Here is a 54,231-nt window from a genome sequence, read left to right as displayed (position 1 = left end):
AGGCATTCAAGTTCAAAGTTCTATGAGCTCATGATGGTTTCAGATATGAATCCCACCCCCATTCTCAAGAAGGCTTCAGTTTATGTGGAGCCCAATACATGAGACAATAGGAGAAAAACACACTATGGAACACAAAGGCCACCATGCCCCCCACTCCCCTTCAGATACCTTCAGTTTCTTCCCCTGTAAATGAAGATCATAACAGTACCCAGTTCAACTGCGGCTTATCCAGAAAGCAAGTCATCTTACCATGTTCTTTCATGGAACACTGATCCATCTCATGCTGTCTTGTACTAACGGTATTTTCATCTTGGTCCAATCTATCCTCCCATTTCCTAATATGCAAAGGGCAGGATCTGTCTTGCTTTAAGTTCTCAGAAAACTTGAGGCTGAGACAAGGACTTAGATACAGGTGATTTCGTTTGGAAAGTGCTCTCGGGGAGCTCAGGTAAAGGAACTGTGAATGTGAAATAGGAAAGTTGGAAAAATCAATAAAATGACCTTTTATAAGGGTCACTGCTGCGGGCAGTGGGTGCTGAATACTGACGGGCCCTCTGGGAATCACAGAATACCTCCTAGAACTGTTTGTGTAGAGAAGAGGCTGGCTCTTTGTTTAATTGCTCTATATTCTGCATTGGTGGAGGGTCACATCTGGAGGAGTCATCTTCTATGCGCTTCAGGCTCACACTTGAATGGGAGCTGAGTATGGTTCCACAGCTTTGGGGAAATCCCAAAGGCAGAGAGCAAAAAGATGTGTAGCAGGCACCTTGAGGTGGGAGGCTGACGTTGAGTCTGATTACACCTGGACGTGTCCCCGGTGGCTGGGACTGAAACCAGAAATGTGCTGAGGAGAGGCGACGTTGGGGACCAAAGTCATCAGAGCAAGTGTGTTATTTATGCCCAGGTTCCCTGTCCTCAATGTACTTTCATTTTCACAAAACAGCTTCTCAGATGTCGATGAATAGAAAAAAAATATGTAGATGGTAAAATGCAAAATGACTGCATCTATAAACACAGAATTCAAAGTAGTCTGTAAGTTTAAGAAGAATGACCCCTATTCCTGCTTTTTTTTTTTTTCAATGTATTTGCAAATGACACAGAAAGCCTTACTCAATATGGCTTAAGTCAATAGGTGGGCTTACTGGCTTATGACACCATCTGGTGGAATAACTGGCTTCAGCCTAAGCAAGATCAAGCAATGATACCGGGACTACTTGTCTGTCTCTTACTTGCTATATTCTCAACATTAGCTTTATTCTCAGTTGTACATAGTAGCAAACTGGCTGCCAACCACTCCAGCTGTGTGTGTGTGTGTGTGTGTGTGTGTGTGTGTGTGTGTCTCCCACAGAAGACCACAGGGTTGAATCTCCTGACTTTCACAGTAGCATACCCACCCCTGGAGTAAGCATCATGGTAAGGAAATGAGAAGCCTTTCCTTTGGCCTGAGTCACTTGCCTGTTTCAGGAGTATATTCAAGGTATTTTTCCCAGGGAAAAGGTAAATGTATTTTGGGTGTCAGTTACAATTGATGTCTACTATTAGCAATAAATGTACAGAATCTTTCCTTAAATATAAATTTAGATCACAAAGAAATTAGTTTCACTCATCTGGGGTCCAAGTTGTGCTATAGAAAATGCCCCTCCCTGTTCTCATCCATGGCAGAAGTTACTAATCAATCATCAACAGTGTCTCTTCAAGGATTGGATGCATCCCCAGAAACCATCTCAGTAGAGTGCTCTGGGCGCCACTCCCAGGCTATGAGAACGGATAGATGAGAGAAAATAAATTTGCCATCCATGATCATAAAGGGCAAAGGCTGTAGAGTCAAGTAGTCTTGAGTTCTCACTCCAGCTCTGCTCATTCCTTACTATTTGGGAGACCTTAAGCAAACAGCATAATTCCTGTGAGTCTCAGTTTACTCACATGTGAATTAAGAAAATAAAATTGGCCGGGTGCAGTGGCTCAAACCTGTAATCCCAACACTTTGCGAGGCCGAGGCAGGCAGATCACAAGGTCAGGAGATCAAGACCATCCTGGCTAACATGGTGAAACCCCGTCTCTACTAAACACACACACACACACACAAAGCCAGGTATGTTGGCACGTGCCTGTAATCCCAGCTATTCTGGAGGCTAAGTCAGGAGAATTGCTTAAACCTGGGAGGCCAAGGTTGCAGTGAGCTGAGATTGCGCCACTGCACTCCAGCCTGGGCGATAAGCAAGACTTTGTCAAAAAAAAAAAGGAAAGAAAGAAAAGAAAAAATCTACACAGGAAGAGTATATTTACATTGAGGTAGGAGGTGGGACTTTACTCCAGAGCAGATTGGACACTGGCTGACACAGGAAAGAAATGAAAGCAGCTCTCCATAAAACACGCCCAACAGTGCCACGTGAGCTTACCATTGCCATGGCAACACTTGGTTGTTTCCACCCCTTTCCATGGCAGTGACCCATAAGTTTTCACCCTTTTTCTAGAAATTTATAAATAACTCACCCCTTAATTTGCATGTAATTAAAAGGAGATATAACTGTGACTGTGGAACTGCCTCTGAGATGCTACTGCTGGCACACAGCCCATGGGGTAGCTGGGCTCTGCAAGGACCAGTACCTCTGCTGCTGCTGTGCACTGCCATTTCAATCAAAGTTCCTGTCTAACACCACTGGCTCACCCTTGAGTTCTTTCCTGGGTGAAGCCAAGAACCCTCCCAGGCTAAGCCCTAATTTTGGGGCTCCCTTGCCTTGCATCAATATGGTTAGCAAAGTGTCACAAAGTAGGTATTCAATGCATCTCATTTTCCTCTTTCTTTCAGAAAGATGATTTTTCTTCTCTGGATCTTCCATTTTGGAAAGGGAAGCCAAATAATTTATTGATGATGATCTACTGACTACAACTCCCCTTAGCACCCATCCATGTGGAAAGACACCTTTGGACATCTGTTATACTCGAAGGAGCCAATGTTATCCTGTTTGTTAAATAATCTTGTTCAATCCATGATTGGGTAACTGGTCAATTCAATACACTCACAAGATATCAGCAAAAAACGTTAATGATGGTATTTGTGCCATAGGTTTTTGCTCTCAGAGAAAGCAGGGCCCCCACAGTGCAGCCTGCTGAGACGCCACCCACTGCTATTGAAACAGTTAAAGCAGGTCAATAGCTCTCAGTGTGTTTTTTTTCCCCTCTCAGCCCATTTGTAGTTTTTCACCTTTAAAGACACATAATCAATCAAACATGAATGACTGCAGTAGCCTGTATTGACCATTTGTTTTTTAAACATTGAAACTTTGGAGCAATCTGCACAGGAATTTTTGATAATATGTTAAAAAAATACTGCAATTCTGAGAGTCAATTCCCTACCATGCATATCTAAGGTGCCCATGCCTTTGGTTGAGAATTTGTCCCCCATGTGTACTTGGTAACATTTTTTAAAAATTTAATTAAAAATTTTAATTAGAAAAGTAAAACAACTGTTTTGTTCACTTTTAGAATTTTTATTTGCAAAATTTTTGTGGAGGAGGCATGATCTCTGTGTCAGGGAGCAGATGAGGTGCTGGGTTTCAGACTGTGTTTATTCTTGTGGAATGTATTATAGAGTCTAGGATGTAGATCTGAAAGTACTCATTTCAAAATATATTATTTAACCACAGTTATGATAAGATTATCTTTGCATATGTGGTGCTTTGAAAGTTATATCACTGGAGAAAACTGATCTATGGAAAATTTGTTATAGCAATAGAACAAAAGTATGCCCATTTGGGAAGATTTCTGCTAAAAATAATAGTGTGTTCAACTACTAATATCTAAAATACTGAAGACATTTAATCACCCATAACACAACATCTTGGGACACAGGCAGTGCTGGGGTTGTTCAGCAGCTCTGAAAGCTTATGGAATCCACATATTTATGATTTTCTTGGCTTTTGTTCTACTGGCTGCAAATGGCTCCACAGCCCCAAGCATCATGTTCTCAGATGCCAACATTCCAAGCAGAGAAGATAGAGGGCGCAGAAAAGGGACCTCATCCACAGTGCCATCTCTTCTCAGGGGGCTAAACTGCCCCAAATTCTCCCATATAGCTCATTGGTCATAGATTCAATGCAACTAAGTACAGCAGAAAATAATAGGATTCACCAAAAGGGGCAGGCAAATCATGATTCATCTTTGCAGCTTTGGGAGGGATGTATCTTCCCTTGATATTTATCTGGCAACTCAGTACTTGAACAAAATCAGAGTACTGCTTTCATGAATGAAGTAACCATGCAGTACATGTGCTCTCAATTACTATTTATTTACAATATTGCATATATGGTCATGAACCTCATTAGCAGGAATTCCAGGATTGCCCTCTTTGGACTTCTGCCTACACCAAATTGTTCAAAACTCATGGGAGTTAATAGAGTCTAAAAGGAATTGGTACTCCTTGAAAAACCAAACAAAAGAAACGGCCTCCACCAGTCCAATGCTGTCATTACTCTGTGCTGCCAGACGGTGTCACTGTTGAAGAGTGGTTCTGGGCAGTTCTGCTGCTGTAATTCTCCACCGCTGAGAAACCTGTCCAGGACCAGTTGTTTGTGAAGTTAGGGTGCTTTGTGCTTCATGTACCTCTTTAGCCATTGTTTTGTGCTGGGATAATCTCTGGCTCCCTACATCAGCCAGAGACATACTATGCAGAAACCAGTCACATGAAACCAGTCTTTGTGTCCATCAGTTAAACAAGCCTGCCAGCCTAAATCTACTCCTTCCATAAGATCTCTTTATTTTGTGGAATTAATTGTCCTTTTTTCTCACTGGATCTTTATCTGTGTGGCCCTGTTCTTTCTAACTTCAAATCTTGGGATACAGGATATGGGTTATCCATTTTCCCTTCCAGGAGGACATGGGCCCATTTATCAAATTAACTTACATTTTTTTCAGTATCAGTTTGGTATATCACAGTAGGATGGGTGAGATCTTTTGCTAATCCAGTAGAATGCAGGTACCATCATTGTAGGACTCTTGTTCATCTTTTTCTATCCTCATCCATAGTGCATGGCAGATAATGGAAGCCCATTTCCTTAAATTAATTAGTATAACCACCCAGTTCTTGAATATGACTCTTTTAAGACAATGGGCATTTATATAACAAAGGGGACAACCAAGATAATTTTTCCCCAAACAAAGAAGATCTTAGTTGGTTGGCTGTCTCTCTGTGTAACAAAAGTAAACCTTGAATAATTAAAATATATCCCTCAACAGGATCCTCCTTTTGTCTTAAACACCCTGTCACACATTAAAATAGTCTCTGAAAAGACTATTTTATTATAGCATTATAGATAAATTCTACTTCCTAAAAGGGGATCCTTTTCACATTCTTAAACAGAAAATTTGACAACTTGACCTGAGTGTCTTTATTTGGCGTGACTCACTGTCAGATACCAAAGATACCCTTGGTAACAGAGATTAAGTATAAGCCTTACACCTGTTAGTTCTTATCTTCCATTCATGGAACTGCTTTAGCTTTCCTAAGGTGTTTCTGTTGGTAATCCTTATCCATATGGCACATCACCAACCAAGCATGGATATCGCTATCCACTTTCTCCATCTACACCTAAGCAGTAAGCCCTTCTGGGCAAAGCCCTACAACAGAGAGGTGACACCATGTGAAATGACTGGATCTTAAATCCTTTGCAGCAATCCATTTATAGTTTCCTGCTCTTCAACTTTCTCTAACTGCTACTTCAAATCATTTTGTTTTCTTCTGACAGCCTTGCCTTCTCACTTACTCTTGGTAGATGACTGTGATCCTCCTTTTGCACAGAGAAACCTGGTCTTCAAAAGTCAGGGCTTTCCTTTTTTCTCCCTGTTCAAATAAAAATGGCCTCTTCTTCCATCTATAGCCAGATCCTCAGATTAAGGATTTCCACCCCCACAGCCTCCCCTGCAGCTGACACTATAAATTCATTGTGCCTTTGTCCTGCAGTCAGCTTCTCCTCAATCAAACCCTTCTCATCTGAAATATCTCTTCCATTCTGAACAAAACAACAGATAAAACTGTCTTGGACTCCATGTCTCCTCTCCATCTACTGTATTCTGTTCCTCCTACTCACAGTTAAACATCTTGGTAGAATTTTCTGTACAATCTGCCTCCATTTCCTGACCTTGCACTCTCTCCTCCCACCACTGTTATCTGGTTATTACACTCCTTCCTCCCTTCTTCAGGCTTCTGCCCTTAGCTCTTGCTAAAATTGCCATGTTGCCAATTCCAAAATATATATTTTCATCAAATCAATATACACATTATATTTTAACAGCATTTAAAAATGTTTGCAACCATCCTTTTTCCAATTTCTTGAAGCATTTTCTGCCCAACAGACACATTTTAAGTTTTACTTTCTTGACGTCTCTTCTAAGTCTTAGGTCATGACATATCTGTCTCAATTGCAGATTCACCCTCCTTTAGTTAGCCATTATACATTGGAATTTCTCTTCAATGCCACTTACAGAACGTCTCTACCTTGTATTTTATCCCTAGAAATGCTCACCCTCCATGTGGGCCATTTTTCCTATGTTATAACTGCTCAAAGCACCTCATTTCTTCCTTTTTTGTAAACAGAAAACATATCTCTTTTCATATTTATTCACTCAGCATGATTATTTGATCAATAAATAGTTGTTAAATAAATAAATAAATGGCCTATTTTACAACCAAGTAGAAGTCTACTCAAAAATTATTTTTTTTCTGGGGGTGGGGCCAAGATGGCAGACTAGAAGCAGCTCACGTGTATCACTCTCACAGAGAGGAAATAGACTAGTGAACAGTAATCCTGCAGGTTGATCATCTCAGAAACCATGTTAGGATCCATCAAGGCAGCAGAGGAACACAGAGAGCAGAGAAGAGTGAAGCTGGGCACAAGCCCATCTGGGCTCAGGGTGGAGCCAAGAGAACCTCTCCAACATAGGAAAGGGTGAGTACGTGAGAGCCCCCAGAGGGATTCATGCTTTCCACAGGCACCTGTGCAAGACTAGAAATGGGATAGTCTCCCTGCCCCCACTGCACCCCTCACTGCACTTCTACACTGAGTCAGAGAGCCAGTCAGGTGTTTTGCAGAGGCAACTCTTGAGTCCAAGGAGACTGCTACAAGTGTTGGGCCCTGGAGGAGCAAACCAGCATTGGCATCATAGCCCCTATACAGCACAGCCCCTATATTGCCTGGGAGCAATGAGATTACTCCACCCACACTTGCCAGACAGATCTTGGCACCAGCTTCCAGCCCAAAGGTCCTGCTTCAGCCCAAACTTAGCTAGCTGTTGCACCCACCTCCACCACTGATAGCCAGGTGGGCAACATTAGCTAGAAATTCCAGCCCAGTGTTCACACTTCTATGTGAACTCAGATGGAGCACACAGCTTACTGTTGTTCCAGGAAGCACCCAGGTGGCAAAACACATGATGCCACTTGCTCCTGCCACTGGTAGCCAGGAGGGCAATTCCTGCTACAGCTTTCAGCCCAGTGGCCCCACTTCTGTGTGAACTCAGCTGGAGAGTACAGTTTCCCGTTGTCCCAGGAAACACCTAAACAGCACAGTGTAGGACTTCACCCACTCCCACCACTCGTACCCAGGTAGAGAGCACCTGCCTTCTGGCCCAGTGGTCCTGCTTCTGTGGGGACTCAACTAGTGGGTGCAGCCTCCTGTTGTTCTGAGAAACACCTGGGCAGCAGACTGGGCATCCTTACCCACTGTTACCACCAGTATCCAGGTGAGCCATGCATGCTAGAGCTTCTAGTCTAGCATCCTACTTTTGCCTGAATTTGCTGAAGGGCATAGCCTCCTATCGCCCTGGAAACCCCAGACAGCAGGGAAGGCAACTCCTCTAACATCTGCCTCTCATAGCCAGATGGGCCACACCTGCTAGAGCTTCTACACCAGTGGTCCTGCTACTGCCTGAACTCTGAGGGCAGGCACAACCCCATGTTATCATAGGAAGCACACAGACAACAGATTAGCGTCAACCATGGCCCCTGCCTGAGGGGGCCCCATAGACTAGATCACCTAACCAAAGAAATGTGGGCATGGAGACATAATCAGAGAGTTCTCCTCGAAGACCCAGGAATTCATTAGAATCAAAGCCAGTCAATCAAACCCATCTTATACCATAACTTAACCCCCAAGGACATCAAAGAAGAAAAAAGCAAAACAATCCATCCAAAGCACAGCAACTTCAAAGACTGAAGGAACATTAGCCCACACAAATGAGAATGAACCAGTGCAAGAACTCTGGCAACTCAAAAAGCCAGAGTATCTTCTTATCTCCAAATGACTGCTCTAGTTCCCTCACAATGACTCTTAACCAGGCTGAAATAGCTGAAATGTCAGAAATAGAGTTGAGAATATAGATAGGAACAAGTATCATCCACATACAGGAGCTACTTGATACCCAACCTAAGAAATCTAAGGATTACAATAAAAAATACAGGAGCTGCTAGATTAACTGGACATTATAAGAAAGAATCAAACTGATCTGCTAGAGCTGAAAAGCACACTAGAAAAATTTCATAATGTAATCATAAGTATTAATAGCAGAATCAACCAAGCCTAGAAAGAATATCAGAGCTTGAAGACTTGCTCTCCAAAGTCATTTAGTCAGAAGAAATAAAGAAAAAACAATAAAGAAGAATTTTTAAAATCTGAGAAATATGGGATTACGTAAAGAGACTGAATCTACTACTCATTGGTGTCCCTGAAAGAGATGGAGAAAAATCAAGCAACTTGAAAACATATTTCAGGATATCATTCATAAAAATTTCACCAACCTCACTAGAGAGGTTGGCCAATATTTCAATTCAGGAAACGTAGACAACCCCTGCAAAATACTACACAAGAAGATCATCTGCAAGATGGTCATAGTCATCAGATTCCCCAAGGTTGACATGAAAGAAAAAATGTTAAAGGCAGCTACAGAGAAAGGGCAAGTCACAAAGGGAAGCCTATCACACTAATAGCAGACTTGTCAGCAGAAACCCTTAAAGCTAGAAGAGATTGGGGTCCTATATTAACCATTCTTAAAGAAAAGAATTTTCAACCAATAATTTCATATGCAGCCAAACTAAGCTTCATAAGTGAAGAAGAAATAAGATCCTTTTCAGACAAGCAAATGCTAAGGAAATTCATTACCACAAGACCTGCCTTACAAGAGGTCCTGAAGGGAGCACTAAATGTGCAAAGGAAAGACCATAACCAACAAAGTACACAGGTACAAAGTACATTACCCACAAAGTATACTGAAGTACATAGACACGTGACACTATAAAGCGGCTACACAAACAAGTCTGCATAATAACCAGCTTAAAATATGACAGGATCAAACCTGCACATACCAATACTAACTTTGAATGTAAACAGGTTAAATGCCCCAATTAAAAGGCACAGACTGGCAGGTTGGATAAAGAAGTAAAACCCAATAGTACGCTGTCTTTAAGAGACTCATTTCACATGCAATGACACTCATAGGCTCAAAATAAAGAGATGGAGAATAATCTACCAAATAATCACAAAACACAAAAAGGTACGAGTTGTTATTCTAATTTCAGACAAAACAGACTTTAAACCAACAAAGATCAAAAAAGACAAAGAAGAGCATAACATAATGGTAAAGGGTTCAATTCAACAAGAGGGCCTAACTATCCTAAGTATATACATACCCAACACAGAAGCACCCAGATTCATAAAGCAAGTTCTTAGAGATCTACAAAGAGACTTAGATAACCACACAATAGTAGTGGGAGACTTTAAGACCCCAATGACAGTATTAGACCACCGAGGCAGTAAACTAACATAGATTTTTGGGATCTGAACTCAAGACTTGACCAAATGAACCTAGTAGACATCTACAGAAATCTCCACCCTCAAACAACAAAATATATATTCTTTTCATCCTTACATGGCACATACTCTAAAATTGACCACACAATTGGGCATAAAGCAATCCTCAGCAAATATAAAAGAACTGAAATCATGTCAGCCATGGTGCAATAAAAATAGGAATCAATGCTAAGAAAATAACTCAAAACCATACAATTACATGGAAATTAAACAACCTGTTTCTGAATGACTTCTGGGTAAATAAAAAAATTAAGGCAGAAATCAAGAAATTCCTTGAAACTAATGAAAACAAAGATACAACATAACAGAATCTCTGGGATACAGCGAAAGCAGTGTTAAGAGGGAAGTTTACAGTACTAAACTTCCACATCAAAAAGTTAAAAAGATCTCAAATTAATAACCTAACATCACAATTAGAGAAACAAGAGCAAACCAATGCCAAGGTTAGCAGAAGGCAAGAAATAACCAAAATCAGAGCTGAACTGAATGAAATGAAATGAAATGAAATAAAATGAAACGAAAGAAAAAGAGAGAGAAGAGACAAAGAAACACAATCAGAAATAACAAGGGAGACCTTACTACCAACCCCACAGAAATACAAAAATCTCTCAGAGACTATTTTGAACACATCTGTGCACACAAGCTAGAAGACCTAGAAGAAATGGATGAATTCCTAGACACATACAACCTCTGAAGATGGCACAAAGAAGACACTGAATACCCTAACAGACCAATAATCAGTTTCAAAATGGAATCAGTAATAAATAGCCTACCAACCAGAAAAAAAACCCAATACCAGATGGATTCACAGCTGAATTCTTCAGATGTATAAAGAAGAGCTGGTAACATTCTGACTGAAACTATTCCAAAAAATTGAGGAGGAGGGACTTCTCCCTAACTTATTCTATGAAGCCAACATTATCTTTGATATTAAAATCCAACAAAGACACAACAAAAAAAGAAAACTTCAATCCAATAACCCAGATGAACATAAATGCAAAAATACTCAACAAAATACTGCAATCCTGATCCAGCAGCACATCAACAAGCTAATCCACTACAACCAAGTAGGATTTACCCCTGGTGTATTTGTCTGTTCTCACACTGCTATGAAGAAATACCCGAGAACAGGTAATTTATAAAGAAAAGAGGTTTAATTGACTCACAGTTCTGCATGGCTGGGGAGGCCTCAGAAAACTTGCAATCATGACGGAAGGCACCTCTTCACAGAGTGGCAGGAGAGAGAATGAGTGCCAGTAGGGGAAATGCCAGACACTTATAAAACCATCAGGTCTCATGATAACTCACTCACTATCATGAGAACAGCATGGGGGAAACTGCCCCCATGATTCAATTACCTCCACATGGTCCCACCCTTGACATGTAGGGAATATTACAATTCAAGGTGAGATTTGGATGGGGACACAGAGCCAAATCATATCACCTGGGATGCAAGGTTGATTCAATACAAGCAAATATTAAGAGCCATCTATGACAAAGTCACAGCCAACATCACATTGACTGCACAAAATCTGGAAGCATTCCCCTTGATAACTGGAACAAGACAAGGACACCCTCTCTCACCATTCCTATTTAACATAGCATTGAAAATCCTAGCTAAACCAACCAGTCAAGTGAAATAAATAAAAGGTATGCAAATAAAAACAGAGGAAGTTAAACTAGCTCTGTTTACAGATAATATGATTATATAACTAGAAAAACCCATAGTCTCTACACAAAAGCTCCTTGATCTGATAAACAACTTCAGCAAAGTTTCAGGATACAAAATCAGTATACAAACATCAGTAGCATTTCTACACATCAACAACATCCAAGCTGAAAATGAAATCAAGAATGCAATCCCATTCACAATAGTCACAAAAAGAAGAAAATACCTAATAATACAGCTAACCAAGAAGGTGAATGACCTTTACAACAAGAGCTACAAAACACTGCTCAAAGAAATCAGAGATAACACAAACAAATGGAAAAACATCCTAGGCTCATGGACAGGAAGAATCAATATTGTTAAAGTGGCCATACTGCCCAAAGCAATTTACAGATTCAACACCATTCCTATCCTATTCTTATTAAACTACCACTGACATTCTTCACAAAAGTAGAAAATACTATTTTAAAATTCATATGGAACCAAAAAAGAACTCAAATAGCCAAGGCAATCCTAAGCAAAAAGATCAAAGCTGCACACATCACAATACTCAACTTCAAACTACACAACAAGGCTATAGTAACCAAAACAGCATGGTACTGTTACAAAACCAGGCATATAAAAGAATGGAAAAGAATAGAGGGCCCAGAAATAATGTCACACAGCTACAATCATTGGACCTTCAAAGAAGCCAACAAAAACAAGCAATGCGGAAAGCACTCCCTATCAATAAATGGTGCCAGAATAACTGGCTAACCATATACAGAAGCTTGAAATTGGGCCTCTTCCTTACACCATATACAAAAATCAACTCAAGATTGATTAAAGACTCAAATCTAACACCAAAAGCTATAAAAAAACTTGGAAGACAACCTAGGAAATACCATTCTGAACATAGAACCTGGCAAAGATTTCATGAACAAGATGCCAAAAGCAATTGCAACAAAAACAAAAATTGACAATGGGACCTAATTAACATAAAGAGCTTCTGCACAGCAAAAGAAACTATCAACAGAGTAAACAGACAACCTACAGAATCAGAGAAAATATTTGCAAGCTATCCATCCAACAAAGATCTAATATCCAGAATCTGTAAAAAACATAAACAAATTTGTAAGCAAAAACAACTCCAATAAAAAGTGGGCAAAGGACACTGACGGACACTTTAAGACACATATGTAGCCAACAAGCATATGAAATAATTCCCAACATCACTAATCATTACAGAAATACAAATCAAAACCACAATGAGGTACCATCTCACATCAGTCAGAATGGCAATTATTAAAAAGTCAAAAAATAACAGACTCTAAGGTGGTTGTAGAGAAAAGGGACATTTATAGGCTGCTGGTGGGAATGTAAATTAGGTCAGGCATAATGGAAAGCTGTTGAGCGATATCTCAAAAACTTAAAACTACATAAACAGAGAATTACATTTGATCCCACAATCCCATTATTGGGTACATAGCCAAAGGAATGTAAATCATTCTACGATAAAGACACATGCATGCATATGTTAATCGCAGCACTATTCACAATAGCAAAGACATAGAATCAACCTACATGTCCATCATTGGTAGACTGGATAAAAATGGTGCTACATATACACAATGGAATACTATGCATCCGTGAAAAATGAGATCAAGTCTTTTGCAGCAACATAGATGGAACTGGTAAACTAACACAGAAACAGAAAATCAAATACCACATGTTATCACTTATATGCGGGAGCTACACCAAGATAGGAACAATAGACTCCGGGGTCTACTTGAGGGTGGACGGTGGGAGGAGGATTGAAAAACTACCTATCAGGTACTATGCTTATTAGTTGGCTGACAAAGTAATCTGTATGCCAACCCCTATGACATGCAATTTACCTGTATGACAAATCTGCCCCTGAACCTAAAATAGAAGTTAAGAAAAAAGAATTAACCCCTTCCCTGCTTCGTGACACATCTTAAAATATTGTGTCTTGCATAACAGATGACCTTGAAACTCAAAACATGGCTTGAAAATAAATATTTGTATTATACTCCCTTCAAAACATTAATTTTCCTTATTACTCTGGAATAAATAGGTTTCTATTTTTTAATAAAAAATGTTTTCCCTCACTAATTTTAGAAAGACTTCCTAACTCCCAAGGTTATACACAAATTTGCCTATATTTTCTCCTAGTAGCTTGATTATGATGATGCTAATGATTTTACCTAACATGTATTGAGTTCTTATTATATGCTAAGTGTAATAAAGTATTCCATTTAATCCCGACAATAACATCTACAACATGGGCAGTATTATTATTCCTGTTTTACAGAAACAGAACTAAACCTTAACAGTTTTAAAGGCCTTGGCCAAGTTTTGAAGACCAAATGATTCATATAGACCAGATTGTGAGAGAGTCTGACTCCAAGGACTGAGTTGACGTGCTACTGCATTCTTCCTATTTCTTTTTTTCAAATCTTGTACCAAAGAAGTCGGTATAATTTCCATAATTAATTATAATTTCCCTGCTGACAGTCAGAGGTCGTTTTCAGAATTAGACCTAAAAGCAAAGCTCTATCTTGGAATGAGCACCTAAACTTCACCACTAGAGCCGTGGGCATCTCCAGGTCTGATTCACTCCTTGTGACCAGGTCCGAAGATCACATGGGAAGGGATCTCCCACTCATTTTGTTTTCCTCTGTGGTACACAAGAGATCCTTGAGGATCCTTGAGATTTCCACTGCTTTTTGTAAATCTGAAGGTCTTTGAGAAACACCAGTTTCACTGACTTTTTTCTTCCTTCCCTTATATTTCATGCAACAAGCAGACTCTATCCACTAGGGCTGCAGAGCGTTATTTCAGATCAGGGCAGTAGTGATGCCATAGAAAAAAAGAAAACCTTGAGTATCCCCTTTTCACCCAGTTGGAATTATTCACAATTTCTAGAAACATCCTTTACAACCTATAGCAGATTGGTGCCTGGATCAGCAACATCGATGGGAATTTACTGAGTAAAAATTCTTAGGTCCTAGACCCAGCAGTCTTTGTTTTCACAATCTTTCCGGGTGATTCTGGTGTTGAGAACCACTGACTACAGTAGTTTAGCAAACAAGCAATTAAAATAACAGCATGACAGAATGCAACATATGTGTTGCTCTTAACATAAGCAGCAGTAGGCAAGTTCAAAGAAGACAGCAAACTCTGAGAACTCATGGATGACTATGATGATCTCAAGTGCTCTGAATTCCCCACTGGGATCTCCTGTATTTGTCTGTAAGGAATGACTTCCTGTATTGATACAGACAAAATTAAAATAACTGCTGCAAAGAATGCCCCCCACACACAGACACCACATCTGCAGGCAACTCACTAAGCTCTGTGTCTTTTTAATGTTCATTCATTTCAGATGGATTTTCTTCTCATTCATCATCTTGTAGGAAAGACCCCAGTTAATAAGGGGTGGGGATAGCGGGAAGGAGAAAAATTAGGGGAACAGAGCAAATGATTTGCAGTGTTAGTAACAGTACTGAAAGCCAACAGTGTCAAGCAAGAGCCATCCAACATGATCTCGGAGGCTTGGTTTGGTGACACTGTCACCAGGGGTCAGCAGGACTCAGCTGTGAAAAATAACTAGGAGCAATTGACTGGTCAGGCTGAATTTGGGCCCTAGGCAGATATCTCAGACCCCTCTTGAAATTTCTTGGCCTTTTCTAAATTTGAAAGCAGGTGAGAACCAGCAGTCAAAAGCTCACGGCCTCATTTCCTTTTCTTCTTATATCCTACCTCATTTCAAACAGGCTACAATCTTAATTAATATAAACGTGCACCCTTGTCTGCAGGAAGGGAGTAAATGGTAAAGAGTACTGTCCCTAAGTAGCCATTATTCTCTGGTCACTCATCTCCCTGCAGGAACTAAATTGTTTTGTAATTTTTCATTAGGCAACAGCTAATTAAAAACACAATTACCAATCATTTTAATTATAAGCTGCTCTCCCAGAAAGGACTTAAACCACAGTTCAAATGGAGACAGTCAGATAAAAGGATTGCCAAGGAAACACAGAATAACAAAGAAAAGGCTACTTTTCTTGTTGCAGACAATTGAAGACAAAGTTGATGCTTCTTTTTTAAAGTCCAATGCTAATTTTAAAAATCAATAAATAATATTCTTGTGCAAAAACAGAATAATTTATATGTCTGAAAATTAAAATGAACAATATTGGCTCTATGCTGAGTAAGGAAGTACATTTGGATGCAGGAATACGTTTTCTAAACTTGATATCAGAATGGCTTTGCTAACATATCAACATTCCACTCACCTAAACTTTGTGAAATAAATACTATTTCAGCATTGTAAAACATAAAATAAGCTCAGGACTTGACATTTGCTTATGAATAGAAAATAATTCAGATCCTGTCTATAAATAGAAAAAAGATTTCAACATTTTTACTTAATCCCGGTAACTAAAACCTTTACAAATATCCTTGTCATGTTATTTTAATCAACCTAATTGTCCATTAACAGACGAATACATGGCCTGGTGCAGTGGCTCACACCTGTAATCCTAGCACTTTGGGAGGCTGAGGTAGGTGGATCACTTGAGGTCAGGAGTTCAAGACCAGCCTGGCCAACATGGTGAAACCCCGTCTCTACTAAAAATACAAAAATTATCGGTGGTGTGTGCCTGTAGTCCCAGCTACTCAGAAGGCTGAAGTGGGAGGATCACTTGAACCTGGGAGGCAGAGTCTATAGTGAGCTGAAATAGCACCACTGCACTTCAGCCTAGGTAGCGAAGTGAGACCCTGTCACAAAAAAAATAAATAAAAAAGAATTAAATCCTATCATTTGCAGCAACATGGATGAAACTGGAGGTCATTGTGTTAGCTGAAATAAAGCACGCACAGAGCAACAAATTGTGCATGTTCTCATTCATGTGTGAGAGCTACGGAAAGTGGATCTCATGGAGGTAGAGAGCAGAGTGATGGATACCAGAGGCTTGAAAAGGGTGGAGGAATAAGGAGAGGTTGGTTAACGAGTCCTAGTGTTCTATAGCAGAGTGTGCGACTATAGGCAATAATAATTTACTGTATGTATCAAAATAGCTGGAAGAGATTCAAAATGTTCCCAACACAAGGAAATGATAAATGTTTAAGGTGATGGAGATCCTAAATACCCTGATTTGATCATTACATATTGTATGCATTACCAAAATATCACATGTACCCCATAAATATGTATAATTATTATGTATCAATACAAAACTAAAAACTGATTTTTAAAAAAATTTGTATTGCCACAGGTTTGGGGGGAACAGATGGTATTTGGTTATATGAGTAAGTTCTTTAGTTGTGATTTGTGAGATTTTGGTGCACCCACCACCCAAGCAGTACACACAGAACCCAATTTGTAGTCTTTTGTCCCTCACCTCCTTCCCACTCTTTCCCCCAAGTCCTCAAAGTCCATTGTATCATTCTTATCCCTTTGCATCCCCATAGCTTGGCTCCCACTTATAAGTGAGAACATGCAATGTTTGGTTTTCCATTCCCGAGTTACTTGACTCAGAATAATAGTTTCCAGTTCCATTCAGCCTGCTGCAAATGCCATTAATTCATTCTTTTTTATGGCTGAGTAGTATCCCATTGTATATATATGCCACAATTTCTTTATCCACTTGTAGACTGATGGGCATTTGGGCTGGTTCCAAATTTTTTGCAATTGGGAATTGTGCTGCTATAAACATGCGTGTGCAAGTATATTTTCCATATGACTTCTTTTCCTCTGCGTAGATTCCCAGTAGCGGGACTGCTGAATCAAATGGTAGTTCTACTTACAGAGGTTAATTTTTAAAGTTTCTTATTTTTCTCTCTTTTTTTAATGGTGTCTTACTATGTTGCTCAGGCTGGTCTCAACCTCCTGGGCCCAACTCCTGACCATCCTCCCACCTCAGCCTCCCAAGTAGCAGGGATTACAGACATGTACCATGATGTTCAGCTTGTAGGTTCTCTAAAAAATTATGAAACAAGTTAGGTCCAAGAAACATCTGCGTGATGCAGTTGAAGCCAGTGAAATTCTTTTTTTTACCCCAAGTTGCAGCCAAATAAAGAGAAAATAAATAACAATTATTTCTCATCACTTGACTTTACTGATTTCACCTATATTCACTGATTTCTCCTTCAATTGCCATTGCATTCTAGTGTCAAAGAAGCCAGGACCCCATCTGCTCTGCTCTTCCTCCTCCTTCTTTTAAGGTAACTGTATCTAAGTTCTTTTAAAATCATTCTCTGAGCTTAGCATTCATGTTATCTTAAGCATTTAAATGACTGAAGCAAAAAAAAAAAAAAAGTTTTCATTATTGCTGTCAAGTCATGCAAAGGACAAAAAAAATGTATTGATCAAGCAAAGCTAACTGCATCACACTGACCTCAGGGAAGAATCCCTTGAAAGATACTAGTAGAGTTCTTAATAGGGAAATTAGGGCAGGGTGTTTGCAGGGTTTGATCCTGGGCTGGGTGATTGTGCGATGGGCCTCGCAGGGCAGGGAGCTCGTTGAGATTGGGCTCTTGACCCCGCCTGCTGCGACTTGGCCAGGAGCTTCGGCCGCATAAGCCTGACTTGATACTGGTCCATAGAACCAACAGCCAAATCGTTGCATAGTCTCACCTGCCAGGTTTCACTGTCCCTTTCTGTGCCTTTCGAGGAAGTTTGCCCATTTTACAATCATACATAGCAATCTCAGAGCCTCTGGGCCCTTCTGATCTGCTGAGGGTCTCTTTGGATGAGATACTGATGTCCAGGGCACAGCAGAGCATCAGTTTATGATTGTAAAGGTATCATTTACTACTCCTTGCCTGAGTCCTGCAATCTGTCCATCATGGGTACTTTTGGTCATTCTGCCTGACACGCGATGGGGAAAGGGGATGACCTGGCGAAGTGTTTGAGCATTCTCCCCAGGGAAAGTGATTCTCTGTATGTCTCAGTTGAACACAGTTCAGATGCTCAGGATTGGGTCTGCAGCTCAGCAGATCTGAGTCTTGCAGCTACTTCTTCAGCTTGAGAGACAGCCAACCCTCTCCCTCACCCCCACTGTGGTTCCTGCCCAGCATCACCTGTGCACCCACCCTCTGCATCCCAGTCCTGTGCCCCCTGGTCCAGCAGGCCTCTCTCTCTCTCTCAACCTAGCAGGTCTCCGAGAAAGGAACTCCCAGATTGAGAGGCCAGCTGGGGAGAAGTCCCTAGAGCCACAATAGAAAGTTGTTCTTATAATCAAAACACATTCAATTTCCCTGGGCCTAATATGCTGGCCTTTTGCATTAATACTCTAGCTTAGGTTTTGGCTGGGTGGTGTCTCACCCACCAGACATGAAAAGCTTTGCCTGCCTTTAAAACTTCTGTGGTCACAGAACATGGGGTTCCCCTGGGGTTGCTTCTCTGGAGCCTGCAGGAGGGCACCCAAACCCAGCCCGTTCTCCATGCTCTGGGCCCCTGTCCTGTGATGTTGGATTCCTGAGCAGGTGTCCAGCTTGCACTCACAATGGCATCAGAGATCTAGTTATTAAAAGCAGAGTAGGCATATGGATTCTGGTATTCAGCCAGCAGTGTAAGTATTGGACTTGAATTCTTGGTTTGGTGGAAATTCAGGCTTATCCGGGAACTTCCCAAACCTCAGTGCTTACTGAATCCAGAATTGAGGAAGTCCTTTGTTCACGGCCTTGTCATGTTGAGGCATTTGAAAGTTTTTCAGGAAACAGTAGGTGCTTTGTGGATTCCAGCTTGGACCTCACTAAGAACCAGGCATAGGAAGATCACGGCTCCCAGAGTCTGAGAGAAACCTCTGCTCCTTGGACCTCATAGCTTTGGATGGGCGGGCACAGCAGTGAAAGGTCTTGAAGCAAATCTCACCAGGCAAGCAATTGGTCTTGAGAAGACAGCTATTTAGCTGATTCAGTCTTAACTTCCAGAAGCAGGTATTTTCTGCAACAAGCATCCAAATGACTGTGCTTGGTCTCTGGACTGTTGGACACAGGAAGAAGGGATCAGAACGGCTCAGTTATAGTACCTTCCATTTCATTTTCTAAGTCGTCCATATATATATATTTGTGTGTGCGTTTATGTGTACTGAAGTGCAACACAGCTCACATTTCCTTATTTATCTGAATGTCACCCAGTTTGGCTCTGCTCTACCCATCTGGTTTGGTAGGACGTCAATCCTGGTAATTTTACGGGATGCTTCTTCCCCCTACTGTCATGGAACTCTCTGGATCCCTGACACTTGTTCAAGTCAGATTTTAGTAAATTATCTGGTCTTCAGTCCATCCTGGCCGCTCCTCCTGAGTCCTCCCAAACTATGTGCGCACGATCCATTCAGAAACATCAGCGTCGCCCTCTTATTTTTTTGTTTTTGTTTTTGTTTTTTTTTTTTTTTTGAGACAGAGTCTCACTCTGTTGCCCAGGTTGGAGTAGCGCAGTGGTGCGATCTTGGGTCACTGCAACCTCCACCTCCTGGGTTCAAGCAATTCTCCTGCCTCAGCCTCTCTAGTAGCTGGGACTACAGGCATGCACCACAACACCCAGCTAACTTCTGTATTTTTGGTAGAGACAGGGTTTCATCACGTTGGCCAGGCTGGTCTCTAACTCTTGACCTCAAATGATCTGCCAGCCTTGGCCTCCCAAAGTGCTGGGATTACAGGCATGAGCCACCGTGCCTGTCCAGACCGCACCCTTTAAGCAAAGCTGGGGCACATGCCTGATGCCCACCCTGCCGAGGAAGGTTCCCACCTCCTTCATGTGATGTTCTATTCCCTAAGGATGCTGTTTTTGTGTTAGAAGGTAGGGTGGCCAGCCATACTAGTTGGCACAAGACTCTCTTTATTTTGGTATGGAAAGTTCAGCTTTCCAGAAAACAGCTTAGTCCTGAGTAAACTGGGAACGTTGGGAGGACAGTTTGAAGGACGGCAACTCCTCCATTCTCCAAATTGAGTCACTTCCCTTGAAAACTCTCTCAATGGGCCACTCCCCTCAAATGAACACCTAGAACCCTCTCTTTCTAGGAACGTCTTATACCCACCACCAAGAATTCAGACTCTTGAAAACCAAACCTTTTTATCTAATCTCTGCAGCAAGGAAAATATAGACTTCTAAAAGGAAAAGCTACAGTGTGAGCCTGGTTCTTGAGAGGAGAATCAAAGCACATCTTCTATTATCTTAGGATCACTTTTCTGCTGAGAAAACAAGGCATAGCTATTTTCTCAATCAGATCATCCCAGCTCACAGGGATTTCTCATAGGAAGTGGTTCTCAGACCCGGGTATATGTAAGCATCATCTGGGGAACTTGAACAATTCCTTCACGCCTGGACTCCTCTCCTGATCAATTAGATTAGAATCTGTGAGGTTTGGCTGGGCATAAAAACAGTAAAAACCGTCCATTTCTCAGAGAGTGGTGAAGAGAAGGTTTTGTTTTATTTTAGTCATATTTCCAAGAAATTCAATAAACAGATCAAGTAGATGACTGTTTCTATATACTATGAACCTTAAAATTCCCTTGACTTCTGACCTTTGAAGGCCAAGGCACTACAGTTCATGTAAGACAGGCTGCCCTGCATGCCAACATTCACTGACACGGAGCATTTCTTCATTAACCCCACTGTAAATATTGCAAATTCTTTTGACCTCCATAAATACTAAATGTAAAACTCATGTGTTTCATAGACTGGGCTGACAAATCCCATAATCTCAGGATTTGAGAGCTGGAAGCCTCCTCCACCCATCTTTTTCCATAACTCAATGAAATTAATATTATCAAAATTATCATTATTATTATTAATTTTCTGAGTGCCTTCAAAACCTTCCTTGGCAAACAATGGCTTTACTTTCTAGAGATTTTCTCAAATTGAATTTTAGTTACATCAGCTCTAGAGAGTACACAGGAGCATGTATACTTAAGCATATTTTTCTCATAAATATAATACACTTGCAACTGCTTTCAAATGATTACCATGGACTCAATCTCGAATGTCACACTTTTACATTAGTTTGACACATTTATAATTGCCTGGAAGGATTTCTTAAACAAGCAGCACTTTTACTGGGTCAGAAAATCTTTATGTGACCTAAATTTTATATACGACCTCTATTTATTTCTGTTGCAGATGAAAACGATTAAGGTAATTTAAGACACCACTGAGCAAGAAAATCAGAAAAAATAAATGGCATGATTGCTGCTTTTTAAAAATTCTAATTAAATAATTTAAAGAAGTTTGGATAAAATATGTGATACAAAATAAAATTACCTGGGAAATGTTCAAGACCATGTATTATTTAAGACCGACATATGTGAGTAAGAATATTAATAAGGTTGTGCGGATCTGGGTCTGTTTAAATGCAGCCACTAATGAGACCAAGCTTTGAAGGTGGTGAGTCTTAAATTAATAACTCCTCATCAAGAAACTCTTGAGAATGAGGACACTGAGTCTCCAAGAGGTTAAGTAGCTTGGGGTTAAGTGACTTTTTCAAGAACTCACTACTAGTAAGTGGCAGGCCAACCCAGATCTCTTCTGATTTCCGATCTCAGCTCTTCGGCGCATGGCTATACTTCCTTTCATCAGGGGAAAGGTTACAACATATTCTAAGGGCAGAAACAAACTTTCTTCTGGATACAGGTCAAACTATACCTATTCATAACCAGTTTCTCAAGGTTATTCTCATAATTTAATCATCTTTAAAAAAAATTTTTGTAGAGATGGGGTCTCATTATATTGGCCAGATTGGTCTCAAACTACTGGGCTCAAGTGAATCTCCTGCCTTCACCTCCCAACAATTATCTTCTTATGAAGTTGGTTTGAACTCCAGATCATGGCTATTATTATGATTTCTTTATACCTTAGAGAAATTTTTCTTTCCCGTTGGGGACTTTCAGGAAGACGGTGGTCAATTCTACAGAACAAGAAACACCCTCTGCCACCGGGTGCTTCACAAGCCGGTGTGGCCCATGATATATGGAGTGAGTAGCATCAGATATTTCCTTAATATTAGAACAACTAATGGCCTGGAGTTGCTTATCACTGACAGGTGGCTGACCCAAGTGAGCAAGTGGTCCCATGCATAATTAGAACTGATACCTGAGCTGCTGTTGTTGGCAGCATTCTTTGCTATAATATTGGTTGTACACAAAAGTTACAGCACAAGTGTTGAGAGGTAGGGAAGCAAGGCAAAAAGATTCATCCAAGTTCTCTTGGATATAAGTCATAAAAATCCAACTCAAGCTAGCTTAAGCATGAAGGTCATGTACTGTCTGAAATAACTGAAGTGTATAGGGGTAGGGTTCCTTTCAGGTGTGGCTTGATCCAGGAGACTTGGGTTCTCCTCTTTTTCCATTTCTTGGTTCCTTTTCTTCATGTTGGTTTCATCTACAGAGAAGTCACCATGACTGCAATGGTTACAACCTTATAGCTCTACCTGTTCTAGTTTCTTGGAGAAGAGGGTATCTCACTTTCCACATTTCCACACGGACTTTTGTTCCCTTTAATCCCATATGAATTATTATGAAGCATCTATTTATAAACCAATTGCTAAACTCAAGGAATTTGAGTTTCTGATTGGCCAGGAAAGGTTCATATGATCTTTTCCTAGAACGAGGTGAGAAAACTCCCCACCACTAAGAGTAAGGGAGGCATATTTCCCCCAGAAAAGGGTCTGTAACTAGAGGAGAGTACAGCCATTGAGGCTCTCAACAAGCAATAAATGTCCACCATGGTGAACGATGGCCAGATGGTCCATGTCTTTCAGAGTGTTACACATGAGAGGGCATGTGATTAGGTGGGTGCTCCATGACCCCAGCTGCTGGACTAGCACCCAAATCAAACTTTCAGATCTATACAGTGGAGAGCTTTCTTTCCAAATTGGAACAACTTCCTTATGAAGGAGTGAACATACAATTACTGCAGAGGAGAAGTAGAAGCTAGATCAGTCTTTACCCTAGGAGATCAGAAAGACTTTTTGGCTGGTAACTAATGCAAAAGTTGTCAGAATCAAAATGGAGTCACTTGTGTCAAACCAAAAGAGGAAGGAAGGAAGGAAGGAAGGAAGGAAGGAAGGAAGGAAGGAAGGAAGGAAGGAAGGAAGGAAGGAAGGAAGGAAGGAAGGAAGGAAGGAAGGAAGGAAGGAAGGAAGGAAGGAAGGAAGGAAGGAAGGAAGACCTTCATGCACACATGCCTATGGTAAGAACTTTTACAAAGACTCTGAAGGGCTCTTACCCACATATGCCTATAACGAGAACTTTATCAAGGACTTTTCAAACTGCAGCTTGCTACCTGAGTCACAAGGACATCTAGTCAGATGTACAAGAACACCTGCCTGTCACACTGTCTCCACTAATGAACTGGCATCAACTCCTGGAATAGCCCCTGTAATCAATGTTCCTCTGTTTCAGAACAAAGTATGTGTATGTTTTCCCTTTTCCTTTAAAAGCTTTTTCTCACCTCAACCTCTTTGGACATGTCCTTGGTCCCCATACCTTGCAAGTCCTGGGCCTGCAAATCCCCTGTGCAAACCCCCTAAGCACTCAGTTATAAACTCTTTATCTTTGGAGGATCTTCCTCTGTCTGCTCTGTAAGTGGACACTTAAATATTCAAAAATTTCAGAAAACTCAAAAACTTCTAAGGTTGCTTCTGAATGTGAATGAAGCCATTGAGAGACACTGGAAGGATGAAATGTAGTTCATCAGACATCCTTACACACCTGCTCCCAACACACATTACCTTCAGTGGCCTCTGCAGGGCATGTCCTCACATACACATCCTATCATTATTGTGGTGTGACATTATCATGTGGATGACACAAATAAGTCACATTGCATTGTATGTGTGTTTTTGTGAACATATCAGTTTGTGTTGTGGAAATCTTCAAGCATAGATTAGAACTTAAACCTCATTTTTGTATTTCTTATTTCTTCCAAGTCTACTTGAAGCCACCAAAGTGGGGGAAATCTCAGCATTGGATGAGGGGGTGACCATCTCATGTGCCTTCTGACTCTCACTCATTGTGACCGGGGAATGGGACAATGGTTGAGACTGAGGGTTCTATTTTTTTTTTTTTTTTTGAAATGGAGTCTCACTCTGTCACCCAGGCTGGAATGCAGTGGTGCCATCTCGGCTCACTGCAACCTCCGCCTTCCCAGGAGGCGCAATTCTCCTGCCTCAGCCTCCTGAGTACCTGGGACTACAGGCGCCTACCACCACACCCGGCTAATCTTTTTTTTTTTTTTTTTTTTTTTTTTTGATTTTTAGTAGATACAGGGTTTCACCATATTGGCCAGGCTGGTCTTAAACTCCTGACCTTGTGATCCACCTGCCTCAGCCTCCCAAAGTGCTGGCATTACAGGTATGAGCCACCGCACCCAGCCACGACTGAGGGTTTCCTTGACGCATCACCTAGAGTAAGTTCACAAGTCACAGGACTCACAGTTTATAGTCCCTCCTTGTCCTCCTCTCTGTGTCGTGGAATTCCTTTTACAGCTTCCACCATGGAGACACCCAATGGAAGGCAGAGCACAACTGGCTTCTAAATAATCTCACTGTATTAAGTGCCAAGTTTAGTGCCAGTTGCAGACAGTGCCAATTTCTAGATCCACAAATTCATAAAATAGCAAAAATTCTATAAAAAGGAAAAATAAAATTAGACTATGTTGAACTCATCTGCTGTTTTTGGCAATCAGAAACCACTCCTTTTTCAGATATAGGCAGCTAATTTTTCTTTGAGGAACCATTCTCAAAGAGAAGTTCAAAGAAAAATTAGCTGTCTTTATCGAAAAGATCCTCCCTCTTGCTCAATCTGCGGGCAGTGGGGACCACACTTATTTCTGCCCCATTCCTGTCTTTAAGACCATTCATAAGACCAAGAACTTTTTTCCCCATCTATTCCTCCCCTCTTCATACTGATTATGTGAGGGATGGGCATGGGCTGGTCTAATCCTAGTCCATCAAAAGTGGCTTCTGCCCTCATGGGTGTGTACAGCAAATCAATGCAGATGCACTGGGTTCTACAGAACATGGGCGTTATGGGGGTGCATTATGGAGGCACATTGCTTACCGTGGATGATGATGAAAAGGTTCCTGAGAAGATGCCTGAAAGATGAGTAGGACATAGGTACCAATGTGGGCAAGGGTTGGAAGACAGAAGTAAAATACACAGGAAGTTTGATTAAATAAAGATAGATGGGTACTGTATGAATGGAGATATGGGAAGGAAGGGCTGCAGGATGAAGGACTGGTGAGGATGCCAGGAGCAGGTGACGTGGAGATTGTGAACTGCACTGGAAAGAGCCTTCATCACTTAAAGTGCAATTGGCATATGCAAAAATAGACCCAAACGATCATTTTCAACCAGATGGAGGAAGGTGCCATTGATGGCATTCTAACTAGCATCATTTGGAGGTCAAAATTATGAATATATATAGTCTGATATAGCCTCTCCTTCTCCTCTGTAGTAATCATTTGCTCACTAACTTATAAGGAGATTGTTCCAATTTGAAAAGAAGGCTCTGCATGTGTAGATCTGAAAGTTTGACTTGGGTGCTAGTCCAGCAGCTGGGGGTCACGGAGAACCCACCTAATTACATGCTCTGTCATGTGTAACACTTTGAATGGCATGGACCATATATATATATATAATTGTTATATTTATATATATGATTCTTATATACATACATACATATATATGAACATATATGTATAATTGATGAATATGAATATTGATGAAATTAATATACATAATTGTTATATTACTTGAACTCACAATTCTTCTATAACTGTATTCTACAGCAATATTTGGACAAATATGTAGAAAAAAGCATGTTAAATGGAACACCATTGAGAGTAAGAAAAATGGGCTCACCAAAAATGTACATCACCAGGGTTGAGTTAAATTAAATGGGATGCATTGCAGTCTTTAAAATAATGTAGTAGGTTTAGGTGAACCCATATGCAAAGATGCACAAGAAATATTATGTGAAAAAAGCAAGTTATAGATAAGTGTATTTGACCACATACAGACATGTGCAAGTGTTCACACACAACTCCAAAAGGATAAATTCCAAATTGTAAATACTTTAGGATGACGGGGTGGAAAAATAAAACCATTAGAGACATTTTTAAATTATAAATTTATATATCATGGCACTATTTTAATAAGCAAACAGCAGATGTAACCATTTTTAAACTTCAAAAACTTAAAGAAATAACTTGCATCTGGAAAAGAAATGCACACTGAGGCATTTATACAGGCTTAGTTCAAAAATGCTGCACTTATTTTATTTTATTTTATTTTATTTTATTTATTTTATTTTATTTCATTTTATTTTTTGAGATGGAGTCTCGCTCTGTCCCCCAGGCTGGAGTGCAGTGGTGTGATCTCCACTCACTGCAACCTCCGCCTCCCAGGTTCAAGTGATTCTCATGCCTCAGCTTCCCAAGTAGCTGGGATTACAGGCATGTGCCACCACATCTGGCTAGTTTTTGTATTTTAGTAGAGACAGGGTTTCCTTCTGTTGGCCAGGTTGGTCTCCAACTGCTGACCCGCCTCGGCCTTCCAAAGTGCTGGGATTACAGGTGTGAGCCACCATGCCTGGCCCCAAAATATTGTAGTTTTGAAATAAATCTTGTTAATCACATGAAACCCCCGCACAACATCCACAAGACATGCAGCATGTGGCTGAAAGTCCTGGGCAAGGAGAATCCATGCTAACCCAGTCCATGGGGCCAACCTGGGGACTTACAGTGCAGAGGTCAGAGCCCCAGGTGCTCCCTGACTCTTCCCTGGAGGCCTCTGCATAGAGTAAGCAGAAGAATGACTGCCTCTGCTGGTTCCCCAGGCTCTTAGCTGCTGAAGGAGCCCTGAGGAATCTTCTGGAAACAGCTTTCCTCAGACAGAATGAAGAGGACACAGGTGCACAAGGTGATAGCAATGTAAGCCTGCTACTGCCTCTCTTCCTCCACCACATGCCGACTGAGTATCCCCAAGGGGCCTCTTTAACTTTTTTGGGACTTGTCTCTCTGCCCCGAAAAGTGGAAACAATCATTCTTGCTCTGCTCACCATGCAGGTTGTTGTCAAGATTGTTTGGGTTAATGAATGTAAAAGAGATCTTGTAAACCATGACGGGCTGTCTGTGGGTAGGAAAAGAACCACCTCCCTCACATACGGATGATTTTCATCTGATCTCAACCGTAAGGGAAAGCTTTCAAAGGCTAGGGGTAAGATGATCGAGCTTTCTTTGTTTAATAAAAAGAAGGGGCTGGGCACAGTGGTTCATGCCTGTAATCCCAGCACTTTGGGAGGCTGAGGCGGGTAGATCACTTGAGGTCAGGAGTTCAAGACCAGCCTGGCCAATACGGTGAAACTCTGTCTCTACTAAAAAATGGAAAAATTAGCTGGGCGTGATAGCAGGCACCTGTAATCCCAGCTACTTGGGGGACTGAGGCAGGAGAATCACTTGAACCCAGGAGATGGTGGCTGCAGTGAGCCGAGATCACATCACTGCACTCCAGGCTGGGTGACAGAGTGAGACTCCGTCTCAAAAAAAAAAAAAAAAAAAAAAAGGTATTTGAGAGGCTGAGACCAAAGGATTCCTTGGGCCTTGGAGTTTGAGACCACCCTGGGCAACACAGAGAGACCCTGCCTCTGCAAAAAAATAAAATAAAAAATTAGCCAGGCATAGTGTCACTCACCTGTGGTCCTTGCTACTCAGGAGGCTGAGGTGGGAGGATCACTTGAGCCCAGGTCAAAACTGCAGTAAGCTATGATTGCCCTACTACACTCCTGGCTATGCAACATAGGGCACACTGTCTCTGAAAAATAAAAATAAACAAAATTTTTAAAGTCTGGCATTTTGATTTTGCAAAACAAGGTCATGAGCCTTCCGGCTCATGGGACTGTTAGCACTCTGCTTCAGAATTAGCTCAATGATCTCTCACAAGATACAAACACAAGAAGACCATCACAGAGGCATCCATTTATCACTCAAGAAGATAAGAGAGGCTTTAATTCTTCTTTCTTCCATTTCATACATACATGTGAAATTCTTTCCAGACTTCACTGACACCGTTGAGCCATATTCGCATCCATGTCCATGTGTAATGCTTACCTATTCCTGAACTGTATGTCCTCTCACACTGGTATGGAGGACAGTTTTGTTGGCTTACCTCTTTAATTTCCCCAGCACCAGTCAGTCTCAGACTGAATCCATGACCTGCAGATTTTACACTTTCAGTTTCTTAAGTGTGTTTTAGTGGATTGATTTAACTTTGGCAGAAATTTTATTTAAACGTATTTGTTTGAAGTAAATATTTAAATACTAACATTTACTAGGGAAGGAAGAGGCTTATGTATATCTGGTTGATTTCCTGGGAGAAGCTTTGGTTTTTTTTCTCTCTCTAGGTTTATTAATCATTTTTGGCACACCATCTTCTGTCCTGGAGGGGCCACACTGAAGTCAACCAAGCCTCAGGCCAGACCAAGAATAGAACAACTTTGTATGTGGTCCTGGGCAGGGGATGAAAGTTAGTAAAGGAAACATTCTGACATCCAAAAGGTCAAGGTCTATTTACAGACACAAACATGCCATGTATCAGGATAATATGACCAAATATGAAACAAGGTGTGAATTTTCTCACTCTTCCTCCTACCCATACTTGTCTCCAACCCTAGAAGCTAGGACGTTCCTGTCATATTACCCAAGGTAGGAGCAAAACCAAGTCAAAAAGAAAAGTAAGTAAATCCATTCTGAGTTTGGGCTTTCACAATAGAATACTGAAACCCAAGAGAGTGACTGCTCTTGAAAGAAAGAGATTTATATCCTTTGAACCTACATGGTGTTTTAGTGGGTTGATTTAACTTTAGCCTTAAAATTTGACCTAAACAATAGGCAGAGAACATATATGATCTGACTGGGCGCAGCGGCTCATGTCTGCAATCCCAGCACTTTGGGAGGCCAAGACTGGCTGGTCTTTTGAGCCCAGAGTTCAAGACCAGCCTGGGCAACATGGCGAAATCCCTTCTTTACAAAAAAATACAAGAATTAGCTGGGTCTGTTTTTGTAGGAAACAGGGTAGGAAACAGAGGAAACACCAGGAAACAGAGGTAGGAAGATTGTTTGAGCCCAGGAGGTCCAGGCTGCAGTGAACCAAGATCATGCCACTGGGCTCCAGCCTGGGCAACACAGTGAGACCCTATCTCAAAAAATAAAAATAATATACATATATATGTGTGTGTGTGTGTATGTATATATGTGTGTGTGTGTATATATATATATAATGTGTATATATAAAATATGTGTGTATATATATATAAAATCTATCAGAATGGACTCTTCTAGTTTTCCTGTAATAAATGCCCGCATGTACTTGAGGGTAGAATGTGTCTGGAGGGAAAGCAAGGGAAGGTATATCGTTCCCACCCACTGGTCTTGGTCCTAAGTGGTGATAATGGGATCACAGGTCTTCCAGATGGTTTAGGAGATCTGGAATATAAGAGACTTGGATCTCTCTTCTTATCCAGTTGCCATAGAGTTCCTCACGCCACGTTGGTTTAAGAGAGTAGACTAAAGATGGCCCCATGTGAATTCAAGGCACAGAGGCCTGAAAAGATCACCCAGTCCAGTGTTTCCCAGGTGAATGGAGAAGCCAAACAGTCTTTTGAGCCACCAGCACTAGAGGACAAGGATGGGCCTCATGACTGGGTTCAGGGTGCACCATTATGGATATGTGGCAAATCTCATACTGGAGACCAGCTGGGAATGCAAACTTATCAGGGAAGGTTAAGGAAGAAAAGAAGTCAGACAGGAAAACCATCTCTGTGGACACCAGCATCAGACAGAGAAGAGCTGAGAAGTTATTTATGCATCCGCCACAGTCCTGTGTGAGCCTCCTGGTGCTTAGACTCAACTCCATGAAAAAGAGGAGGATGGAATTACAAATGGATTGAGTGTAATGCATATTTCTTGAAATAAGTTAGAATCGGTGAGCTGATGCTTTGTGCCATCTGACTAAACAAGGCTAGAAATAAATGTTAAGTTGATTAGGTAGACTGAGAGTGTGTACCTAATACACACAGAAAGAATGAGAGATAGAAATGGAGACAGATATGGAGAGAGAGAGAGAGAGGAAAGAAAAAATAGAGAGAGAGAGAGTGAGCGTGCACATGATCTATCCTGGCACGCAGGCATGACACCGGTTAGTACCTGGCTTGTACACAGTAGGCACTACTCAATAAATGATTGTTGAACACATTAAGCTGAAAAGGGAATCTGAAGTAAGGAGGTGAAGTTAGAAATGGATGGTGCAGAGTGAGGTATGGGAGAGGTTGTTCCCTCTTTTTTAAAATTTCTATCACAATTTTTCCTGCAGTAGGACCTAAGTTTAAAATAAGATTGAAATACGTTCTCTGGTGTCCTCAAAACTCCACTCCCTCACTTGCAATGGGAAAGGCTGGGTACCCTAGTCTGACACACTGCGAGGGGATGGTTCACAGGGTGTCCAGCTCCTTCCAGTTTGCCTGGGTCTTTTTCAGCTTTAGCACTGACAGCCCCATGTCTTAGGAAAGGCCCAGTCCCAAGCACATCGGGATGGTTGGTCATTCTGATTCAAATTCCACATATCCAGTCATGGAGGGATAATGTTCACAGCTCACAACTCTCCATTTTCAGGATTTGAAAACCAAGACAATGGAACTTGAGGTATTCAAAGGAAGAAGCACAGCCTATTGTATCTGCACAGTAATAGTCAACGTTCAAACAAGAGTGTTATTGAAAAATAAATTAGCTCATTATGGTTGGGGTCATTGAGAAGGATGTGATCTCACCAGTCTTCAAATCAAGAGACACATTAGGGAACCAAATGCCACAATCTCTTTATTGCGTCCCTACCTGAATGCAAAGCTCCCCTCAACCTGGGCGACATCAAGATGAGATCTTATCAGGAGAGAGGAGACTATTAATTTGGCCATGTTAATTTATCATGGTGGAGATATGGTGCATAATTTAACATTGATCTCATTAATTTTATAGGTACTCTTTATAGCTCTTACAACGGTTAGAAATGTTCAATGGAAAAGTGAGCTCTCCTCACCTCCTAGGCATTCCGTGAGATAAGGTTTTGGGAAACCTTTTATGTCGCGTGTTTCTCCTCCCTGACCTCTGTTTCCAAACTGCTGCAAAGCACAGTGTGCCCAGAAGTTTTCTGGAGGATGGGGAGGTGCAATTCACAGCATCAAGTCCGCAGAGGGGAGGGGAGTTAACTTGTTGGGTGTCTGAGATGGGCTGATGACACGCAGCATGGAAAATTAGCCCAGTAAAACAGCTATAAAACTTGAATCACAGCATCATAAAAATGCCAACAGACCAAGAACAATAAATATCGCAGGCAGCCAAGAACAAGGCAAGTCGCCCTATGCACAAACCTGGAAATACACATTACCTTTAATAACCTTCCTGTAACGTTGTTAATTAAGCCATCTCTGAAACAACAGTCATTGTATTGAAAAGATGATTCTACCATAGAAAGTGGAGACAAGTTTTAACCCTGATGACTTTCTATTGCTTTGCATAAAAAAGCTGTAAAAATGGAGAAACATTACGGATAGTCTAGTTCACTGCTTTCCCAAGTAGAAATAAATTCTTATTATCTGCAGCAGCTACTTTCTTTTTTCTTTTTGAAATTTTTTAGTTGACAAATGAAAACTGTATATATTGATGATACATAACCCAGTATTTTAAAATATGCATGCCATACTTTGTAGAAATAAATCAAGCTAATTAATGTATGCATTGCCCCATACTCATTTTTTGTGGTGAAAACACTTAAAATCTACTTTCTTAGCAATTTTCAAGAATACCATACATCGTTGTGAACTACAGTCACTATGTTATACAATAGTTCTGAACTTTTTCCTTTTATCTAACAAAAAATTTTTATTCGTTGATCAATTTTTCCCCAACTCACCCCCCATCCCACAGTCATTATGTTCTGTAGAGTCACCATGGACACGGAATTATCATGTACTGAACATTTTCTAGGAGAAATAGAGATAAATTTCTTCAAGCCTCTTGTCACAACATTATTATCCATCAATGAATACATAAACTTGTCTTACGTGTGCTTCTGTTTAAAGACACCTTATTTAATATATAGCACCAACTCATGAACACTGAACTCATGACCAGCCCCGCTGTCTGTCACTCATGCCTGAACGAAGCGTCTTTGCATTTTCTCCATCAGGTACCTCACACTGCCTTCTTGTGGCAGACGAGACTTCAGCACTATACTTGCAGTCCATGTTAAACAGCAAAATCATCCGTGAAAGAAACACAAAAATGCAGTCTGGCACTAAACAGACTACAAAAAGGACACTTGTTTATGGTATGAGAGCGAAAACAAGAAAGCCGAGTGTCACCTTGTTCCATCTAAGGTGAAAACTTAAATTTTTTTTTTCTGTTCCATGTAAAATGAGCATAAAAGCACCAGGAACATTGATTTTGGAATTATAAGTGCATTTTAGCAAGTACATTTGCAAACACAGTATCTGTAAGTAAGGAGGACAGAGAGTGACTTTGTTTGCAACTCCCAATAAATTAATGCGTTTTTCTGTATCTCTCTGAGTCTCTGGTTGCAATAAATAGGAAGTGATTGTGACTTTCTTAGAAAAGCAACATAATGGAAGGATATGGGAAAACAGAAAGCCAAGGCACAATGTAAAGGAAGAGAAAAGATATGAAAGGAGAATCTCCTAGGATTAGGTTGCATTCATTTCTGCATTCCTACATATTTACAGAATTGTTATGTGCTAGGCACTGTTCGTGTTTGGGATACAAAAGTGAACAAACCAGGTCTCTGTCCGTGTGGAATTTACAGTATATTAGAGAAGACAATAAAATGTTAACATATGTTAGAAGTGATATGTGCCATAAAAACTAAAAGCCACGTCAGTGGGCATCTGGTCTGCCAGGGATGAGAGTAGGCAGGTGGCAATTTTAAGTCCTATTTCTGCTTCTTTAGCAAGTCATGTGAACTCAGCCAATTTTCTTAACTTCACTGCATCTTACATGGTTTCAACATCTGTGGCTTGGGTATAACAAAAACACCTAACTCATAGGGTTGTTTGTAGGATTTTTAGGATTATTGCAGGTGAAGAACTTGGCACGGCGCTCAGCACACAGTAGGCGTGTTTTCTGTTTCATGCTTATGAGGATATGCTATTACAATAATGATACAATTGCTGCATATCCCCTCTGAATCACCACCAGTGCTGGGCCTGTTGAAGATTTGAACTTCCCTAACATATTTGTCAATGGAGAGATTGTCTTTGTCTTAAAGAATATGTTTTCCATAATTGTAGAATAAAGAAAAGGCAGTAACAGAAAATCCAGTCTTGAAAGATATTTAGTGTCTCCATTGATTTTTTCAAATATTTTACAGATATTTTTCTTTCTCATCTTAGGAGAACAAAATGGCTGTGTTCTACTATGCAGCATTTATAACTTTCTTGCTATAGAGAATGCCTTATGACTAAACCTGATAAGGAACAGAGCTTTCTCTTTGTGGTTTTCAACAACATAACCTAGATAGAAACAAAGCTGCAGATATTTATGCCTCTCCTTTGTCTCTCTGAAAGTTTAAAATCAACCCCTAATTAATCCGGAATACACTGTGCATGATTTTTTCTAAAGGCTGTGACAGCAGAGACAGGCTAGCTAGCTATTCAGTTATCTAGTGAATAGCTATTTACCAAACCTCTTTTTTTTTTCTTCTCAAGCTCACAGTTATACTCTATTTACAGCCTCCCTTGCAGAGGGACTAGGACCTAGCTGAGAAAGGTGAGTAGAAGCCATATCACCATCTCCCAGCCTGACCTATAAAACATCTCATGGGTAGTCCTGCACACTTGGTTGCTGCCACTCAGAAGATGCTTGTTAAAGATGGAGAAGTCACAGGATGGAAAGAGCCTAGGTTCTTGGATTAGTTCTTGGTGGATCTACTCACCCATCAACAAAAACAACCAGATTGGACTTTCAATGAGTGAAAAGTAAACTTCCATGGGGCTCTAACCATTATATATCTTGAGGCTCATTACTACAGCATAGAGCTTTACCCTACATGAGAGATTGGAAACACCTAAGAATTGACTTTAGTGACAGATCTTGATTTCTTCATGTAGTATAAATGTCTCAGATCTTTACTTACTGATTTCAAAGAAACAAGGACATCACTGCTCCCATATCCTCATAAATATTGCAGGAATTGAAAACATTTTTGGGATTGCAACCTAGTCACACTGATAGTAGAGAAAACGGCTGTGCAGTTGATTTGGTTGTGCTGTGTCCTGGGATGGTCCCTTCCATTTCTGTTGAATTTACAGTCTCTGTTAGACACACAGTACATCCAACAAAAACTGACCTTACATCTATAATTATGCATTGTTTTTAGTAAACATCTGGGAGATGTATTGGCTTGATAATTTCCATTGAAAATGTATCCTTCCCTTCCATTCTCTAAAACTTCCCTGAATCTGTTAATTAACTTATTTATCCCTGACCAAACTGTGAATTTGGGGAAAGAATGTGTAAAACCAATTCAAAAAGCATAAAGGGCAGTCGGGATGCTGCTATTAGGAGAGAGAACCCTGCATATGCTTCAGGCCTGAGAGAGGTGTCCCCACCTTACCTGCAATTGTGAACCACAATCACATCTCCTGCTCCCAGCTCTCCAAATTTCCAGAGACAGACACTCCACAAGCCAGACTCCTTTGCCATGACACTGCTCAAGACGTGCTTCATCTATTTCAATTTCTGATTTGCACTGAGGAGAGAAAAGCAATCTATCATCTCTTAGGGGAAGAAAGCCATTTGGAAGAATCTATTTTGTACATTCATAACAGCATTGCTGGTTCTTAATGAATATCAAATAACGGCAGCAAAAGAAAGAAATAGGGAGACAGAGAGGAGGGGAGGAAGGATGGAGAGAGGAAAGATGGGAGGAAGGGAAGGAGGAAAAGAAGGAAGGAAAGAATAAGGGAGGGAGCAAGGGAGGGAGAGATAATCCTATGAAAGAATCCTCAGAGTTGACCATAGCCCCAGACACCCTAAGTAGTCAACAGACAAATTTATTTACTTCTTTTCATAGGTGGAAAAACAAACCATGCAAGTAACTTTTCACATACAAGTGAATTTGAGGCACCTGAGACTTTAATGTGTGGACAGATAATAAAAATTCTGTTGAAATTTTTTTTCATGTATCTGTGCCTAAATTAATATTCTGAGATGTTATCATCTTTTAATTCAGGTTCTCTTTGTAGTTTTCCTTTTTCCACCCCCTTCCTGCCCAACAGAGTCAGATTTCTGTTCATTGCCTCATGGAAGGTATGAGGAAGAGTGGAAAACAGAAATACCTTATTATTTTTTGGCACTTAATTTATAAAGGGCTGGTTCTTAGGAGGCACTGATAGCTACCACGTACACAGTTAGCATGTGCTGGGTGTTATTTCACGTTCTTTGTTCTTAACTCATTTAACTCTTACAGCAGTTCCATATCATCTCTATGCTACAGAACGGGAAAATGAGGCACAGAGAGGTTAACGAAGTTGCAGGTGTGTACAGATAGTAAGGGGCAGAGGCAGGGTTTGAACAAAGAAGTCTGGCTCTAAAGTCCAGACTCTGTGTCACCCCACTGTAGGATTTTATAACACTACGATGCCTCACTATGCTAACATGCTTTTCTCAAAACCTAAGTTGAGTTTTTGAGGAGATAAATGGAATATGGTTGTCAAGTTTTGGTAAGATCTTTTGCTTACCAACAGTAAGAGAGAAAGACTTGCACACTCAAAAACAGTGTCCTCCTCCAAGTGCCTGGGGGAGGAATGGACCTAGGAACAAAGAGGACCTCCAACCAGATCTTGGCAGGGCCTCTGGAGGAAGAGGCGGAGAAGGAAGGGCTCTGTGTGCAGCTTCCAGAGGTCCCCAGTCCTTGAAAGAAGCCGATTTTCCATAAAACTGATGAGCTGCTGAACCTTCATTGGCTTAGATCTATCTCTCAGTCCTCAAGAAGATGTGCTGGCCATGTGTTCACACTGTGACATGCAAAAGATGCTTTAATTACGGTCCATCAAGACCTTTGTTCAATGAGGTTGATGCAAAAGTCATTGTGGTTTTTGTCATTACGTTCAATGGCAAAAATCTTAATGACTTTTGCACTAACCTAACAATTTCTCCTCTGTCACGCATCCCCAAGTTGCATGATGGTCCAGTGGCTGCAGGCAAGTTTGCCATGTGGCTAAGGGTTCTTTGAGTTGTGTGTGCATTTGTCTGGGTTTAGTGGGATGTATTTATATGGCTGAACTCAGTTATCAGTATAGTTATGGCATCTGTCTTGCTGTAGGAGGAACTTCCAGGAGTAATTCCCCCCACTGTGTCAACCCACTCAAAGGTGCTGGGTCAGGGTTTATTTCCTAATATGAGCTTGTTCTAGAAGTGAGTCTGACGTGGATAGTGCAGGAGAAACAAGTTTTGAAATGAATGGAGGGAGAAACTTGTTTATAATTATTGCTCCAATCATCAGAGGTATAAAACTATCCATTAAAGATTTGGTTTTCATCAATGCTTAGTCACAAAAAGATTTCTGATGATTCAATGTTATCTGCAACATGTTTGCATTTCCCCACAATTCGTATGTTGAAGCCTTAACCTCCACCCTCCCCTCGTGGGTGTATTTGGAGATGATGCTTCTAAGGAAGTAATTAGAATAAATGAGGTCATAGGGTGTGGCTTGATCATACAGGATCAGTGAATTTATATTGAAAGGATTGGATGTCTTTTGGTAGTAAAATATTTTGACTTTGATTGTCATCAAAAGCATCTTGAAGCATCTCGAAGGCAATTCTTTAAAATTCCTTTTTAATTCTTCTGTGTTTGTTTATATGTTTTTTTAAAAATCAAACATTCCCAGTTACATCAGTGTATATGTCAACTTCCTGGCAAGGCCACCTGATTATCATGGTATTGACGAGAAAGCACCCTCCTAGCAGCACAGAGCCTCATTCCTTTGTGTAGTTCATGGGTCTCTGAAAAGCCTCCTGCATGGGCATTAATTGCTATTCAGAGCTAACTCTGGAGATTTTTGTCTTTCTGAAGGTTTGCCTGTCAGTGTGACTGGATTATCTGGCTATTAAACTGTGGTCCTTTCAGCATGCCAACCCTCTAAAGAGACTGTGCTAGCAACTCAAGAGATAAACAAAGAGGTGACTTTCTGTAAGTGTAAGCAAACTCCAGCCTTACTCTTAGAAACAACTGACAATCCAATGTGCTATTTAATCAATCTGCAAACAGCTACTGCGTGGCCTCTGGGTGCTGGACACTATCAGAACATTAGCACTGTGGGAGTTCAGTCAGGTTGGTGGGAAAAATATTGCTTACAATAGCCACAAACCCTCTTGGAAGGCCTGAGAGTTTGCATAACTTTGGTAATAGATCTGGCTGCAGGTGGCCTGTTCACTTTACCTTTAGTTAAATAAATTACAGTAGTAACAAAGGAATGTGGGAAGTTATCTATCTAGATTGTTTACTCATGTGGTCCTAAGACTAACCTTTGATCTACTGTGGGTGCTTAATTGCTTTCTACTCTGGAAGTCCACAATGTCAATTACCCTCTAGTGGTGTTGACTCAAGCCTTCGTCAATTAATCTTTATTGAATAAATGCGAGTCTCGCTGGCAAGTCGAGGCCGCGGTCCCAACTGTTTACAGAACTCTGCTTGGAGTCTGTAAGCAGCTCAGACACTCAGCCGAACTCGCAAAACAAAATATCTGTGTGTCAGCGTACTTCATTCATCCGTCGTTGGGTCAGGGTCTGCGGGACAGACCCCCGCATAGCACCATGCTGGGTAACATCTATCAGATGAGGATTTTAAAAGTTAGGCTGTTGGGTTTGTTTTAAGGTGATGTGCTTTCTAATTTTGAAGTTTGAGAATTTGGAGAAGAGAGGAATTGAGGAGTTGGGCCAGAGATTAAGCACATTTCCTGCTTTGTCATGGAGAAGAGGATTAATAAAACATAAATTGTGAACAATCAGAATAGAAATGATGTAATACTTAAACATTATGAGATTAGAGGTGATTGGCGTTTTCTTTTTATCCTTTTTATGTTTTGGCCAATTGTTAAATATTACTTGCATAGTTAAAATAAGATGAAGGTAAAATAGTACCTGTATTACTTAGGATGCTTCAGCTCTAATAGGATAAATACCCAACCAGCAGCAGCTTCACCCAGAAGGAATATGAATTGCTTCTTTCGCAAGAATTGGGAAATATGTGGTTCTGTGCCTTTGTTCAGATTTCCATGATGTCACGTCAGGTTTAACCACTTTTCCTCTTTCTTCACTGTCATCCTCTCCGTTTTGGCTTTTTCTCCTCTTGGCTGTCATCTCATGGTGACTAGATGGTGGGAGCAGTGCCAAGCATTACATGTGTGTCCCAAGCAGGAAGGAAGAAGGTGACAAAGCGGCTTTCAGCTTAGGGGTTTCTCCAGCAGACACTCCCCCTCTGGCTGAAGAGAGGCCACGAAAACCAGTGTCTGATAAAAGGGAGCTTGACGGCCATGATTTTCAGCTGTGGCCAATCAGAATCTATGTACTGTGGGTGGGCTGTGGCCAATCAGAATCTATGTACTGTGGGTGGGCTGTGGCCAATCAGAATCTATGACTATGGGTGAGCTGTGGCCAATCACAATCTATGTACTGTGGGTGGGCTGTGACCAATCAGAATCTATGTACTGCGGATGGGCTGTGGCCAATCAGAATCCATGTACTGTGGGTGGGCATGTTGGACTGCCGTCACGTAAGGATTCTATCAGCAAGAAAATTCCCAGATGGGTAGACAAGTAAAAATGTCAGCCCCTACCTTCACCACCCTCCTTTCCTCTCGTGTCGAGAGCCCTAAAGATTACCCGATTCTCAGCTGGGGCTCTTTTATGAAGAGCCGGTAGCCATAAGAAACAGGAGAGAAAATTCTGATTCTGAATGTATCGACTTAGCCTCTGACACTGCACACAATGCTGCACCCCAGAGCCCCCACTTTTTTTGGGTAGACGGCCGTCAGAATCCAAAAGTTATATTATTCTGAAGATCTGTTTGTTGTAAACAACAAACATATATAAATAGAGGCCCATATACAAGTAAAACAAACAGAAAAGGTTTGTTTATGCTTCTAAGATTCACTCTAAGGGGTTTTTTGAATTCAAAATTGTTTGTTTTACTTGTATATGGCCCTGTGAATTTTCCAGTAGAAAAGAGTCATGCTTCTGTGTAAGTGCAGAATAATAGCAAAAGAACATGTCCCTGGAGAAATTGGAGACAGCCAGTTCTGTGCTTGAGAAAATCTTATGGAGAAATGTATTTCTTTCACACATCTGTGGGAGAAAGATAAATAAGGAACCGGGGAATGGAAAGAGCCGCTTCCAATCAATTAATCCACCAAAGCCACCTTTTGCAGATGGCCCTGTGATTGGTGTCCTCCATCCTGCAGCCTAGGCTTGATGCTTAGGTCTTGTATGTATGTGAGCTGAGCAGTCTTCTCTTAAGATGCCTGAAGTCCCACTACTAACAAGATCTTTAAGCGTTTCCCTTTCTAATCTTCTGCTGTGAAAACAAAAACAGTTCTTCTAGGGCACAAGAAGAATAAATAATACAAGGGGACCCTAATGTTACATTGGTGGGATGAGATTAAAGACACTGTTTTGTTTTTTGGTTTTTCTTTTTTGTTTTTGTCTGTGTGAGACGGAGTTTCGCTCATTAACCAGGCTGGAGTGCAGTGGTGCGATCTCGGCTCACTGCAACCTCCACCTTCCAGGTTCAAGCAATTCTCTCGCCTCAGCCTCCTGAGTAGCTGGGATTACAGGCATGAGCCACCATACCTGGCTAATTTTTGTATTTTAGTAGAGACTGGATTTCACCATGTTGTTCAGGCTGGTCTTTAAGTCCTGACTTCAGGTGACCCACCCACCTCGGCCTCCCAAAGTGCTGGGATTACAGGCATGAGCCACCGTACCCGGCCTAAAAATGCTTTTATTCCTTGTGAAAGAAATGGACAGAAGGAGCATCCTGGACAAAGTAGAACAATCAGAGAGGTCACACCTTATGCTGCTGTGTGCTTCTAAAAACCGCACAAGCATGAAAATTACGCATGGTCAAAATGGCTCAATAAACTCTACAGAAATAGTGTTTTCCTCCAAGGTCGCAGATCACCAGTCATTTGTTGTACCAGGACCTGACATATATCTTCCTTTACCACCCCCTTTTTGAGAGATTACCAACACTCAATCAAGGTGAGGTTTTCTTGATGCAGCTATTATAACAAACTCAGCTTTACTTCATCAGCATGTTTGTCTGACGGTATTTCTGGGGTAGCTGATAGTTGACACTAGGAAGCCTAAGATTAGAGCCATAATTACACATTTAAGGTCTCTTGGTGTCATAACCATACTCTGCCCTTTGAGGAGAGTAAATCAACCACTGGTATTTCAGCCACTGCTTTATGGCTTTGTATTGGTATTTTCCCATTTTGCCCACTTAAACTCTTTCAGCAGTGGTGTCTGTGCTCAGGTCAGAGGCAAATCTGTAATTCCTATGGATGGTGGATAGGATGTCGCCATTAGAATTTCATAGACAGGAGGGAGAAGAAACACCAGTGAAGAAAGAAAGTCTTTAGAGGACCTCAAGTAATTTAATACCTCAGAAAGCCATAATGTAAGACATGAGAGATAGATTTTAATTAAGCTGATATCCTCGATGTCAGGCCAGCCTGCAGTGTGCTCTCCCATGAGTGTTTATTGTCCCACTTTCCCACATAAAATGCAGGGCGTTTCATCTGTGGAAATTCCTTGAAGGGAGTTGGCTCTCAGCTGTTCTCAGCCTGAAGAGGAGGTTCAAGTAGGTATTGGAACCCTTGTTAAAAGGTTAAGTTTTCGGCCGGGCACGGTGGCTCAAGCCTGTAATCCCAGCACTTCAGGAGGCCGAGACGGACGGATCACAAGGTCAGGAGATCGAGACCATCTTGGCTAACCCGGTGAAACCCTGTCTCTACTAAAAAATACAAAAAACTAGCCAGGCCAGGTGGCGGGTGCCTGTAGTTCCAGCTACTCGGGAGGCTGAGGCAGGAGAATTCCATAAACCCGGGAGGCAGAGCTTGCAGTGAGCTGAGATCCGGCCACTGCACTCCAGCCTGGGCAACAGAGCGAGACTCCATCTCAAAAAAAAAAAAAAAAAAAAAAAAAGGTTAAGTTTTCTAGAAATAATGAGTGGTCAGCAGATCCTACTAGGTAAGAAACAACCTTCTAACTGTTTCTGAAGAGTAGAAAAAGAGGACTAGAAGAGGCAACACTTAATCTGAAAGATTACTCATAATGAAATTTGAGGCACGTCAAGAGGTTGCCACTCAGATCGTAGCAGACCCAAGGCCCAAGGAGAAGATTGCGGCTGCCTGGGTGGAGGATGTCAATCATGAGAGGCAGGTGCAAAGTTGGATTTCCAGAAATAACACAAGGAGCTAGGGAGTGTGCCAGACTCATTTATGACCTCTGGATTCATGGCCAGAAAAGCAGGTAACGAGGCAGCTGTGGCTACCAGCTGATAGGCCTCCCAGCAGGCAAGATGTCCCTAGGCGGTTTGTGGTCCACACTGACTGGGGTCTCACTGAGGGTCACACCTTCACTAAGTATCTTCTTTCACTTTCCTCCCCAACAAAAGCACTGCTCCCTGTGGGTTGCCTGAAGATTTAAGCTACTTATATATACTTAGTTGTCATAAAATACCATGAGGACTGTGTCGCTTATTGGGTATGCTCACTCTCATTTTTACAAGGATACAAATTGGCTTATTTTTATTTTGTTTTATTTTATTTTATTTTATTTTGGTGAGTCAGTTCCTGCCTCATGAGGCACAAATGTAAATCCATCCCAACCCACAGAATAATAGCAAATCAACAATGAACCTCCCCACCCCACTGGCCCCAGGATGCTGCTCTGCAGCTGGTTCATACTGAAGTTCTATCTGAGGTCAGAGACTTACACATTTTAAGGATTTTGTTTTATTCCAAGCCATTTGTTTTTCCTTCTGTATCAGATTTGCCTGTATATGAAAATATGCTGCATAAATTATAATCTTTGCTCCTAATGTGTATTGCTAAGTTGCTTGTCACTTTTAGCAGCAGTTTCTGTTTAATGACCATTCTCCTTTTAATTCAAGTGTTAAGAATCTGTAAAAGACAAAGTGCATATGGTAATGCTTCCTAACCCCTTGTTAATTTATTATGTATTAGTATGCTCAGTAGCTACCGTATATAGCCTGAATAGAGCCTACTCTGTTACACTCTCCAAAATTATTGTGCTAATGCAATGAGACAATCATTGCTCAATAGCAAAACAGTGTCTGACATATGCTAAGTGATCAATAAAAATCAGCTAGTACTTTTATTAAAGATATTTAAGTTATTCACTTATTAACTCTGCAAGGAACAACTGTACAAGAGGCTCTGTGTACACCAGTTGAGAGAAAAGGCATGTTTATCTAGACTAAACTTAGTCTAGGTTTTGAGATCCCAGGAGCATAGACAGATACTGGGGAAGAATAAGATAAGTTTACACAGTCTGGCCAAGATGGTGAAGCCTCGTCTCTACTAAAAATACAAAAAAAAAATCTGGGCATGGTAGAGGGTGCCTGTAATCCCAGCTACTTGGCAGGCTGAAACAGAGAACAGCTTGAACCCAGAGGCAGAGGTTGCAGTGAGCTAAGATCGCGCCACTGCACTCCAGCCTAGGCAACAGAGTGAGACTCCATCTCAAAAAGAGATAAAAAAGAGATAAGTTTACACATGTTGCTTGAGCTTCTCTTTAATTCATTTAATTTTGTAGTTATACAACAATAGATTAGCTTGGTTTTATCTGTATTTACTCTTGGAGTTTAACCCATCAATGGATGGCTCATTCCTGGGAGAACAGGAAACGACAGCACACTGTACTATAACTGGTGACAAAGTGCTTAGTGGCAGAGCCAGAATCAACAGCCATCTGCTGCCAGTGTTAGCATTTTTCTGTGTCAATAATAGCAATATGCACTGCGATGTATCCATGAGTGTTTACTCCATCACAGATAATTTATTTAATTTGCCCAAGACCCTGGTGAGGAATTAGCCTCATTAAACAACTCTTTATGAAACAAATCTTAAATCAATATGGGAGATCCTCAGACTCCAGATTTTGTGCTCATTGTATATAGTTTTTTTCCAGGTCTTGCTACTTTTCAATATTTTAGGTGACAGAATTATCATTTTAAAAAATGAACTTAACAGTGCTAAGCCTTAAGTTCGATATTATGTTCAGAGAAAGCTTTCCAAAAAGGGAAAAGCAATGAAAATACAACCTTGTCAAATTTGGTACTTTTTTTTTTTTTTTTTTTTTTTTATTAATCCTCAATTTCGTTTTCTATTATGGTTTTAAAGTTAGAAAATATATATTTTATTTATATTTATAAAAAAAATATATATTTATTTGCTTTAATATTGAAAGCCTCTCGGGGTGTACTACCCAGAATCTCTGCTCACATTTGCCTGCCGTACCTTTTCCCTCAGAGACACAGGCGTTTGTATCACCTGCCCCTCTCTGAGCTTTTGCCAAACTGCCCCCCACCAACAACCCCACACACACACTGGTGCAAGGCTTCACATTTAGCTGCAACATTACCACAGGTTGATTGAAGGATCTCCTGGAAGTGCTGCCTCATCTCTCTTCCACATGGCCAAAGTCAAAGCAAGCAGAAAGAGGTATATAGAAGCCCCTCCACTGAAAATTCAGAAATCCCACTGGGAATTTATTTTTTCTCATTCAGAAAAAGGTGACCTTTTACTACCCTCACAGAGAAAGTAGAAATTTTCTCTTCTCAGAAATATCCATGAGGATTGATACTGGCTATTGATTGAAGTTTAAATCTGACATTCACTTCTATTATTCCATGAATATCACATGTTCCATGGATCTTGACATGTTGACAGTGTCTAGTACAGCCTTAGACTGCAGTCACAGCAAGAAGCTGAGGACTTGCCAGTAGAACATTCTTGAAACAAACTTCTTAAATGTTTTCTGAAATGCATTTAAGGACATTTCCTTGCATATCCTCATTCATTTATCTAAATCCCTATTTTGCTAAATTCAAACCTTAGCAGTACAAACTTTGAAGACAATATGTTTTCATATATTCACTACTCACTGGAAAAATTAGTGCTTCCTACTATTTTTCCTAGAACTGTATCCTTTAAAGGTCTGGAAAGCAGTGGAAAGGCAGAACAATGGGTCTAATTACAGAGATGTTCTAGTTTTAATTTTAATCACTTAGTAGTACCCAGACTATTATTTATGTGATCATGAAAAATAAAAATAAAAACTAATTGTGTTGGTAAACTCTGATTTTAAAAACCATTTTTCCAATATTTAGCCTTGTCAGCATACATAAAAGAAATATTTTTGCATTTATAATATTTTAGGGGCTAAAGTACACTGATTAAATGTACTGTTTTGAGTGAATCATAAGTAATGCAGCCTTTACACTTTGGACTATAAAAAATGCCATTCACATTTAATTACATCTCATCACCAATCTTTCTTAACGGCCACTTAAGGCTTTAAACTCATCAGAGCAACATCCGGTTATAAAAAGGGTCTTCCAGTGTGGCAATTCCTCAAGGATCTAGAACTAGAAATACCATTTGACCCAGCAATCCCATTACTGGGTATATATCCAAAGGATTATAAATCATGCTGCTATAAAGACACATGCACATGTATGTTTATTGTGGCACTATTCACAATAGCAAAGACTTGGAATCAACCCAAATGTCCATCAATGACAGACTGGATTAAGAAAATGTGGCACATATACACCATGGAATACTATGCAGCCATAAAAAAGAATGCGTTCATGTCCTTTGTAGGGACATGGATGCAGCTGGAAACCATCATTCTAAGCAAACTGTCTCAAGAACAGAAAACCAAACACTGCGTGTTCTCACTCATAGGTGGGAATTGAACAACGAGAACACTTGGACACAGGAAGGGGAACATCACACACCGGGGCCTGTTGTAGGGAGCAGGGAGGTGGGAGGGATAGTATTAGGAGATATACCTAATGTAAATGACGAGTTAATGGGTGCAGCACACCAACATGGCACATGTATACATATGTAACAAACCTGCACATTGTGCACATGTACCCTAGGACTTAAAGTATAATAATAAAAAAAGAGAAAGCCAACTGTAGAGCAAGAGAAATAAAATTAAAACAAAAACAAAAAGCAAAAACAAATGAAGAGGGTCTTCTAGTCCAGTAACACCCACTTTCTAGGTGTATGTCAACAATTAATTCATTCCCTAATTACCTTAACAAAGGTGGGTTGCATGCTTTCTAAGGGCCGGGTGTTTTGTTAGGTTTATTCATACTTGTTTTATAACTTCACATATGTTAGCATCATCACTTTGTAGGAAAGAAAACTGAAGATTAGAGAGTTTAAGTTGTTTGCCCAAAAAACACTTATCAAGTTTTAATTTGGATCTGTGGCTTCCTCTGTAACCAAATACTACAATTTCAGTGTCAATTTTTCTCATTGGAAAGTGCATTGAAATGGTGTTTTAGTGGGTCATCCTACTAAATGCTTCCTTCCTTCCTTCCTTCTCTTCTTTCTTCTTGACTTTACTGGGGCTTAAAAAAATCTCTTTTTCTAGCAATACAAACGTTTGAGTAAGCAAAATATTTCTGTCAAAGTGATAATTTGTGTATGTGAAGCAAAACATCTCAACTTACTGAAAACTTGATTTTTAAATTCCAAGCCTGCTCTCCAGTTGTTGACACACATCTGAATCTCAGAGGAACGTTTTGGCCCAGGGAAAGATGTGGCAGTCATCAGCCTAAGGACAGTACCTGGAACGAACAAACAAAAAAGTATAAAAGTGGGTGAGATATCAAAAGAGGGTGTGTAGATTGAGAAGACCAGTTGGCTGAGATAAAAAAACAACCAACCAACTAATCAACCAAAAAACAAGACAGCCCTCAGGGAACAGGCTTATGCAGAAGGCAGGCAGAGGCCCGGGAACCATGCCGGAGTAAGGAGATGGCAGCTGAAGTCAGAGAGAGGCCTGGTGGCTAAGAAAACCGCAAGAAATAAAGAAGAGTTGGGTATAAATCTAGTATCTTAAATCTGAGTTATCAAGGTCAACCTTTAACCAAAATCAATATCTAAACGTTGCCAAAAAATAATAGCAACCCATTGGACAACCGTCAATGCCCATTGGATCCTGAGATCCTGGTCTCTAAAACTAACTCAGCTGGAAGAATCCAGGACTCATTGGAGACTGACTTGTTCCAAGTCTTGGGGCAAAAATAAATTCAGAAGGTGGTACCAACTTGCCGACATTGCTGGAAAGCAAGAATGCATTTTAAATTTCAAAAGAAATGCTAAAGGAGCAGAGAAATTTAATAAAGGGCTTTTAGGAGCCCAGTTGTTCAAAGCTTTAAAAACAGAACTCACAGCAATGAATTATTGAAATAAGTTGAGTTAATGAAAGGTGGTGAGTTAATTATATACAAAGGAAAAAAGGATTCAAAAGGGAGACTATAATAACATATTTTTATTGAAATAAGTATGTGGCATTTGTGTGTGTCTCTCTCTAAGTGTGTGTGTGGGTGTGAGAGAGAGAGAATTTTACTTATTCTGTTAATTACATGGCTGTATGTATGTGTGACAAAATTAATGATATCAATTGTATGATGTTTTAGAATATGTTGAAACGGAACTATAGTAATATGTTTTATAATAACTGACATTTTAGGTATTCTGTCTATTATTTAGGATTTATTAAGTAATAAGACAAGAACAGCCATTTTAAAATGTCATTTAATTTCTCTAAGGAAATTTAATGACTGTGGAACTGAATTTGGTACTGAATGTTCAAAAGCCTAAAAGTTTTTTCAAAGTCTTTATGTATATTTAAACAAAACCAAGTCAATTTTGTTGTGAGTGTTCCTCATTTTCTACTCCTGAATGCACTGAATGACTGTTTTTTATTCTAGTAATGATATGGCTATATGTGCATGCAACGAAATTAAAATTAATTGCATCAATTGTATGATTTTTTTGTCCCAGAGGGCCTGGATTAATAGAAGTCCAGTTTCAATCAGGCAATTATCAACAGTGCCCAAACAGGACTGAAATATTTATTTGATTTGTCAGTAAAGGTGGAGTAGGATGACCTCAGCAGAGCCAATTCAATTGATTGAGCGTTGAGGCAGGAATACTGGAAGGTGTGTGCCCTTGAGAGCATTAGTCCCTAAAACGAAAGAGCCAGACAGAAACACAAGAAGTGTGCAGAATGCCAATGTGTGTGTATCTCATAATGTCTGGAAGATCAGTGTCCCTGCCAGGAAGGAAGAATATGGAAAACATGCAGAACAAAATCAGTAGCTAATGCATCAGTCTCACCAAGGGCTAAAGCAACTGAGCAGGAGGTCTGACTCCAATCAGAACTGGGCAATGTGGGACTGGAATCCAAGGTGCTGGGCTGTAAGGTCATTGCGCTTTGAAACAGGGACAAATAAAACACTTGAAAAGGCCGAACAAGGCAGTCCATGGGGTGAGAAAAATCACCCGGTGTATCTGCTGCTCCAGAGCTGCTCCCAGCTGAAAATCTCTAATCTTTAGCTAATTGAATCCCACTGAGGAGGTAACTTGTACAATTTTTGAAGAATAAATTCCAATATGTCTGGGATAGTAATTCCAATTTTCTGGAAATATTAAAATGATTTCCTTAGTATCTCTTTAAGCTCAGGAAAATTTAGAATCAACAAAACAGATGATGAATTATATCAAATCTGTATATTGTATTTATTTGCTAAGGTAAGAAGTAATTGGGGAAGTTTTTGGTACTTAAAACATATGTAATTGTTAAGACAATTTGTCTTATTAGATTACAGATTCATCTTTCTTTTCCAGTTAAAATGCAATTTAGAAATCAATTTTTGACTTTTGTCTTTAAGTTGAAAAGTATAAGAAATTAATCTAAATACAAAAACAATAATAGAATGTAAAAATAACATTTATTTATTATATTTCTGGGCTTGTTTAAATGCTTAAGATAGTTTTGCTTATTAAACAGCATATGAATTGCTTTACAAGAGAGTGGATATATTCAATTTACAAATACTGTTTAAAATATTTAAAGAAATTTAGTTAAGGCTTTCAAAATTGTCTTATAAATATTGAAATAGATTTGCAAATAAAATATTAAACTTGTAAGTTGAACATAATGACTTATGGAAAATCTTAAGTTTGGCATTTTATTTACTTGAATATTTTGATTAGTAATTTAAAAGGCAAGGAGCCACAGATAATCTTCTCTATGCACTGAAGCCACCCTTCAAGGCAACAACTCATACTAACAAAGTGGAATGAGCTGCTACTGGGACACGGACCACTCTGGGAGGGTAGGTGGAAAGAGAGGAGCAGGAAACAGAAGCTCATTCATGGAAACCAAAAGGAACAATAAACCAGAGCTGCCAAGAGAAGCACAGAGGATCTTCAAAATATAATACTAAGGGGAATATAGATCTAGACCGCGGTGCAATATTTGTGAATTTAAAACACATGCATACACAACCTGTAATTATACACTATGCAAAGATTCAAAAATACCACACAAGGGCATACGTCAAGCACATGGGCACCTCCGCAAGGAAGGGGTAATGGTAGATGAGAGAAGGGAGAAAATGAGAGGGCCTGGCAGGAACAATCGTGATAGGACCATAAACTAAGGAGTAGGATCAACCAAACCCATGGCTGCCTGTGTTTTAAATTGTTTTAAAAGAATAAAGAAAAGAAAACAAGGACAGAAAGGAGAGAGGGATGAAAATGAACTAAGAACCATACACTGGGGTTGATTCTATCCTGATCTGATCTGCAAAAGGCCCTTCAACTCAGCCTTCCTGTTGCAGGTTGGAAAAGATAGATAGATGATAGATAGATAGATAAATAGATAGATAGATAGATAGATAGATAGATAGATAGATAGATAGATAGATAGATGCACAGTTGGATGGACAGATGGACAGAGGGATGGAGGGATGGATGGATAGATACATAGATAGATAGATAGATAGATAGATAGATAGATAGATAGATAGATAGATAGATAGATAGATAGACAGACAGATAGTTTCTAGTGGGAAATATATATATATATATATATATATATATATATATCTATCTCTCTCTTCAGACTCACCTGGCTTAATAAAATACCACACTTCATGTAGTTACTATTATAAGAGCGACTTCTTTCTTTTGCCTGTCCCTTCACTGGGATCTGATAAACACTAAATACTGGTGATAATTATGAGAATAGTAACTGGAGTCTGCATTTCCAAATGTGTGGATGAAGATAAGGTTCCCTTCTCAATTTTTTTAATATTACCATTTCTCACCATCCCCTAAATTTGTACAAGTCATTCTGAAATGAAACACCAACTATTCACACATTAACTGAAGCAATTATTTTTTTGCCCCTTCTTCCCTCTTTTTGTTCCAACCATTAAGAAATGTGAGAAACTAATTAGTCTTTATGTAAATTTAAATTAAACCATGTAAATTTTGCTGTGGGTGTTTCTCCTTTTCTACTCCTGAATGCTTTCAATGAATATTATTTATTCTGGTAGTTAGATGGCTGTATGTGCGTGTGATAAAATTAAAATTAATTGCATTGATTATATGATTTTTTTTTTTGTCCCAGGAAGCCTGGATTAATAGAAGCACAGTTTCAATCAGGCAGTTACCAATAGTGCCCAAACAGGACTGAAACTATTCATTTGATTTGTCAGTAAAAGTGGACTAGGGATTTCTACAGAAGCCTCTGACATTCCCACACTTTACCTCAGGACAAACTTCAAGGTGGGAAACTAGTCAACAAAATAAAGGTAAGAGTTTCCAATTTCCAAAGGTGGGAATTGTCTCTGTAGGATGGAAGTGCAGAAACACTTTCCCATAGAGGACCAGATGGTGCATATGTTAGACTTTGTGGAAGAAGAGGCAGAACTGAGGATATAATAAAAGTACAAGAAAGAAAACTCCTGACTTCTCCACGCCATCTGCTATTTCCATGTTACTCACCACTGCGGATGCTGGGCTGCAGTGCTGTGAGCCTGCCAGCTGGGTGGAACCTCTGGGAGTGGAGGGGGAATCAGGGTGGAGCTTGGTGTCTGCAGCCCACAGTGCTTGCCCACTGAGTCCCTGACTGCTGGACCTGACAAAAACAGGCAGCTGCTTGGAGTTGGCTCACAGGCCATGGTCCACTGATCCTTAGTCTAAGGAGTCACATCTACCCATAAGATGAACCATCCATGGCTAAAGATGCTTAATTGAGACAAGGGAGTATAATAATTACTGGATGAGACAGCAGGTCTTTAGTCTGGTGATGGCAGGAGCAATGGATTCACCAAACCCCTTTAATTTTCCTGCTAGCCACACTACTGGACTATATTGCCCAGCATTCCTTGCAGTTAAGTTGGGGTCATGTGACTGGGCTCCAGCCAATAAAAATGATGTGAGCCTGGCAGTAGAACTTTCTGCAAGGTTCCAGATTCCAGGGTGACCATAGCAGCTGTGTGTTATGGGGTCATAATGCAGAAAGACCAGGATCTTCAAATGACTACATAAGGCAGAGGTTTCCGCACTGCCCCCCACACTTGGGATTGTAATGCAAAGAATAAATAAATGTTTACGATGAAAACCACTGGCAGGGCCGGGCGCGGTGGCTCAAGCCTGTAATCCCAGCACTTTGGGAGGCCGAGACGGGCGGATCACGAGGTCAGGAGATCGAGACCATCCTGGCTGACATGGTGAAACCCCGTTTCTACTAAAAAAAAAAAAATACAAAAAACTAGCCGCGCGAGGTGGCGGGCACCTGTAGTCCCAGCTACTGGGGAGGCTGAGGCAGGAGAATGGCGTGAACCCGGGAGGCGGAGCTTGCAGTGAGCTGAGATCCGGCCACTGCACTCCAGCCTGGGCGGCAGAGCGAGACTCCCTCTCAAAACAAAAACAAAAACAAAAGAAAACCACTGGCAGCTGGGGGTTGTTACAGCAGTGAAAAGACTGTGACTAACAGAGGCAGCAAGAAATAGAGGGGAGAGAGAACGGTGCCCATGTACGTTATCCTGCAAACCGGGCTCACTGTCCAATGTGCTGGAAGCCAGTACTATGACACTGGGTTTCTGAGAAAAGGAAAGCTTTATACTGCAAGTTGACTCACAAGGAGACAGGAGTGAAGCTCAAACCTGTGCTAGTTTCTATTGGGAAAAGTTCACGGGGTGGATTCCGAGATTAGTAGGTAATTGATGGAAGGAAAGGGGAGGTCTGGAAAGTCCTTGGGCATGTACAGTTATCTTTTTGCACTAACTCATGTGCAATTGCAGGGGAAGTTAGTATGAAACATGCAGTGAAAATTCAGGCTGTGATGTCAGTGGGCTCGTCCCATACAAACTCCAGTCATCCATACCAGTTCCAGCTGATTTTAGTCAGGTCTTTTACCTCATAAGTAAATTTTCAGTGCTTTAGCAAGTTGTTTCTTTTCTTATCTGCCATCCCACAACCTCAAGAATTTCTGTAAGCTACTGGTTTCTTCAACTTTTGGGGGCAGAGTTTCGTGTGTAACCCACAAAGTCCTAATAGTTCCATAATGAGGGACCAACACCTCCTAGAAAGGGGATGTTTCTGAGAGGGTCATCACTGAGGAGCAGAGCTGGACTAATACAAGATGAGACAAGACATGCCAACATAGAGGGCAGCCTTCTCAATGAGAGGCTCTCATTTTCAGATAGAAATAAGCTGTGTTTTCTCCATTTCATCTGCCTCCTGGTAAGCTATCATCCTGTGGAATCTTTGAGATGAGGCACCCATACTGTGCTCTGAAAGGAACAATAAAATTACCTGAGAGTCTTCAAAATAGGTGAGAGATAAAGGACGATGTTAGAAGAGGAGTATCCACAAAACCATGAGTATACAGAATAAGAAGAAAATATAAACTGAGAATAGAGGGAGTCAGCAACAGTGGAACACGTGGATTTTACATGAATGTGCCAACCTTATGTTGTCTATCATAGAGGAGTCACTGGGGAAATATCCTAGCAAAATTACCATGTTTAATATGAAATTTTCAACAATCAGAACTTACAGAGTACAGTAGTTAAGAGTGTGGGCTTAGAAGGAAAAAAATCTGGTATCATTTGCCAAGTCTGGGACCTAGAGCAAATTTTCACCAAGCCCCTTTCATTTTCCTGCTAGCCACATGACTGGACTACATTGCCTAGCATCCCTTGCAGTTAGGTTGAGATCATGTGATTGGGTTCTGACCAGTGAAAATGATGTAAGACTGGCAGTAGAATCTTCCGCAAGATTCAGGATTCCAGGGTGACCATAGCAGCTGTGTGTTATGGGGCTATAATGCAGAAAGACCAGGGTCTTCAAATGACTACATAAAGCAGAGGTTTCCCTGCTGCCCACACCGCCCCACAGATCCCTGCCGCATTTTCTCATCTGCTAAATGGGGATGATATTATTCTTTAATTCATAGAGATCTTGTAAGAATTAACCTAAATATTTAGATACATTTTTAAAATGTGGCATTTATTAGGCAGTTGATAAATGCTAATTATTATGGCATTTAGTAATGCTTTAATAATAGCATTGGAGGTGTGAAAGTTGATTTGGCCGAGAAGCTCAATTGAATGGAAGCTCAACTGCCTGTTCCCATATACAATATCAGAAAAGTTATTCTGAATATTCATGGGATGCCAAGAATAATCCAAATGGGAGGATGAGAGCCCCAGCCCAATGTCAGTACCTGTTTTCTATGGGAGGCTTCTTTGGAAAACCAGATATCTCATAGTTGGGCAGGTCTCCGCACATAGGCTTTACAGATCTTAGATTCTATGCCTTGTCTCTCTCACAAGGTCTCAATTCTCTGAGCTGAGTGCTGTTCTGCTGTTCATTTAAGAGTCTCCAAGTGGAGCCCATCATAGGCTAAATTGCCAAAACCCCTGGTACAGGTGTATGACTTTAGCTCAGACACCAGCACAGCCTCTGCTCTCTTCCTGTTAGCCCTTGATGTCATCCAGAGATCTGAGCTGTTGCATCTTGACCTCCAGGAGTTGGTTCCGTTGGGCCTAGGTCTTGTTTCCCAGGCCTGTCTCCATGCATGGCCTCTGCTCTGGGGCTCTTCCTGCCAAACTGCAAGATCTTTATCATCGAAGTATCCTGGGGCCAGGTATCGTATTTACACAGGAAAAACCCAACACATGGTCATGACATTGTAGTAAAGAGTCTTGGATTCAGATGGAGGAGGAGAAAGAAACCTGTCCTGGGAGTCAAGATTCCCAAAGTGCACCTTCATCTCAATTAAGAGGCATGTTAGCTCTGCTGTCTAGACATTCCTAGAGGGGAGTGAAGGGAAATAGATTTCAGGTATAGCGTTTTCTTTTTCTTAACTTTTATTTTAAATTCAGGGGTGCGTGTGTAGGTTTGTTACATAAGTAAACTTGTGCCATGGGGTTTTATTGTACAAATTACTTCATCACCCAGGTATTAAGCCTACTACCCATTAGTTATTTTT

At 40.6% G+C, this 54,231-nt stretch overlaps 2 long non-coding RNA genes across 3 annotated transcripts; both read right to left on the bottom strand.

Annotated features, from left to right (window-relative positions):
* Nucleotides 1-914: 914 nt before the first annotated feature.
* On the bottom strand, nt 915-39,138 carry LOC126930133 (uncharacterized). 2 transcript variants are annotated; one of them, XR_007717463.1, is made up of 3 exons: nt 38,744-39,138; nt 35,215-35,349; nt 915-1,005 (listed from the first exon to the last, which is right to left on the bottom strand). It is a non-coding gene; the product is annotated as an uncharacterized LOC126930133 (long non-coding RNA). The 2 variants fall into 2 exon arrangements; XR_007717462.1 differs by lacking the exon at nt 915-1,005 and adding an exon at nt 28,235-28,347.
* Nucleotides 39,139-42,535: 3,397 nt separating this feature from the next.
* LOC126930132 (uncharacterized) lies at nt 42,536-51,111 on the bottom strand. Its single transcript, XR_007717461.1, has 3 exons — nt 50,736-51,111; nt 46,382-46,498; nt 42,536-42,788 (listed from the first exon to the last, which is right to left on the bottom strand). It is a non-coding gene; the product is annotated as an uncharacterized LOC126930132 (long non-coding RNA).
* Between the last annotated feature and the right edge of the window lie 3,120 nt (nt 51,112-54,231).

The sequence above is a fragment of the Macaca thibetana genome, chromosome 11, assembly GCF_024542745.1.
Source record: "Macaca thibetana thibetana isolate TM-01 chromosome 11, ASM2454274v1, whole genome shotgun sequence".
In the NCBI taxonomy this organism is placed as follows: Eukaryota; Metazoa; Chordata; class Mammalia; order Primates; family Cercopithecidae; genus Macaca; species Macaca thibetana.
Note: the sequence above shows the minus strand (reverse complement) of the source record. Positions and strands in the feature narration are given on the sequence as shown.